Source organism: Aythya fuligula, chromosome 5 (assembly GCF_009819795.1).
Source record: "Aythya fuligula isolate bAytFul2 chromosome 5, bAytFul2.pri, whole genome shotgun sequence".
Lineage (NCBI taxonomy): Eukaryota > Metazoa > Chordata > Aves > Anseriformes > Anatidae > Aythya > Aythya fuligula.
The window spans coordinates 39,608,957-39,680,881 of record NC_045563.1 but is presented as its reverse complement, the minus strand read 5'-3'; the positions used below and the strand labels follow the sequence as shown (position 1 = coordinate 39,680,881).

The 71,925-nt window shown below is 37.9% G+C and overlaps 2 protein-coding genes across 8 annotated transcripts; both read left to right on the top strand.

The window, feature by feature from the left end:
* The first annotated feature begins 24,482 nt into the window (after positions 1 to 24,482).
* Positions 24,483 to 35,417, top strand: ARHGAP11A (Rho GTPase activating protein 11A). Of its 4 annotated transcripts, XM_032187597.1 has the most exons (12): positions 24,483 to 24,563; positions 26,432 to 26,502; positions 26,805 to 26,901; positions 27,443 to 27,693; positions 28,175 to 28,335; positions 28,442 to 28,588; positions 30,503 to 30,577; positions 31,217 to 31,384; positions 31,646 to 31,781; positions 32,113 to 32,218; positions 33,033 to 33,180; positions 33,555 to 35,417. In XM_032187597.1, exons 4-12 carry the CDS (start codon positions 27,611 to 27,613, stop codon positions 35,114 to 35,116), a joined length of 2,586 nt encoding a protein of 861 aa, XP_032043488.1. In that variant the 5' UTR covers positions 24,483 to 24,563; positions 26,432 to 26,502; positions 26,805 to 26,901; positions 27,443 to 27,610; the 3' UTR covers positions 35,117 to 35,417. The 4 variants fall into 4 exon arrangements, with proteins under 4 accessions (XP_032043488.1, XP_032043489.1, XP_032043490.1 ...); XM_032187598.1 differs by lacking the exon at positions 30,503 to 30,577; XM_032187599.1 differs by lacking the exons at positions 24,483 to 24,563; positions 26,432 to 26,502 and having other exon boundaries at positions 26,870 to 26,901; positions 27,501 to 27,693.
* A 2,656-nt stretch (positions 35,418 to 38,073) lies between these two features.
* Positions 38,074 to 67,399, top strand: SCG5 (secretogranin V). 4 transcript variants are annotated; one of them, XM_032187603.1, is made up of 6 exons: positions 38,074 to 38,338; positions 39,301 to 39,533; positions 54,331 to 54,480; positions 57,511 to 57,623; positions 62,084 to 62,137; positions 65,949 to 67,399. In XM_032187603.1, exons 1-6 carry the CDS (start codon positions 38,301 to 38,303, stop codon positions 66,042 to 66,044), a joined length of 684 nt encoding a protein of 227 aa, XP_032043494.1. In that variant the 5' UTR covers positions 38,074 to 38,300; the 3' UTR covers positions 66,045 to 67,399. The 4 variants fall into 4 exon arrangements, with proteins under 4 accessions (XP_032043494.1, XP_032043495.1, XP_032043496.1 ...); XM_032187604.1 differs by lacking the exon at positions 38,074 to 38,338 and adding an exon at positions 38,442 to 38,508; XM_032187605.1 differs by lacking the exon at positions 38,074 to 38,338 and adding an exon at positions 38,510 to 38,552.
* Positions 67,400 to 71,925: the final 4,526 nt, after the last annotated feature.

Genomic DNA, 71,925 nt, shown 5'->3' with positions numbered 1-71,925 from the left:
AAGTGAGTTAAAAAGAGTTATAAAAGCCTGGCTTGTGCTGCACCTTACTGTAAACAGCTCAAGGGAGGGGCTCCGCAATAAGATAGTAAGCCTACACCACACCCTGCGTTCAGTTACTTGAGAAACACTGACAGGTTTTCATTCACACTGCCCACCTGACATGCTGTTTACTTCTGCTTTCCTTTCAGTACAGTTAGTCTGTACTGAATGATGGATTAAGTTTAATGGCTATAAATAAGCATCCTAAGTTGTTAAAAAGCCATCCGTGGCTTAACTGTAACTGGGATGGTCTCATTGGGCATGAAAATTATGTGCTGTGCTTTGAACTAATGTAATGATGATCCCCCCCAGTCCTGTGCAAATTTTGAGGAACAGTGAAACTTGAGCTTAGATGTCTACCACTCTCAATTTGTATTAAATCAGTACTAAGTTCTGTATTGGCAAAGCCACCTCCTCCCCCCAGTTACTTAGATTTTCTTCACACACAGTGTATTTACAAAGGTCTGCTTCACTTTCATGCACTATTCTAGGAATTTCCAATACTCAAACTTCTGATAAATTTTTCTACCTGTTTGATAACTGATCAGAATTTGTTCTTGATCCATAGAAGGAACTTTAAGAAAAAACTTTGACAGCAAGATATGCTTATTACTTGGAGTATCAATTAGCAAAATACTTTAAAAATACCAACACCTATGCAAATCAGCCTGAAACAGTAGTGATGAGTACAGTTAAGCTGATGAATAGAGGTTGGAATAGTACAGAAAAGCAAACAGTTTGTCTGTGCAAGGAATGTGAGAACTGTCATTGAACAATGCATCAATGCTCTTTCATTTCAACCTGGAACTTTGTATTTATACGATACATTGCTTGAACATCTTCAAGCAAGATGTTAAGAGAAAGAAAAAAGTTTTTACTTATTGCTTAAGCAATTACTTCTATAATGTGTTTTTGTAGACTTTATAATACAATATTTTATACTCAGACTGCAACTTAGAAAAAAAACAACACCCAAGTAGCTGGAATTCAACCTTGTAATGAATGCAACAATACTGTCACAAAACAGGATCTCTTTAGATTCCCTAGGTGGAAAGAAATTTTACTTTGAGGGATAATTCTAATCCCACTTGTTTTGTTTTTTGTTTGTTTGTTTGTTTGTTTGTTTGTTTACTTGTTTGTTTAATGAGTTGTGATGAACTGTAAAGCAGCGTATTGTGCAAACTTTGTGCAGCTGTTAGAACACTGTTTTGCAAGATTGGGTAATTCCTTATATATTGAAGATCAGAGCAAAAGCATCAAGAAACTGGTGTCAAAGAAGACATTTAAAAACAGAAGATTAAACAAACAGCAATAAAACCAAATAAAGTGGCTTTGGGAGGCATATGCCTTCCTTGACAGTTTCTGTAACTTAGATAAATGATATTTACACAGACAGTTTTATGTGGAGCAGAGAAGACTCTTTCAGGTTCTGGGCAGGCTGAGATAGATATAATGTATTTTTAGAATAAATCTTTACAACAGAGATAAATGAGCTTACTGTATAAAAAGCTTCAGATGATGAATAAAGGAAATAACAAAATAGAATATATCACTGACTCAAAAAAAAAAATACATGGAGATTTATCCTTTCTTATCAGTACATTTATGAACAAAATTAATTTACTGAGCTTTGCACATTTATAAAATCCAGCTTGTAGCCTCCTGCCATTCATTAAACTTTCCTTATTAGACCTACTACATCTCTTAAAATGACTCATGCACTTGTATGTAGAATTTCAGTAACATCCTGGTTGCTAGGGGACATGTGATCACTCTGACATATAAAGTATCTGCTAGAAATAGTTTTTAACTATATAAGGAACAAATCTGTAGGGTTTTTTATTAAATAAATATTTCTGCCATTAGTTAATTATGCAAAACAGGATGCTATTTTAAGCCTTCAAATACATTTTGAGTATATTCAAATATATTTCAAGTATATTTTGAACATTGTACACAATCCCTAGTTAATAAATATGACTTTATTTTTTTCTTCCATTTCCTTAAACTTTTTATTTCTGCCATATGTGAGTGATACAATATTTTCACACTGGGCGATTTTCCTTGACTTACTTTTTTCCCCACTGGCCTACTCTGTCTACATTGTTCCTTGCCCATAACTAGTTTTTATCTTTTTTTCAAGACCAACACATAAGCATTACCCTGTGTTTGCATAGGGCTTTTAATATGTGGTTTTATATCTTCATCTTAGAACTAAAGCCTTGCTTATGCACTTGGCACTATGCTTGTCCCTGCATGAAATGCTTTCCTTCAGAAAATGGCAAGAATTGCAGGACTGATCAATTCTCCATTAGTGCAGCCTTCTCCAGAATTTATGTTCATGGATCCTGTGACATAATCACTTTAAGACCAGGGCTTTGTCTGTCACACTGCTATTTAATTTTAAATTGTGTCGTGAAATAATATGTTAAAGGAACATTAAACCTGTGAAGTGCTCCCTAAATTTATACAAATCCTTACCTCAGTCTCTAGGTGAACATGCATCATTAGACTTAGATAAGAATGTGTTAACTCTGCAGGATTCCTATCTGATGGCTGTGCCTTCAGCACACACGATAATCAACACTCTCTAATTGGTAAATGGACTATGATGTGATGGAGGAAACTAGCTAAAAGGAAGATAACAAGTGGCACTGAAAGGGAAAGTGCTCTGTTACCAGAGCATGACTGGTGGAGCTCTTCAGGGCTGAGTCTTTAAACAATTTTTGTTTTATCATTTTATAAGTTTAGTCTGTAGAGAAAAGTGCATGGTGATTGAATTTGCCAATAGCAAAAAATATGTCTATTGTTAATAGAGAAGAAAGCTGCAAGGTTTGGGAAGAAATGAATGACTGTAAGGACTGCAATAATGTATAAGGGATAAAATTTGATAGTATGAAGTGCAAATACAATGCAGGACTAAGAGCTGCTCTTGTTTGCTCACTGACTGGAAACAGCTGTGGTGGGGACAACTGCAGAGAGTGATTGATCACAGTGATTTATGAGTCACCAATATGATATGGCTGCAGAAAAGACAAGTGTACTAGATGAAATTGGATACAGTAGTGCCAGAAAGCAGTTGTACTATTTGATGTGCAGCAGATTCCTCATCTATGATAGTCATTGGAATCCAAGCTCAATGAGATGAATTCAGTGTGCAACACACACTAAGAAGTGTTATGGAATGAGGCGCTCCATTTTTATGCTATATTCTATCTGTCATAAAATCTTTGTTCCTTTAGCTGAATTATGAAAATCTGTTCTAAAGGAAGATTAGCACAAGAACAGACACAATCTATCCATGAATAAATTCAGATTGAGCATTAGAAGTTTTCTGGCAAAATGGTGAGTGAAATCCAGAGATGGCTGAGTTGTGGCTTCTCATATTCTGGGCAAGCAATCCAATAAGCTTTAAGACAAATTTTGAGCATTAGGAAAAAGATTAGAGTATGTGGTTGGCTGCAATTACAGGAAATTAGATTTTGTGACCCATAGCATAATTTAGGTCTGATTGTTGTATGGTCAGTTTGTTGTATGAACTGTTGTATGAACAGTTTGCAATTTTCTGCAGCATGTTGCTCTGTGAATTATTTACAGCTTATTGCAGTCTGTACTGAGTTCAGAATAATTAGCTTCCTTTTTGCCATTTCTGTTGCTATTACTTACTTAATTTTATTAAGGATTGAAAGAAAGACTGTTCATGTTGTATGCATGTAATACCAAAGTACTGAGAGTAAAACCCAGACAAATAAATGAGGTAATGTTGGGTATCCAATCTGAGATACCTACAATCTGATCTTCCAAGTATTTAAAAATATATATTCAAATCTTACTTATCACCAAATTTAATTGAAGAAACTCAGCTCTGCTGCAAGTCAGACCACAGCTGCCTTTTTTGTATGTGTCCTGATTGATACTTAAACTGTGGAACTGTATGGAAGAGGCAAATTAATATAAAATTAAAAAAGAGGCAAATTAATAGAAAATTCTCTGTTGTGTTCTATAACATTAGCTTAAGCTGTAGCAAAAGATCCATTGCTTTGCACCTGAGCTGTTCCTAGCAAGCAGAGGTGTTTATCCAAGCAGTGTTTTAGCACAAGGTGACTGTTAAAACGGTTGAAACTGAAATGGTGCTGATACGCAGCTTATGCAAAATATTTAACTGTACCACATGGTTGAATTGACACCATTCTTTTTTAGATGCTCTGCCCGTCATGGTTGTTATCCCCCAGAGCTTCGGTTTAGAGGAGAACCCCGCCAGGCTCTAATCCCACTGTGCAGCACCTCAGTGGTAGGGCCAGTCTGAGGCATTTCAGTCTTTCCTATCCAGCACTGACTACTCCAGTGCTGCACCTCACATCCCCTGCCTTGTAACTGCCACTGGTGGTGGGGCTGTGTTGTGAACCAAGTCACTCAACTGATCTGACCTATTTGTGCATGTTTTCTTTCTTTCTAACTCAAGTCAGTTAAATCATCCAGTTCACAGAATGACTCACAAAGTGTTGCTCTGGCTTAATCTAGAAGGGGGGCATGCGCTACCACCTGAATGCAGGAGTAAGCAACCTGAAGAGCTTATTAAGCCACTGTATCATAGAACAAGGACTTCTTTGTATGTCTGTGTTGGACACCAAAAGTGTGACCACTGCTTGGTGAAAAGAATTCAACTGTGAATCAATGTGTGGTAAAAGTAACTGTATTCATTACAAAGTTATCAAATGAAACAAATTTTTATCAGTGCAGGCAAATCCACACCATCATCCTGGTGAATTTAACAAGGCATGACTGATTATTTGTCCCATAGTATGGTTTACAGGTTGATCCCATAAGATTGTCATTAAGCTCAGACAATACAAAGTACTTGCTTTTAATTTTACTATAGGCAATGGTTCCATTAAAGCAGCTGAAATCTACAGAAATATCCAGCCAGTGGCAAACAGCAGCATGAAAAATTTCAGCCTAAATCATTGACATACACGATTTTTTACACAGGAGATAATAGAAATTTATAAAGATAACAACACTGACAAGATGTTTTAAAAAAAAAAAAAAAAGGCAAGAATATTGTTTTTAAGCTGTCATTTTACCCTGTCCTTCAATGATCTGCTTTGATTTTGACATAGCTCATATAAGAGCTATTAAAATCTGTGAAATTATACATATTTTTAAAGTGTGCTTCTGGGAAATCTTCATGCTTGTCAGGTACTGATTTTGTAAAACCTGACAAAAAAAAGAGAGTATTAATCTCATCACCAGCTACCAGTTTCTTTAACTTTCTTTCTCAGTAATGTGCAAGGAGTTTCTATTTAGTCAGAATTCCTAAACAGTCAGACCTGAACTTTTCTCGCACTCGAAGGTGCTGCAGCTTGCACAGGTGCCTTTGAGAAGTGTTTTCTCTCAGATGTTTATTGAAGTCATGGGTTTAAGCTAGAACTTGTATGTTAATGAACTTCATGTTATGACGTTCTATTAAGCTCACCTGCCATACAGTTTCACTAAGGGAATCATTCTGCTTTTCCTACTGCTCCTTCAATGTGAAGTTAAAAAATTATAAAAAGTAACTGGAAATTTTAGCAGATGGGTTAATTATAATCAAACAATTATATTTCTTTTTGCATTTGCTTCTCATAACTATCACGTAAGACATAAGTGTCCATATTCAGCTCTACCTGGTGTTGAACAGTGAGCAGTAAATGTAGCACTTCAAGTTACCTTAATTACAGAAACTGGGAATGACTTCTTAAGGATGAATCAGTGCTGTGATCTTTTTTATTCTGTCAGTTTAAATATCGCTCACTGTTGAGGGATTTTTGAAACAGCAAAAATCCCATGGCTTGCTGTAGCTGAGCAAACCAAGCTACCAGGGCAACTATGAGAAGTTCCCATGACAGTGTTCCCACATTGCCCAATTGAGGAATTCAGAAAAATATTGTTACCAGTAGCTGGCTTCAAGGACAAGGTCTATGTGACTGCTAATCACAAGGGGGTTGTTTTCTTGCAGATGGGGTTGTTTTCTTGTAGTTGTTTGTCTGAGTGCTTTTGACCAATAATCTTGTGTGAAATACTGTCCGCCCTTGTTAAGTTCACTATAAAAGTTAGGCTATTCGGGCAATAAAATGGAGCATGATCTGACTCTACTGGTGTCTGTCGTGCTTTCGGCCGTGCTTCCTGCAACAGCTCACCAGCTTGCTTGCTAACTCAACTATGGCCTTATATTGAGTCCAAAAAAGGCACATATGATGGAGTGATTTCAAATTAGTTAATTAACTAACCTAATCTAACTCAATTGTAAATACTGTATGCTGTCAACATTGTGACAAGTTTTTAGCTCAGTTATAGCCTAGGTTTATGCTTTATAAAGAACTTGTTTCTGGTATGAAGTTGGGGAAAAACTTAAAGTAGATAGTGAAACATGAATTCTAAATGTGTTTTTAAAATCCTGAGTATCAGCTGAAGTCCCATTCTCAATCCAGGCTTTTGTGTATAGGAATAACACCTGTACTTTAAGTAGTATATCCATGGGATGAAAAGTTATTTCCCTCTTATTCTATCTAAAACTGCAGACAAGCCTTCCTATAAAGGGAAAATGTATCCAGTAAGGCAAGTGTCATTGAAAATTCACATTTCTTTAACAGTTAGACTCCAATTTTCACATTGTATGGCACCTGATGAGTAAGACTAGACATTTTGTAAAGAAATTGTACAATTGAGAAGTATATGAAAGTCATTGAACAACCTAGTTGTGGAGTAAAGTTTTGGGCTGCATCCATCACTGAGTATGGAATACAAAAGCACATTTCTTACTGAAAGAGTTCCCAGGCATTGGTTCACCTAATGCACATTTTTTCCTATTAAAAATGTTGCTTTGGTTTCAGTTTTTTTTTTTTTTTTTTTTTTTTTTTTTTTAATGCTCTCCTTCTCCTGTCAGAGTAGAAATTTAATTGCTGTCTTTTAATTCACAAATGTGTCCCTTGCGATATAAACAAAGAAATGATATACTCTTTAGAGAAGGAAACAACATCACAGCAGAGGAGGAGGAAGAAACTACATGGCTTTTCTGCTGTGAGGTGGTATGCCACGTGTGCCTAATGGGAAACTGCAGCCCTTCCTCAGTCCATGCCTAAAAAATTCTTTACTTTGTAATTTCCATGATTCACTGGTTACTTTAAACTGATCCACCTATGCATATAAGTAATACTTGTAATTGAAATTTTCAACTAAAAAATCAGCCTTACACTCTATCCTACTATCTAGGGTGACCTACTATCTAGGGCATTCTGATTTCTGCACCAATATTATATACAAGCATTCACATGAAAGACCAGGGATGTGGACCTCTACCCAGCTCTTGGTGGAATAGTGTAACCAGTTGGGTGCATCTTTTGCTGGATGCATGTGAGTGCACAGGCATGAATATTATTTTCTTACACAGTGTCAAAAACAAAGACAAGAACATTATCTTCCTATTTTGATCTACTTTCACCCTCACAAGAAAAAAATTAATGTATATATTTGTCACAGAAAAAAGTACCCATTTTAGTAAGAGCCTAAGTTGCATAGCATTCAATATTTAATTACTTATTCAATAGGCAACTTCCACTATGTACCTTTCAGCAGCAGTGCAAAGGAGTAATAACTTTAAAGAAGCAATTTTCAGAGATTACTATAGATAAGTGCATAGAGTTTCAGATGCAATCAGCAGTGTTTCTGAGCTTTGCAGTGATTGATTAAAGAAGCTCTGTTACTCAACATTGACCCAAACAGGAATAAATATCCTCAGGCTCAGAAGAGATCTTAAGTAGACCTTCCATTTACAGCATGAGTACGTGTTGGAACTAAAATGGTAAGGGAGGAAAAGAACAAAAAGTTCTGTAAAGAAATGTCAAAAGCCATCAGAGGAAGAGGTATTAAAAAGGAAACTGTAACATATGGCAAAATGGTCAGGGACTGCTATGTAAAGAGAAATATTCAGCTATTAAATGAAAGTGACTGATTACATCTTAAAAGCAGTAGAAATTCAAAATTTATGAGACTTGTCTGTGAGGTGTTTTTGCTCTGGTTAAAAGCTGTTGTGTATAACAGTTACCAAAGCATGAACATTTGTTACTTATCTGAATTCAATTATTATTTTTAACTGGAAAAATACAAAACAAAACAAAACAACAACAACAAAAAAACATTGTTCATATATTGAATGTAGGCAATATCTGTTTTTTTGTTGGTGGTGGTGGTGGTGTTTTTTTTTAAGCTGAAAAATATATATAAAAATTGTTGAGCAGGTCTACCATTTTAATGAATTAGATTAAAAATACTAGAAACACCATGTGGTTTAGTAAATAAGAGAATATATTAATGAAATAGATGGTTGACATGAGAATGATCACTTTTAGTCATATCACCTTAATGAGGTCATTTTACAGTTGATAACCCAAACCATTTAATACTGGATTAATTGATTTTTCTTTTCTTGAAGTTACTACTAAACAACATTCTTCTCTATTGAATCTAGTTAAATCTTTCTATATCCATCCTTATATCTCTATTTTATGTAAAAATGGCCTCTCTGAAAACTTACTATGTGGCAAGTTTTTAAGAACTGAAAAATTCTAAATGGCTTAAAATGCAAAATGTTTTTATGAACCTGAACCTACATCCTTGATTTTAGAAATGCTTTCTCTAGTAGAGAAACAAGCACACAAGTTTATTCAATCACACAGTATAGTAAGAGAGAATTTGACATGCCGGTTCCTCTTAACCAAAATAGTCTTAGCATAATGCAAAGGGTAAACAACAAGGCTCATTTCAAAATGAAGTATGAAGTGCCCATTAGGCACTTAATTCCTGTAGACTCTTTAGAAAATTCAGTTACAAAGAGTATCTAGTCAGGCATATGATGTTTTCTATGTAGCATAACATCATCTGTTGGTGTTTGACCTAGTTCTTAATCTCATATACTATGCATTTGATATATTAAAAATAGGTTGATATATAGCTATGATTAATTGCATTGCATTTGTGGAACAAATACAAACACTGGGCTCATAATTGATTTTTAATTGTTTTTTGAAATTATTCCTAGATATTGCCAAATGTTTAATTTTGTATTCTGTCATGATCCATGTTTACGAATTATTTAGTCTGTAGATAAGAATCAACATATAATGACAAAAAGCGTAAAAATAAAAATGTAAAGAAGTAAGGTTCTAGTATATTTTTCTTAGTTCTGGTGTCTGTTTTGTATTACTGTTTTAAAGGTACTTAGTATATATTGCCAGGGGAATAACAACTCCTGTTTTACTGAAAGAAATGAGTTGTTTTTCTAGTTGTTTTTCTAGAAAGCACATACACCCCATTGGATGGATTAGAAGTGATGTTTTGCAATACAGTGGTTGCACAAAGAAAAGAATCTTATTAATTTTGTCAATATTTTCATAATTTTGGTCTAAGTGGCATGCGGCTGGTAAGATACAAGACTGCTTTGTTCTTCTCAAGACTCATCCACATCACCGGATGGAGACAATAGCTTGTCCTGTTGGAAGATCATGTCTTCACCTCATCTTCAGCTTGGTAAAAAGATAAGGAGCAAAGTTGGACAAGCAGTGTAGGCAACAGATGCCTCAGCTGTGTTGGCCATGCCACATTGAGCAAAACTGATGAAATTTCTTTCCAAACTGACTCTTGGACTTGGAAGAAATGAATTGGAGTAAAAAATCTATAAACACACCTGTGATGTGCAGCATTGCATCCCTTGAGACATGCAAAGTAAAGGATTTACAGAGTATTTACAGTGATGCAGGAGTCTCAGGTAGTGAAGGCATTTAGAGTATATGTCATTCACTGCATGGTGCTCTCACACACAAATAAATGGAACCAGGCAGCTTAAACATTTAAGGAACAGTTTCTGGGAAATTACAAGGAAAATCAATTGGAAAAAATCAGGAAAATATATATTTACTAATCTAACTAAAAAGTCCAAAGTATAGTTACATGAATTAGGTAAGGGCAATAATGCCCAAACTGCTGCTCAGTAGCAGCAACTCAATCTTCAGTGTGATGCAATACTTCAAGAAGTTCTTGAAAAACTTTCCAAGCTCATGGACGTGAGAAATGACACCCACAATAGAATGATACCTTGGGTAGAACTGGGGTTGCACAACAACTGGCTTGTATCAGGAACAGTGTGACCAGCAGGGCTAGGGAGGTGATCGTCCCCCTGTACTCAGCTCTGGTGAGGCCGCACCTCGAGTACTGTGTTCAGTTTTGGGCCCCTCGCTACAAGAAGGACATCGAGGTGCTTGAGCGGGTGCAGAGAAGGGCAATGAAGCTGGTGAGGGGCCTGGAGAACAAGTCCTACGAGGAGCGGCTGAGGGAGCTGGGCTTGTTCAGCCTGGAGAAGAGGAGGCTCAGGGGCGACCTTATCGCTCTCTGTGGGTACCTCAAGGGAGGCTGTAGCGAGGTGGGGGTTGGCCTGTTCTCCCACGTGCCTGGTGACAGGGAATGGGCTTAAGTTGAGCCAGGGGAGTTTTAGGTTAGATGTTAGGAAGAACTTCTTCACTGAAAGGGTTGTGAGGCACTGGAACAGGCTGCCCAGGGAAGTGGTGGAGTCACCATCCCTGGAAGTCTTCAAAAGACGTTTAGATGTAGAGCTTAGGGAAATGGTTTAGTGGAGGGCTGTTAGCGTTAGGTCAGAGGTTGGACTCAATGATCTTGAGGTCTCTTCCAACCTAGAAAATTCTGTGTGATTCTGTGTGTGAACAACAACAACAACAAAAAGGTGAGCTTTCTTCTTGGTTAAACTTTTACAGAACAAGAATTCTCATATTGGAAATTTCTCAGACATGACCTGAAATGAATGCATTTCTGAGAGTAGTCTTTTATACTCAGACAACACTGGGTGGCGTTGTGCAATTTATAACATTAAAAATTATTAGAATTTATCCAGATTTTTAAAAAGTTTATCGTCTTCTACTCCTCCAGGCCCTAGATTGTAAAAATGTTGGGAGTAACTCACTGCCAGCTTGGATACACACTTGTGCTGCAGTTACAGCTCCTGAACACACGGATGTGATTACATTATTGCTACCTCTCAAAGGAAGTGTTTATGTCTTTCTGCATAATTAGCTCCACTGAGAAGTCCTGAGAAGGAAAAGGCCTGGTTATCTTGTTAGACTTGTGGTTCAGCAGGGTTGGAGGTAGTGAGATAGAAGAGAGGGTTTTTCACTTAGTCATAAGCTGTGCTGGAGGCAAGTAAAATCATTAGTATCGACTGGCTGAGTGTGGGATTCCATTACCAGCAGAAAAAGAGAGATTCAAAACCTGACAGTGGTTTCAGAGAAATGCTGCTGGGTGGAAATTCCATCCCGTCCTGAAATCTGGCCCTGAGGGAACATGAAAGAGAAATAAATTTCTGTGCAGAGAAACAACACCCATACATCAAATGACACAACTAGACAGAGATTTGAATGAGATTCCTGATTGTATTGAAATTTGTTTTCCTTTCAGTTATTCTGTGCTTTATAGTTTCTAGCAGGTAACATTTATTATGAAATGCTACTGAAGAGGCACATAAGCAAGGACAGTGTAAACACTTACCTGTATTTAAGGAAATCAGTTGATAATCTAGATAATTCAAAAGAAAAACTGAAATACAAATAAAATGTGTTGACTTACTGCCTTATACTGTCCCTGTTATCTCTCTGTATTCACCTCATTAAATTTTAATGTTTGAGACTTCTGTTCAACGTTCTGTCATTCTGTTCAATGTGAGCAAGTCTGCTCACCTATACAGGAATTTAATGTAAGTACATTAAAATTTCTTTCTACAAGACTAACAAAATAAGGATATGCACTTCACAGGTATGACATGATAAAGCCACTGTGTCATTATTACTGTTCTGTATTTATTTGCAGTTAAACCTGGTCTGTACATTCTCTTATAGCTCTCCTACATATTTATGCTTAGATGGCTGAGAGTATAAACACATTACTGTATTTATCTTTTAAAAATCTGACATAAAACTGAAGAATCAGTCTTCTATATAAACCCAACTGCTCCCCTGACATAGTTATACAATACTAAAGTCTACAGGTGTTTCACTGATATTTTTTGAATCTTGTTTAGCTTAAATTGAAATGCTAATAAATGCGTGTATGAATATATATATATGTATATGTAAAGAAAGACATTTAGATGGCATTTTATTCTATCTTATATCACTTTGAATATTACAAAGCCACAAGGATTTTAATTGAGTTGCTGTTGATTACAAGTTAATTAGTATCATAATAAAAAAGAGAAAAATAAGCAAGAGTGCTGATCATAATGGATTAAAAGTGTTTGCATATCCACACCAAAAAGTTTCGAAAATCCTTAAATGGATGAAATCAGAGTATTTAAAACCTGAAATCTTTATCTGCACTTTGTTTCCAAAAGTGCCAGTCACTATGGGTATTTCAGTTTTCTGTACACTTGGTTTGTAAATCCAGATCTCTGGGGGGTGCCCATTAGTGACTACATTGATTATTCTAAGTGCTAACTACTGCTGTGCATCAGGTCCTAGATATTTTGATCTCAATCTGTCAAAATGGCATTTAAATTCAAAGAGCTCATAAAAACTCGCAGCCCCTTTTTTTATTTATTAAGTACTTTTCCAGTCAACTGTGTGAGATCTGTTTAAATTAGCAGCCCAGGTCTAAGCGGTAGAAGCTGGGCTGTAACATTCTGACTACTCAGGATGGTTAGGTTGCCTTCAAGATCATTTTCAGCACCTGAAGCCCTGTAAGCCCTTTTTTTCTCTCCTGTGTGCACCTTATCTTTCTATCCTGTCCCTCAACTGGCTCTCCTTTGAAGCAGTCTTGGTCCTCACCCTGGTATTGTATTTCCTAGGTGCAGCATGTGAAGTGCAGAAGGATATGAAATCAGAGACAGCAAGCTGTGGAGTTACTTCTAGTTGGTTTCCTGTGCTCAAGCCTTTGACACACAGAAAAGCTGCAAACACACATAGAAGAGGAGGGGCTAGCGGAAAAGCAACACAACTGACTTCCAACCCCAGCATGAAGGAAAATTCCTGGGTATTAAATTCAGAGCCTTTTAACGTGGATGGTTAGAAGGCCTGCGTTTAAGGGCATCCTATCATATCTCAGAAATGATATTCTCACCATTTTCACATAGACATGGGAGCAATGAACACTGCATAGCCTAAATACTGTTAAAAACTGCATACCTAAGATAACAAAGCAGTCTTCTGAGAATTTATTTTTTAGATGTTAAAGTCTGAGCTATTTTCATTAATTAACCTTCATCATTTTCATTAAGGAAAAAAATGTTTAATTTGGACATTAAATACGCTGAAGATTTGGCTTTGAAAATTGAATAAGTAACAAGGAGTTATCACCCAACAATAAGTAAATAATAAATGAAATCTGCTAAATACCACAAGCTACCTGTTGCTCTCTGCACATCGTTTTTTTTCATGTCAGTCATGTACAAGCAGTTATCCTGGCACCATGTGTTTGAACCTTGGTAACTGACTCAAAGAGAGTGGGAAGGATTTTAACTTTTCAAAAATCAGCAGGTGGAAAGTGAGTTGGTAAAGATGACAGTTGACTGAAAAAAAGCAGCTGCCTACTCTTTACCCAAATGCTCTTCGGAGCAGTTGAAAGTGAAAGATTTAACACTAAAGGATGGAGCTTGCTTTACTTCATGCTATATCATCACATCCAGCAGCATTAACAGCATACAAACGACAAGCAGATTATCTTCTTCACAGAACGTGCAAAAGACTTGCAACCCATTCTGTATCAGATAGGTTTTAACACAGTAACTGCTCTAAGCGGAGGATCTCTCAAAACGTAGCTTTTGTTCTGCAATTAGCTTACGGTTTTTCAAGCAGGAAATCAGCATCAGAGGTGGTGGTTTTTCTGCAGCTAACAAAACAAATGTAGGAATTGTTTGATCTTTGCAGGTTTTGAAACGGATATTTTTGTGCATAGTCAATGGAGAGAGTTAAGTATCTCTGTAGCTACCTGAAATTATCTCATAAAACTACAAGTAAATGGATGTAGAAGCTACTGAAACAAGAACTTATTCACATTCCAGTAATTTTGTTTGCCTATTTGCCTATTTTGAGAGCTTAAATATTTATGAAAGACGGAAAACAAATAGAAGAAATAATATGCTTGCATGATAATATGCAAATAACTTTGTTTCTTCTAAAACATGAAGGAGGGAAGTTTTGCTTTCCAGGGGGTTACAGGATGTAGGCTATTTAAAAAAGTATCTGACTGGTAAAGGGAAAAGGGGAAGATCAGTCTGGCAGCTGTGACACTGGAACTGATGGAACCCATTCTTCCACTGGAAAAATTTTCTCTGACACTATGTGCAATTCATAGTCTATTTCTATTTGAAATTTTTCCTTTCTACTTTTCCTTTCTGACAAAAATAGTTACAAATACCACAATCTTAAAGGTGCAGCATTTTTTTTTATTTTGCTGCATTCCTTTATTTTTTATTTTTGAAGGAAAAATGGATTGTAATCGTTTACTTGAAAAACATAAGGTACTCACAAAATATTGTAGCAATTTAAGAGTAAATTAAAATTGGATGGAGCGTGGGAAGCTCAAATGACATGTAGCGTTTTTACCTTGACAGCCTTTCACTGGAGGTGGAACAGCAAAAGATCTTGACACGTCTTGACACCTTCAAGTGGAAGGCAGGTAATTTATTTCAGGTGCAGTAAGAATCTAAACATAATGTAGTCATGAGACCAAAAAAAATAATGGATGAACTTCAACATTTCCTAGACAAGTGCTGATTTTGTGTATTTTTAGAAGCAAACTTCTAATATCAAAATACATTTTAAAATATCATGTAAATAACTTACATGTAAAAACAGGTGTAATTAATTAGAACTAGTTTGCCTAGTAGCGTAAAACTGGGAAAAATATGTTCATTATGGGAATTTGGAAAATGGAGATTTTTGGAAATGTCAAATGAAAAACAGTGCAAAGTTCCAGACACCACAAAGAACAGAGAAAATTTAAGTATAGAGCAGTAGGTTCGTATTTACCACTTTTGTTAGGTGTCTGAAGTAACTTTACTTTTTTTTTCTTCTGAATTGCTGCCTTCTCTTTAGTTCTCATTCTCAGTGCATTTAGTGTATTTCATTCATCTTTTAAGTTTTCTTCTAAAATAATTGAAAATAATAAATGAATTGATCCTGCAAAATTAATAGTTTTACTACCTGGAATTTTGAGTTTTTATGCTTAAGTGAGGCTGTTGACTGCATTAATATTAATTATGATTAGTTTTCAGTTATCTAAGTTGATGAGAAATGAGACAGTAGTTAAAACATACATAATAGAGTACTTAAGTAATAAAGCTAGAAGAACACAGAGTGAGATGTAGAGATGAAACTACTAACCATTGAACACTTAGCTGTGAAGTGCAGACATTTTCAAAAGCCTCGAAGTTCACACATACATGGATATCAGCTAGGGAAGCTGCATAGCTGTAGTCCATTGGGATTGCTTTGAAGCCATAAACCCTATCCCCCAGGCTGGGTTACACAGGACCACACCAGGCATACCCACACTGTAGCCTGTAGAGATCCTGTTCCAATACTTGCACACGGAAAGGAGACCTGAGCTCCTCTGCACTCGTAACATGCTTAGTCTGTAAAAAGGGATTAAGATCCACCCACAAATAATAGAAAGGTATCTATATGTGTAAGAGGTTTCAGTATTGTGGCTTTGTAGGTAATAAGACTACTTGTAACTTCATTCACATATAACCTTTATGACAGTGACATATCAGTGCTATTTATAAAAGTAACTGTAATGATAATAAGAGTAACAAATGTGACCTCACTACTGCCACCTACAATAATGCTGTGTGCTTTTAGTGCTCTGCTTAGATAACAGAATTTCTGTTTAAAAACTCTGATTTTTTTTTTTTTTTTTGAGAAAAAAATACTGATTTTCTCTAAAAGTTTGTCAGTAAACTATTCAGATCCAAAAATGAGAGATAAAGAAGTTATCCTGCTGTCTCTTAAAACAGCTACCACCATCTAAATTGAGGTCTGTCTGGATTTTTCTCCATCATACTTACTAACCACTCCTGACTTGTGAGAACGTACTTGTTGTGTTGGCTAAATTATTTGAAGGTATGCTCTTCAATATGAGCTGGACTCAACAACCATTAGAAGTCTTTGTCTGTTACAAACATAATAGGATGAGGCCCTATCGGAGAAACGTATATCTAAGTCACACAGTACCACTGTTTTTACCCAGTTTGAATTACTGATACGTTATAAAAAGTAGGTTGCATAGGTCGGTGGGTGGTGAGTGAGATTGAATTTCAAGAGACCTGGATTCTGTTTTTAGCTTAGCTATTGACTGTCCTAGACAAGCCATCTTATTGATCTGTGCCTTTTCTACGTGAATACATGTTGCCTTCTTCTTTTGGACTCCAGGGTTTTCTTAGTATGTCCTGTCTCTTACTGGATTTGTGTAGCATCTAACATAAGTAGGCTAAAATGCTAGCTAAGTCCAGAAGGCACAAATAAATGTTTAAAAGGAAAGAGAAAGGAAAATAATGAAGTAATGAAAATAAAAATATTCTTGTTCATACAGAATTATCTTGTCTACTTAAGGGAAAAAAAAAAAAAAAAAAAAAAAAAAAAGTGGATTTGTATAAAGAAATCAGACTAAAAAAATGCCAGAGATGAAAAGAATGGAACATGAGTAGGGGGAATATATTAAGTAAACACACAAAATACTTATCTACTCACCTTTAAACATTTAGTAGAGAGAGCATTTTACAGATGGAGGTTTAAGAGCAGCCCAGCACCACACAGTAGGAGAAGGACAGGGTCCAGATTTCCCATCCCAGACACTGGGATATAACAACCCCACAACAAACAACTGGCTATGTAAGGGATGAACATGGAATGACTAGGGGGGAAACTGAGGAAGAAAAGCCCGTGTTTGCCCTTCAAAGTAAGTCTGTTTGAAACTCCACATCAGGTTGTTTCTAGGTCAAAGGGTGTGTTTTGATTACAGATATGCACTACAGAGCCCTCCAGTGACATGTACCTACCTATGCACCATACGAACCTCAATAACAGTGGCAACATCAAGAATATTATTTACAGAATTTGTTTCTTCAAACACTGTGGTATGTTAAAATAACTTATTTCTGCCTTGCTGCATGCACAAATACCCCATTCCATGGCAGAAAGAGAATGGGGTTAAAAAAGGGAACCTGTAGCTTCTGTTCTCTGCTGTATTCCAATCCTCCTTTGAATTTGCAGATGAAATTTAATTACAGCTTTATCCACCTTGAACACTACTGTAGATTCAACAACATGAGCCTCAAGCCTGCAGTGAGGCTGTTTCCTAAGACTGTATTGCAAAATGATATAGTGATCATTGTAGCTAACGATATGTTACATTTGTAAATTATTTAAATTCTAAGACAATTGTGAAAGTGGTTTGGGACAATTGATCTGTAATGAAGAAAAATACTTCTGTTACATTCCAATCTGTTAGTACCCTTCAAACTGATTTGAAAAACCAAAGGATACTAACTGTGTAGGCACAGCTTTAAGCCTAAAAACCTTTTTATGCAAGAAATTAAGTCTTCATCAGGAAAATAACTGTTGAAATCTTAATATCTTTCAATGACAACCACATTTGAAGAGCGATTTTATAGCATAATGATCCTTGTTGCATAATTTGGACAGGCTTTTGTTCTAATTTTAATTTCCCATACACAGCTTGCTTTACCATCTCTCCTTCCCACACTGAAAAGGAAAGATCAAAAGTCAGGAGAGCAAACATCAAGATTTGTGTCTGGAGCTAAACTTCTGAAGATTTCAGAATAGCTCCTGCTTCAAATATGCCGTGACATATCTGACTAAAGCCTTGGGTGCCTAATAAAAGACTTGGGCAACTGCATTTCATCTGAGAACCCACTTCAGGCACAAGTGTAAAAAAGCAACTTGTAAAACCCCCACTCGGCTTCCACTCAGGGCTAGAAGTATCTAAAATTCCTGCTCTTTGAATTTTATATTCTTCAGGCATCTAGAATATGAAAATGTCCAGAACGCATGCCAGAAAAGAGGTAAACTTCTTCCTTTCTACTTAACCTAATATCAAAGGTTGTCTGACATCTTGAAATTAGTTCCTTAATCTAAACCCTCTTTCAGTAGTGTTCTGATGGGCTTCCTCACAATAGGCCTACAGGACTGGGTAGCCAATAAAATAGATTATAATATTCTTGTTTTATTATCAGTGTAACTGCAGGAGAGTTCATACCCATCTTTCATGCAATTTCCTAGTAGTTACAGCATTTCCCAAGGAATGGAATTTTTATTTTTTTTGTTTTCGACGAGTGAACCACATATTGTTCTCCCATTAGAAAGCCTGTCTATCTACCAGATATTAGTCTATGATGATGAAGTAAGGGAAGTGGAAAGAAAGGAGACTTTCCACTACTTCTAATAAAGATACAGCAGAGGGAAGGAAAAAAGAAGATAAATTCAGTGAGTCAGAAAAAAAAAAAAAAAAAAAAAAGTAAGTGCAACAATATGACTCATTCAACAAGTTAGTATCAGGATACTCTTGCCACCCCTGCACCAAAATAGTTCTTTTAATTTGTACTGAACTCTTAGCTGGATTTAAAAAAAAAATATTATTATTATTATTAATAATAATATTAATGTTATTATTATTAATAATAATAATAAAGAGCAGTCTTTGGAACATAGAACTAATATTTTTTCTTATTTTCCTTCATGTTCTCTTTCCCTCCCACCCAGTCCCCATTCCAGTAGATAAATAAGAACCTCTCTTCTACCGCTAACCTGGTGATTAGGGCATGTCAAGTGGTGAACAACAAGGATTTGAGCTCCCCTGAAGTAGAAAAAATAACAATACATACTTTTAAGTTTCATAATTAGTGCTTTATTCAAAATGATAGAAGCAATGGAAAAAAGAAAGCTATGTTCAATTGTTTGGAAAAAGTGATTAGGACACCTGCCTCTAAAAGAGTGGCCAGAGTTCCCTTTTTCTGCTCTAAACAAAGAGTTATGCTTCTCATGAAGTGCAAATGAACACAGACTTCTGGATTCCAGTCCAGACAAAGCACCTAAATGCTCCCAAGTTTTAGGGGCTGTTATCTTCCATTAGCTGCCAGGCCACCTGGACCAAGACAAAGGTTTAGAAGATATGCACAGCTGTAAGTACATACCGCTAACTGTGGTTAAATATAGCTAGAAAGAGATTGGAATTCATGATAAGCAGATTGATTAAATGCATTTTTCAGAATATATGAAAAGAATAAATAGCATGTGTGAACAACCCAAAGTAAAAATGAAAATGCCTTCCAGTTTTCACTTTGCTAATTAAAGATGTCCAGTGGTCCCTTTTAACCCACCATTTAAAATGACGCAGATGAGGAAAAGGCGGAGGTGCTCAATGCCTTCTTTGCCTCAGTCTTTAGCGGCAATACCGGTTGTTCTCTGGATACTCAGTACCCTGAGCTGGTGGAAGGGGATGGGGAGCAGGATGTGGCCCTCACTATCCATGAAGAACTGGTTGGTGACCTGCTACGGCACTTAGATGTGCACAAGTCGATGGGGCCGGATGGGATCCACCCAAGAGTACTGAGGGAACTGGCAGAGGAGCTGGCCAAGCCACTGTCCATCATTTATCAACAGTCCTGGCTATCGGGGGAGGTCCCAATCGACTGGCGGCTAGCAAACGTGAGGCCCATCTACAAGAAGGGCCGGAGGGCAGACCCGGGAAACTACAGGCCTGTCAGTTTGACCTCAGTGCCAGGAAAGCTCATGGAGCAGATCCTCCTGAGAGTCATCATGCAGCACTTGCAGGGGAAGCAGGCGATCAGGCCCAGTCAGCATGGCTTTATGAAAGGCAGGTCATGCCTGACGAACCTGATCTCCTTCTATGACAGAGTGACGCGCTGGGTGGATGAGGGAAAGGCTGTGGATGTGGTCTACCTTGACTTCAGCAAGGCTTTTGACACCGTCTCCCACAGCATTCTCCTCGGGAAACTGGCTGCTCTTGGCTTGGACTGGCGCACGCTTCGTTGGGTTAGAAACTGGCTGGATAGCCGGGCCCAAAGAGTCGTGGTGAATGGAGCCAAGTCCAGTTGGAGGCCAGTCACTAGTGGCGTCCCCCAGGGCTCGGTGCTGGGGCCGGTCCTCTTTAATATCTTCATCGATGATCTGGACGAGGGCATCGAGTGCACCCTCAGTAAGTTCGCAGATGACACCAAGTTAGGTGCGTGTGTCGATCTGCTCGAGGGTAGGAAAGCTCTGCAGGAGGATCTGGATAGGCTGCACCGATGGGCTGAGGTCAACTGCATGAAGTTTAACAAGGCCAAGTGCCGGGTCCTGCACCTGGGGTGCAATAACCCCAAGCAGAGCTACAGGCTGGGAGAGGAATGGTTGGAAAGCTGCCAGGCAGAGAAGGACCTGGGAGTGATGGTGGATAGTCGGCTGAATATGAGCCAGCAGTGTGCTCAGGTGGCCAAGAAGGCCAACGGCATCCTGGCTTGTATCAGAAACAGTGTGACCAGCAGGGCTAGGGAGGTGATCGTCCCCCTGTACTCAGCTCTGGTGAGGCCGCACCTCGAGTACTGTGTTCAGTTTTGGGCCCCTCGCTACAAGAAGGACATCGAGGTGCTTGAGCGGGTGCAGAGAAGGGCGACGAAGCTGGTGAGGGGCCTGGAGAACAAGTCCTACGAGGAGCGGCTGAGGGAGCTGGGCTTGTTCAGCCTGGAGAAGAGGAGGCTCAGGGGCGACCTTATCGCTCTCTGTGGGTACCTCAAGGGAGGCTGTAGCGAGGTGGGGGTTGGCCTGTTCTCCCACATGCCTGGTGACAGGGAATGGGCTTAAGTTGAGCCAGGGGAGTTTTAGGTTAGATGTTAGGAAGAACTTCTTCACTGAAAGGGTTGTGAGGCACTGGAACAGGCTGCCCAGGGAAGTGGTGGAGTCACCGTCCCTGGAAGTCTTCAAAAGACGTTTAGATGTAGAGCTTAGGGATATGGTTTAGTGGAGGGCTGTTAGCGTTAGGTCAGAGGTTGGACTCGATGACCTTGAGGTCTCTTCCAACCTAGAAAATTCTGTGATTCTGTGAAACAAAACAGTTGAAAACTACTTAAAATTGTCATTAAATATATGCATCACTTAGGCTACATTTTGCTTTGTATGTCTTGAAAGTAAAACCTAACCATAGAATTGCTATCCTGAATGAGAGTAACAAAGACTGTTACGAATATCTTCTCTGAGAAATGGAGTATCCTAGGAAAATTAAATGGAGTTAAAAGATTATTTACCTTGAGGCTAATTATCCTGAATTGCTTAGGATGTCAATAAAATACTGAGCAGTGATTCTATCTACTGTAGGCTACTATTCACAGAACTACTAAAACTTTAAGTTTTACTGATAAACAAAACCATAATTTATAGGACAGTAATTTGAATTCTGGGAAATGTTTCCTGGGCTTTTGAATGTATTATGCACTTTGGTCCTCTCTCAGAGTCCCTGTTGTAGTACATGTATATTAAGGTGGAAATATGCATGATCAGCTTGTGTGTTAGCTTTAGACGTTTAATATTTCTGTTAAATATGTTAAATATTTAAACTGCAGAATGCAACTCCTATCTTTCTATCTTTTCATTTTGATTCTTCCTGGGTATCTGTCTTCTTTGATGTAAAGATATATACATATATAAAGACATAACTAGCACAAATGCAACCTGAACAATGTGTAGAGGACAACTGGGAATTGGAGTAAATAATTCCTAATTGAGAGATTAGGAATTATCTTGCCAGGAAGAGGCAAGAATGAGGAAGGATATTCAGAATAAACTATACTAAAAGACAGACACTGAGGACACCAGCATGTAAATGCCCCTCATGCAGTTGATTTTCAGTTTCTCTGGGTGGTATGGTCCAGCATATCTTGCTGCCCTGAGCTCATTTGGTTGAAGAGGTAAGGTAGTACCAGAGTGAGGGATACTTACACTCTTTCCCTCCGAGTTTTGAGTTTGTTCAGTTTGTTCATATTTAGGAGTAAGTTCTGTTTTCCCTTCTCCTCATAATGTTACTAGCTTGTTGAAGAAGCTTGTTTCTGCTTTCTCTGGCTGAGTTTCTAGTTGTCTCAGCTACTGAATGTTCTGAGTGGTCACTGAAATTAGAAGGTTAGTAAACATTTGAGTTCTTTTTTAAAGCTCTCAGTTCTGGAGTAGCTTCCAAAGTTCACAAAGTCCTATACTAATTTCAGGTGTTTTTTGTTGTTGTCGTTGTTATTGTTTTTTAACTCCTAAAATGTAAACATTTACATGTAGTGAATAGTTAAAAAGGGTGTGTGTGTGTGTACAAATACATTTGTAAATTACATGTTGGATATAAAATGACCTGTAAACCTGACCGACCTCATGACATGAGTTATAACATTTACTTCATTCAAGGGTTTTCCCTGTAGCCTCTGAAAATTAGAATTATTTAAAATGTCAGAAGCTGGTCATGTCAATTCTTAGACAATTTTGCAGGAAAAAAAAAAAAAAAAAAAAAAAGTCTAATAGCTGTTTTTGCTCTATTTTTTTTTAGCTCAATTTTGAAAGAATGTAATAGATTGTTGGGATGCTAGAACTGGTTCCTAAATTAAATGCCTAATTCTTATTTGCAAAGTATTTTTCTGTCTCTAACTGTAAATAAAGCAGAAATGTGTTAAAATAGTCACCTAGAGGATATTAAAATACTTGATGTTTTTGACAAAATACTTAAAGCCACAGTACTATCTAATGCAAAATATATATATATATATATATATATATAAAGACCTCCATCACTTTTTAGATGACAACAGAGAACCCTAAATGCAACACTTACTATCATCATGTGTTTTTTCTTAGTGAATTCTGAATGGAAAAGATTTTACATGGAATTAAAAAATATTTATCAGATCACAGCTCCCTCTTGTGTAATTTGTCATTACTACAGAAAACTAAGTCGGATGGTGATTACTTAAATTAAATTCTAAGATATCTACTTTATTTCTTGGAGATTTTCCCTGTTGTGGGACCCTTGAGAAATATTCATGTTTTATATCATCGCATCTACAGTCAAACTGTGTTTGTATGTGTTATAAATAAACTAATTTATATTCTATAATATTAAACTTGGGCTGTTTTACTCATTTATCTCATCTTTACTCAGGCCAGTAAATGAGAAAGTAAAAATGAGTAAATGAGAAAAGTAAATGAGACTATTTTGTGTTTGATATATTTCACTAGAGTAATGTTAAAATTTGCAAGGATGGGGTCCTATGTCTATTACTTTTACTCTTGTAATTCTTATCAGTGAAGTATCTTCAGGGTTTGGAATTTCTTATTGTCACATAAATGAAGTGCCAGGACAGATAATAATACTTACTTAGACTACACTTTTATATATATACCACATTTTATATATATACCACATTTACAGGACTATTAGATGTGCTCAAGGACACAATGATTTTGACATCCATAATCAAAATCTTGGGGTTTTACGTGAGAAAAAATCACGTCCAACCTGCTATTTATTATACAGGGAAGGTGTGTGAGGACACAGTGAGGAATAGGTAAGCAAGCCCAAGTTTAGACAGTACAAACAACCCCGGTGCTGGTGGTGACACTGCCACTGTGCCCGGCAGTAACGGCGGTCCTGTGCACAGTGATGAGCCAGGGGAGGTGGCTCTGCACGCAGCAATGCTCATGTGGGACAAAGTAGCATCGGTGGTGAAAGTGGGCGTGAAGATCTTCACGGTTTTCTTTCCCCATTTATAGTGTCACTATGGCCAACACTGACACCCTGCATTCCTCCCTCCCTTGAGAATTCAGCCCAGTCGCGGAAGCGCTGCGGTTTGCCGTTTCAAGTAGGGATTTATTTGAAAACAAACAAAAGAGGTGGGTGACGCGTGCCGGGAGCCGGCTGGGGACGCTGGGAGGAGAGGAGGGCTCGCGTGTCGTCTCGTGTCGTGTCGTGTCGTGCAGCAGCCCCGTCCCTGTCCCTGTCCCCCGGGCGCCCCCTCCTGCCGGTGGCGATGGCGGTGCCCGTGGCAGCGGGCAGGCACTGAGGTAACGCCCGCGCTTCGCCGCTGGGGGGCTTGAGGCGGCGCTGAGGCAGCCGGCGCGAACGTCCGGAGGCGGTGCACGAAGCAGGCGCTGCCGGCCCAACCCCTTCCAGCCGTTGGGCGGCCGGGGCCCGATTTCGAACGGGAGGCAGCCAATGGGAGGCGAGGCCGGGGCCGGCGCTGGGTTTGAGCCCGGCGGCGGGCGGGGTGGCGGCGGCGGGCATGGCGCTGCGCTGGGCCTGAGGGCAGCGGCATGGCGGAGCGGCGGCGCGGCGTGCAGCGCCTGGCTGTGCTGCAGGAGCTCCGCGCCTCCTATGGCATCAAGGTGAAGGGCGGCAGCTGCCCGCCGGCCGCCAGGACGCACGGAGCGACGGCCGCGGAGGTAGGGGGGCGGCGGTGGTGGCCCGAGGGCGGCGCGTCCCGAGCCCCCGCCGCCATTTCGGGGCGGCCGTCGCCAAGGGGGGGGGGGCGCGGGTGCTTTCGTCTCTGTGCTGGGCGGTGGCGGCCCCGTGTGCTTCAGGGCCGGTGCTGGGTGTAGGTTCCCTGCTGGAACCTGCTTCATAAAACGTGGAAGTGGCCCCTGTCAGAGCCTAACCGAGACCCCCGTGCAACGGATACGGCCCAGAACCGAGTGTGCCCAGCACGGGCTTTCTGTAAGACTGCTTCCGTTGCTGTGAAGGCGTTACAAAGTGCTGCGGTAACCCTTGGTCAACGTCAACTGAAGATGTTGCAAAAACACTCAAAAAACGAGGGAGTGAGAGTAAAGTTAGAATGGATGCCCTCCCCCTTGTCAAAATCAACAATATGAATGTAGACTTTAGTTTTATTACTGGAAGAAATATATGGACTGAATAGGTATGTACGTGCATCATGATAAAACATGTCTGTAAATCTTCCTGTAGTATTTTAATATACGAGGGAGAAAATTAAATAATAAATGAGCAAGGTAAGAAAAAGCAGAGCACAACATCTGTTTTGCTTGGGCTATTCTATTTCAAAGGAACAGGCATTGTTTCAGTTCAGTTCTTGAAACAAATCATGACTTCTGATATGCCAGCCAAAACCCAGTGAAGTGAGTGATATCAGTTATGAATTGTAAATATAGAATTGCAAGTTGCTGGAATTCTCTATTAAAACATCTCATAAATACAGAAAAACATTATATATTGGAGTTAAGCTCTCTTTTGTACTCAAGGGTAGCAATCTGGAATACGATGACAGAAGCATATGTTGCTTCATTTCCCTTATCTGTCATGTGATGTTTGTTTTCTGGAGGATAGATAGGCCAAAGGTGGCCTCATGGATTGGTTAGTTACTGATTAACTGTTGTCTGAATGTGGTCAGCACTTTGAATTTCGGGCAGAAATGACTGAGAATTTGTATTCATCTCTGATAACAACAATATTGTGTGGACTGATCAGGCCCTTTTGGATGGGAGGTGGTGGGGGAGGCTTGCTCATGTTTTCTGTTAATTTAAATAGAAAAGAGGTAGGGTAAAGAAATAACTTGTATTTTTAAATCAAATTGTGAGCTTCTATAACTGAAACAACTGTGCAGTCACCTCAGGTAAATGTTTAAAAGAAAACAACATAAAAAAGGGCCCAAAAAAACACTGTAGATGCTCATCAGTAATAATAACTGAAGACATTATGTATTTTTTAATGCTCTGATGTCATCTTGTGAGGTGAAACTATTGTAAAACTGAATGCAGAAGTTCAGGAGAGTTCTCTACAGTCCTTCCTGAAACATCAGTCTTGACTGCTTCAGATGATGAGAAAAATTGCTTTTTTTTTTTTTTTTTTTTTTAAGGTTGTTTCAAAGTTGTGTTGATTTGGTTTTACTTATTTATACTTATTAAAGAAAAATGGGATTTTGTCAATTTGAAAAAGTGAGATGTGATTCCAGAAGAGTCTGTGGATAAATACCCTTACCAATTTTGTGGCCTTATAGCAAAACTGACTCCTTGTGAAATAAAATATGCAAAACATACTGCAGAAAAGCTTTCTATTATTTCACAGCAATCTAGTTTGTTATGTGTAACTAGAATCAACATGGGCTCATGTATTTAGAGATGAAAGTTTTTCCTGGCAATATCTCATATTTGAAAGGCTTTCTTTTTGTTTAAACTACTTTTAAACAAAAAAAAAAATACCACAGAGTACTCTGTAGTCTGTGGTATTACGTGCATTTCTGTAATAAGTAGTTGGTAATTCTGTCAGTCTTTGAATAACACTGAGTTTTATCTTATAGGGTAAGATCTTTGGAGTATCTTTTCATGTGTTACCACAATCACTTGTGCCAGGATATGGGTATATTCCCAGGTAAATTAACACTGTATATATGAGAGAGAGCAAAGAAGTGTAAATCTAAATAATAGTGGGAGGGGAGGGTGGGGTATCTCTTTTTTTGCACATCTGTTAAATATTATAGGGAAACAACAATAGTTTCAATTGGGGGAGGAGGGAAATAGAGATTAGATGGGGGGGAATTCGGATCCACAGCTTCTTTATTGTTGCTGGGGAAAACAATCCTATGTATTAAGTTTTATCTATTTATTATAAAGCAGTTTTTCTGGGAAAAATATGTTCTGAAGGTCAGAAGTATGTTGCTCTTCTTTCCTTAGTTTTCTGGTTGATGCCTGTGAGTATCTGGAAGAACATATTAATACTGAAGGACTCTTCAGAAAATCTGGATCTCTTGTTCGTATCAAAGCCTTAAAGGTATTCCCTAAAGCTTTTTTTTTTTTTTTTTTAATTATTAGTGTTTCACTTGATCATCTGTACATCGTAGTTTTTTGGATGCTTTTCAGTCATATCTGAGTTCTAACATTGGAAGTAGACTGGTAACATTATCTGCTTTAGAAATGAGTTGCTGCATCTAGTGCAGCAACTGGCAGACTTGACTTTTTTTTTCTCCTGGGAAATTGTTCAGCTTTCCAGATTTGGGGGGGGACGACAGGACACACTTGTGACTGAACAAATCTGCTAGCAGGTATACATACTGGATGCTGAGGGTATTTGTTTAACAGTGTTCTCCCAGAAGGATATGTACAGGGGAGAACCAGTAAATAAATACAAGTTATCAGATAACATCATCTGTGTCTTTTTGTAGATAGTGTAATTAGGTAAAGCGTGACAAGGCTAAAAGTAAAAAAATGGGGAAGATCAGACAGTCTTTTTTCTGATACAGGTTAGAGAATAATACATAAAGTTAGAAATCTGACAGTACGTTGAAGACTTCATTTCTTCTGAACAATTTCAGAGTAAACTGGATCAAGGTGAAAACTGCCTGTCAGCTGCGCTACCATGTGATGTTGCAGGGCTTCTTAAACAGTTCTTCAGAGAGCTGCCAGAACCGATCCTTCCACCTCATCTGCAAGAAGGCCTTTTTAAAGCTCAGCAGCTAGGAAATGAGAAGAAAACTGCAACTATGTTGCTTTCGTGTTTAATGACAGACGGAACAATTGAAGCTTTGCGGTTCTTTTTCAAATTTCTGAGAAATGTGTCCCTAAGGTCAGTGTCCCTAAAATGATTGTAAGCAACTTGAAGCTAGGTTAACTTTCTTTTTCAAGCAACTGCTGTAACTTCCTGTGACTTTAAATTTTTCTTACATGCAGTCATTTACTAGAAGTTGGGCATGGTCTTCATAAATCCAAAGTGTTTTCTTATGAAACCTTCTTATGCTGGAGACTATTCCAGTCTTTCATAGCTGTATTTCTTCCTACTCTGGAAAGCAAAAGGGGTAACTCATGAAACTAACATAATCTGATACCCATCAGTTTTTCTGAGTGCAAGGTATGTATAACACGTTGAATTCAGTAACAGTCATACAGATACCGAGCCTAGGGTACAGAAGCATACACATTAATTTTGTAATGTGAGTACCCAAGTGAATAACTGCATTTTTTTTCAACTGTGTTTGTTATTTGGCCTTTCTCTCTGTAGTGCTTATGTCCTGATAATCTGCATTAAGAAATATTTTTGTCTCATTAAGATCCAATGAAAACAGAATGGATAGCAGCAATTTGGCAGTGATTTTTGCTCCCAACCTCTTGCATGTGAACGAAAGTGAAAAGATGTCAACCACCACAGAAAAAAAAATTCGCTTGCAGGCTGCTGTTGTGCAGACATTTATTGATCATGCAGAAGAAATTGGTAAGTGATAAACGTTTATCAGAATGTCATCTTGCATGTACTTGTATACAGTTTTTTCCTTATAGCTTTTTAAATAATATTAAAAAATATTTCTTAACCAATTCAGGACAGGTACCAGAATTTATCTTGGAAAAGATTCCTGCAATGTTAGGTGTTGATGCCTTTCAGTCTACTCCCTCACTGAGGGGCCATGAAGACAGTGAAAATGAATCTCCCAGTGAATGTAAGAGGAGGAAGCACCGAAGTGTTGGGGGTAGGTGTGTCGTGTGAAAGCTTCAGCGACTGAAAGTTTTTTTGCAACTTTAGGTATGCTGACCCTTAACAAATTAGACTTCTAGAAGCACGATACTCCTGTGTAAGCTAGAAATTGTCAAAGAATCAGATATAATATGCTGATATGTCTTCCTTCAAGAGCTAGTAGTATGACAGCACTGTCACAACTGTGTATCTTGTGTATGGGATGAAGAAATTCAGGGAAATACACTATCAAATCTGCGTATCTTACATATATGCAGGTTATGAATCATTATTTTTTCTCTCAGTCCACAACGTTAACTTCTAATCACTTGCCTGCCATCGTTTTTCGTTTGTGCGATACATTATTACTGAGCTCTAATATACTTAATAGAGGATAAATCAAATTAGTTTCAGTGAAATTTAAACCAACCCAGTAAGGATTTTTTTAGTTTTAATCTTTCATTTTTAGGCAACACAGATGTAACAGATTTATACACACTTTTGTTTTCTCATTTTTAACAGCTCCAGGCTTAATTGTTTTTAAACCTAGATGGATGAGAAGATGGTGTTTTGGTTGTGTTTTTTTTTTTGTTGTTGTAATGCATAAATAAGGCAAGAACTGTATGAATTTCGTTGAGACTTACACATTACACTTTTTAAAAAGATGTATTACCTTGAAACTAAGAAGCTATGCGTGTCATTAGAATGTCTGCTAATATTAAAATACTAAGAATACGTTCTTGTTAAGCAGCAGAAAAGCACTAAAGCTACCCACTTGTAGAAACTCAATGTGAGTTCTTACTGACTATTTTCCACTCTATCATGGATTTGTTCTTTTATTTGTAGTATAGCTATTCAATAGGTTGTTTGAGCTAATATGGACAATGTCCACAGTATGGACAACTGGTTAACTGAATGGTTTCTGTTCTGTTAGACTTGGTTCTAATTATTATACTGATCTTGTATGTATTGCTATAAATATATGAATATATATTTAGCTCATATACTTGGAATATTAAACCTGACAACAGTTGACATTAACACTTTACTACTGTATATGTTTAGCCAAGGCAAGCTTTTGTGTAATATGCTTTTTTGTTTCTTTGAAGTAGCAAGATTTTCCAGAGTTGCAAAGTGGTAAATGTTCATGAATGTTCAAATTTTCGGAAGCAGCAGCTAGAATTTGTAAATTCTATTGAATATATCCTGGTAGGAGTCAGCTTCTACTCTTTCTCCAGATATAATAGAACATAGCGTTACTACACTTCATCTTCTTTCAAATATGAGTGTTGAAAAACTTCTTGACACCGGACACTACAAAAGAACTACTTCAGCCTTATAGTTTGCTGAGCTTTGCAATGAATATATGGAAATACAACTGTAGGATGCAGTAGCACGTAATAAAAATGATTCTGGTTTACTCTCTTAAAAGCAGGAAAACCAATAAGAGTTCATGCATACGTTCTACTGGGATTAATTTCTCAGAAAAAAAAAAAAGGAAATAATTATTAATGGAAAAGCAAGATGAAAAGATGAAAATTTCATACTTGTATTTGGGCCTCTGCCCAAAGTGCTTTTCAAGTACAAGAGGACTGCCCAGTAAAGTCTGTGAGAAAGTCTTCAATGGATAATTTCTGGGTGTGCCTACAAGAAATCAAGAAGGCATCTCTTTATATTGACCAGTAGAATTCACTACGAAAAAAACTTGCTGCCTTTGCATGATTTTTTTTTTTTTTTAAAGGGGGAAAAAAAATTTAAGTTATTGTGAAAGCAACAAAAAAAGGCTTTAGGTTTCTTCTGTACATAAAACAGCCATTTAAAGTGATTTGTTTTATATCTCTGAAAGAATACAAATTAAATTTCAGTTGAAACTAGAGCAAGTCAAATTTCATATTTGAATTTGATTTGCTTGGTGTGTCTTGCATTTCAGATATTGTTAGTGGAGCATTGAATAAATTTAAATCTAACAGAACACCCTCCACTACCCCTCAGCAAGACAGAAGCGGTAGGTACCGGTATATTTGTACTAAATAAAGCGCATGCAGTATCATTTGGATTTGTACACTATATTCTACAAAGAAGCTCTAGAGCTTGAACTGAAGATAAGTGATTATGTTTAAATTGGGTAAAACTTGGAATATAGTTGCATTTTATTGAGGATACTGCATTTAGTTTAGTTCTTGGAGCAGCTATAATCACTGCAGCAGTGCGCTATGGTTCTAGCATTAGAATTTGCGCTTTTTATCTAATGCACATTAAGGCTTCAGTGCAGTAGTGCGATACTTTATCTTGAGAATGAATTTTCACTTTTACTTTCAAACTTACAGAAAAATGACTATACTTAACTTCTTTTTTCTAATACCTATATTTTATTACTATGTGGTTTTGGATTTTCCTTTCTGGTACTCTAGCTTATATGCGAAAAAAAAAAGGGGGGGGGAGGGGGAGCAAAAAAGCCTCCACCAACAAATGGCTGTACCTGGCTGCTTTTGCCTGTTCAAAATGCATGCACTTTTGCTAAGTTTTTACAACCTCTTTTTGGGGTTAAAAAAAAAAAACAAACATACAAAAAACACAAACCTGTCACTAGTAAACTGTCACCCTTTTAAGCTGTTGTTGAAAACTTTGGTTTTCTTAATTTCAGTCCTTTCATCAGTGACTCCTGTGGTTCTTACTCCAAGTACCAAGCGTAAACTTCCAGCTGATTGCTCTCAGGGCTTGTCCAGCAAGAAGAGGCGATCTTTTAAGCCTAATTTTGCTTTTGAGTTGTTACCAAGTAGCATTTTCAACAACAGCTTGACACCAGCATCAGGTATAGTGCCTTCATTTTTTTCTTTGCTGCTTGAAGTTTTTATTTTTCTGTAGCATGCATTTACTTGCAATCCAACTTCTATGGCTGCTACAAGCACCAGCCTCACTTAAATAAAAGCAGAAGTTGAAATAATTTCAAGTCAGTATTGCAGAAAATAAGCAAAGTATGTACTCTATTAAGACTCTTTTTCAGTGTATTATCTCTAAGTCCTTATCTGAAAACTTCGTGGTTATTTTAAGATCATGTATTTTGTTTCTGTAGTTCACTTTGAAGCAAGCCCTTCCGTGTCTCTTGAGTCATCTCAAACCTCATTATCTCCTTCAACTGGTGGTGAAAATCATTTGTCTAGTACAGGGAACAGAAGAAGTAAAAGACTTGCAAACAAAAAGTTATACAGGTAATTGCCTTAACTCAGAAGCAAAAAGCAAATTGATCTAGAACTCTTTTGTGATAAAGTGTTAAAACTTCTTTTGGTTTTCAAAATTATACTTGTGTGTTTAAATCATAAGAAATCTTTATAGTATTCTCAAAATCACTATATGTGGCAAAATGTGACTCAAAATAAGATCTGGTATAAAGGCCTCAAAAGAACTTTCCTGGGCCTATTAAAAAAGCTTGGCATGAAGGTAATAGAAGAATTCAAACCAGAGGGAATAAAATAAGCATAAGGATGGTTTCATTCCTCTCCTTAAGAGTTTTGTGTTACTTTTTCCCTTCTGTCTTTCCAGGGCTGAATCAGGAAAAACAGGTTGTTTTTCTCCAAAGATTAGCCGAAAAGAGATGGTTCGTAGGTCATTACGCTTGAAGTTTGGTTTGGGGAAAAGCAATAGAGACGTAAGTATGCTGCTGTTGTTACAGTACAAATTTTAATGTTATAAAGTTTGGGGCACTGCTTTTCACTAGCTGGAAGGACTTAATTGCTAATGGTAGGACCACAGCACAAGTAGACCTGCTATCAAGTACAAGAATCTGTAGGTTTATTTCCATAGCAGTAACTGATTGTCTTATTGTTTCGGGTTTGTCTGTGGTGGTGCAAGAGGCTGATGGGGTGCAGCTGGGAAAGCTGACCTGAATTCACCAAAATAATATTCCATGTCCTACAATGTCATGCTCAGTGATACAACTGAGAGGAAATATTTTCAAAGTAGCCAATAGTTGGGGATTGGCTGGGCATCAATCATTGATGGTGAACAATTGTTTTTGTATCACTTCTGAGTTGTGTGGTTTTTTGTTTGTTTGTTTTTGTGGCAGATTTTATTTGTTGACTGGGTGATGGACATCTTTTTTGTGACATTATATTTTTTTCCTTGCTTCTTCCCTTCTGGTTCTCCACCAACCTTTTTGAGGTAGAGCAAGCTTACCTGACAGTTTGAGTGAAAACACTGATCAGTAGTTCTCACAGTTCTTGAACCCCTTGTTTTACAGAGGCTGTGCACACAATCACTATATTCAGGGTGTGGTTAAGCCTGCCTTGCTGTAGGCAGGCTTTTCACTACTTAGGTCTACAGAGAGCTGAGGAAAGATGAAGTATGACCAGAAAAAAGCTGCTATGGCTATTTTGTACAGCCTTTTTCTAATGGCTCATCTGTAAATGAGATTCCAAACTTACAAGTTTATATAAGGCTCTAACTTTTTTTTTTTGTTTAAGAATATTGTATCGGGATGTGCAGTTGGTAATAGATCTGAAAATATTGGAAGGCGTCTTGCAAGTCAACAAGGTTTGGAAAGCACAGATGAATGTGCAAAAAGAGATGTACTCTTCAGCCCTTACATCAGTGAAAAAGTCTGTAGGAAAGGTAAATACCTCAGGATGTATTACACTGGAAAAACATTTGTAAAGCAAAAGTAATGTTATGCTAGGAGGTATAAAAACAGTTGGTGTGTTTCTAGCTAGTAAGGTAAAAGCTCACTGAATGTCAGTGTCTCCTGGGGGAAAAATGGTTTAGCTCAAGCTTCTTGTGTTTTTAATGAATGTTAGTCTTCTGCTAGTTAAGCATGATGAGATGTGACTTTAGTTCTTCATATTGTGACCTCTTTTTCCACACCTGAAACTTCAGGGTATAATGGTACCTGCTGCTTTGGTAGCTTTTTTAAGCAAGAATTTTGCCTATACTGGTCATTTTAAATTGTAAGACCTTATTCATAAACACCTGTGATATTTATTTTTAAGGTTCAAAGAATGTGAGCAAGTCAGAAGAAAACTTGTTAACTCCAAAATGCAATGATAAAGTAGTTCACAGAATGTCATGGAATAGTCCTACTGTTACAGATTCGCAGGAGATCAGCTGCAATGAGGGAATTTTGCCAGGACACGCTGAAACAGGAAACAGTTCTTCAGAACCTGCTTTTGTATTTGGAAAGCCACCAGTTGTTCCAGATGAACACAGACCCACAGCTGTAGACAAACAAGACAACAGGTTAAAACTCTGTGAAGAAGAAAGTAATTTGACTGCTGAAACATTACTGAAAGTTAAACAAGCCTTCTCTGAATCTGGAAGTAATCTTCAAAGTCTGATAGTTGATACAAAGTCATCTTTTACAAATGTACCAGGTGAAACATTACATGAAACTCTGTGTCTCACAGGGCTCAGCCCAGAGAAAGAATTGGCAGCTGAACTTTCTGGAAGTCTAGCAACTGCAGACTCCAGAGAGCTGTTCCACCAACGGAACCAATCTTACGCTATTGACAAACAACAATCAAACAAAGATGCAGGTAAAATTTTGGAGAAAAGAAGCTTCAAAACTTCTATAGAGATTGAACTTCAGGTCCAAAAACCAGATGTAAAAAATATAATAGAACAACTTCCTGTGCCAGAAGTACAGGCCAGGGAAGATGAATCATCTGTGCAGAACAGTCCAGCAAAAAATGGCATAAATAAATTAGATTCCTTTGAAAGAAAAGAGGAAATAGAGTTAACACATTCACAAACATCTGAAAACCATGTATTAAAATGCTGTAATTTAGAAGAAAATACTGCTAAACTTTCTGGGTCAGGACAGCTTCCTGCTCTGCAGTTGCCTAAATCAGGGTGTGAAGGCAACCAATACTCGCAAGCTGAAAACCTTGATAGAACTTCAACTAAAACATCATCTGTTTCTGACCACATACAATGGTTCAACAAGCTTTCCTTAAATGATCCAAGTTCTGCAAGTAAATCTAAACCACCTCTTAAATTCCAGCGTACTCCTGTTCGACAGTCTGTACGAAGAATAAATTCCTTATTGGAGGCTAACAGAAGATCTGTAAGCTCTCAGATGGTTAGAGGTAATGATGTTGGTTCACCACTTGTTAAATCTTTGAGCTGTGATTCTGCACTCTCCTACTGTGCAGAAAAGCTGTCTAAGAATTCCACAGCTTTTTCACTCAGGAGTGAAAGTACATATGACCAAGCTTCTGCATCTCATAGTCAGCTTGACTTCACATCCAAATCATGTCATAGATGTCTAAATCCATCAGATAATCCTGATCTTTCTGTAAGAACGACTGGAATCTACGAACAGAAAGAGACTGTTCTTCCATCGAAGTCTGTTCTGGAAGATCTAACCAATCATGAAACTGTGAAATCTAGTTTAAAAGTTAGTGCAGATGTAAATATTCCAGGTTTTGCTCCAGAAAAAACTACTGTTGCAAGAAATGCTCCAGGAAAAGAAAAACTTCGTTATAGAGGCTCTCCAAAGAATCCAATATCTAAAGTGAAACTGCTACCAACTGCAAAACCAGTAGACTTATAAGATTTAATATGATTGCTAAATGGGCTTATCGTAACTTGGATAACCTTTGGAAAAAAATAAATTTTTGTTTTCTGATTTACAAGTTATAGACTTGTACAAATAACAATTTTGGTTTTATGTTGAGATTTTTTTTAACTTAGGCTTTTCTGTAACTGCTAGTTCACCCAAATGGATTTGATTTTTTTTAAGCGTGTTTTTACAAATGTTTGCATTAAAGCTCGTACTTGATTACCTCAGCTTCTTAAAAGCATGCTGCGTGTCACAAAACAATTTCTGCAGCATTTAGACTAAATACCAGTTCACAAAAAAAAAAAAAATCTCAGACATTTAAACTGAACAGATGTGAAGAAAAAACTTGATGAATCTTGGTACATTTGCTTTCTTTACTTCATAGTTTCAAGTGTATTGTAGTGCTACTCTGATATTTAAGTTGGACCTTACACCAGCTCTACTTCTGCGACATTTTTAATTTCCATTGGAGTAAAGTGGGAGTACAGTTTTCTTGTTAAGTAAATGAACTATATTTCGACATGTACAAATACTGGAAAATGTGCTGTTTATTTGAGCAATGGAAGTCTTAATATTTCATCAGGTGATGTGTTCTGCAATACATACTATGTATCTTCAGTTGTGAGCAGTGAAATGTTTTAGTACAAAAAGATAATCTTAACTTATTTTTAGAGCTGTATGATAGTGTGAACTAGATGGTGCAGAAGCAGAGTTTAGATGCTGATTATGTTGCAAGGGAGATGAATGTAAGAAGCCATAGTCTGTTAAAAGTTGACTTGCACAAGCAAATGTTTACATTTCTTGGAATGAAAACTGTTTGTCTGTCATCGGTTGTAAAATTATTTAAGAGTAAACACTTAAACTGTTAGCTTTCTGTATGTGCAAATTCTTTATTGGCAAAATACAAGAGCTGAAAGCACTGGATGCTTTTGGTTTTAATAAAACCATGGTTTTTGTCCCTTTTCTGAGCCCATTCTTCTTTAGCGACTTAGAAATACGACTTTGTTGTCATATAGACTGTGGGATTTAATGAGTCAGTCTGAAAGTGCTCAAGTCAAATGACTTCTGGCTCTCCTGGTTGTTTATCAGGAGATACGTATTGGTAATTCTCATTACCAGCAAAAGGCATGATATAAAATAACCTAGCAAGAGTAGGCTTTTAAAGTGATGTGTTAATGAAAGGATTTACTCTCATTGCTTTCTGTTCCCCCCTCCCCTTCTCACATAACCACCGATTCACAAACTGGATTCTTTCAGCTCTCATGGAAAGCTGAGGCCCAAATGAGTTGCCCTGCTGTTGCTACAGTGTTGTTGTAATCTAACATTGGGAAAACAGGAGGAGGTAAACAGCCACTACTGGGTCCTAACAAGATTGTCTCGTGTTACTGCTAAGTATTGAATGGGTGAGCTTCATGAAGTTAAGAGCCCATGTAACAGTTCACCATCATCTAAGGAGGAAGTTACTTCTCCCTGCTCTCAGCTATATGCTCCTACTCTGTCTTTAGTTGGCAGTGACAGCAGAGTGAATACAGCCATCAGAGCACCACCTTTTGTATCATTTCAGCTGAGAAGTCCTAGGAAGGTAGCTGCAAACTCACAGCTGGTGAAAGGGAAAAGAGGTATGTGATGAAAATAGGACAGAAGGAGGTAGAAGTAATGACGTGAGGAATGAAATGAGTTCTGATCACTTCCATAATAGTAAGCAGCTATGCCAGTTGGTGTTTGAAAGGGTGAGGTTTTTCTGTTGATTTAGTATTCAAAATATTTGGTACTCGTGGCTTTGACTGCATTGTGGATGGAGCATCCTTTGTTTTGGGTGGAGCTTTGCTGATCAGGGGTTCATAGTTGGAATTATTCTTCATGCTGTCCATTTTAAGCCATCATGCAAGGAGTGTAATATGCACTTTGGGTTTGTGAATATATGTTGCTGCCTTTAATCATGATTCAATAATCGTGATTAAATGTCCCTATGGTCTTAAATACTGGAAGATATTTTTCTTGTGTAATGCCAGGGTACAACAGTTCTCTGCAGAAGTCTACCCATTTGCAACTGATCAGTATCCTGACGTTTCTTGTACTTCAGAAGCCTTAGGTTTCTAGGTTTAGTTATCTGAGAAATGAGGTATTAAAATGCAAGTTCCCAGTTTTTTTCCATTGGTACTTCAGGCTGTTATAGAGCTGGGGGTGCTGGGAGCATGAGTATTGCTAACTTGGTAGCAGTTAAAGAACTTCACTAACTAATGGTTTTGAGACCCTAAGCAAGCCAGGAAGTAGGATCACTTCTAGAAGACCGGACTAAAGCAACCATGAGGCTTTAAAGTAAGTGAGAAAGCAAGCTGGCCTTCAATTAGTAGACCTAAAGTACAGGAAAGAGAGGGGGGGTTGATACCATCCCTTAGCATCAAGGTGACAACCTTCCCTTGTGCTTATCACCTATCACTTGAAAGTGGTAAGTTTTGTTTTTAGACATTTTCCAGAACTGCTTAGACATACGTGATTTTTATTCTTTTATTTTTTTTTGTCAACATGGTTTGAAGAAAGGGGTTAGAAATACTAGACACCCAGTAGAAGTCCCTGCTGCTTAATCCTGCAAGCTACTGAAATGTAAAAATGCACTAAGGCCAAGCAAAGGCGAGCTGTCTGCATCCAAAGGTAGCTCCTGCATCTGCTGTGTTCTCGTAGGTTTTCTGTAGATACCGCTCCTCCTGAAATGGAGGACATCGCCAGCAGCTATTACTTAAAATAGGCTTCAGAAATGATTGTTTTGCTAAGTGCTATTAAATGACAGACCTCACTTAGCAAGATCCCTTTATTGTCTTGTTGTTAACCTCCGCTGGAGATGGTGTTTGCGATGTGCTTAACCTGGAGCCCTGCGCCCGGAGCATTTTGCTGTGCTGCTGCCTTGCAGCCCCGTGATGCTCCAGCCCGGCGTTGAGCTGCGGATCCTTTTATCCAGGGAAGGGAAATCTCAGCGGGAAGCCGGGCACAGCGCCGGCGATAAGCCTTGTGACATCCCTCCAGCACGGTCAATCCACCAGCAGCTTCCAGCTTATTTTCAGCTGATATTGGAGATCTTCCATAGGGCATCTCCATCCGAGCTTTGTGCCGTTTTTTGTGCCCCCACCCAGCGCCAGGTGCCGGGGAGGCGGGCGGGGGCTGGGGCTGCAAACGGAGGATGCGCGGCCGCGGAGCCGCGCCGGGATCGGGAGGGAGGTGAGTGCGGCTCGGCTCGGCTGGCGGCCTGCGGGCAGCAGCTGTCCCTGCCCGGGCTGGGAAAAGGTGGGGGGCCGTGAGCGGGACCCCCCCCCCCGGCGGCTGCCCGAGCCCGGAGGTGCAGAGCGCTGCGCTGGAGCCCTGCACAGGCGCGAAGCGAAACAGTCCCGGTGTGGCTTTTTTTCGGCCATTTTTGCCTCAAAGTCATTTTCAGGTGCCTTGTGCTGGCTGCAGGGAGGAGGAGGAGGAGGAGGAGGATGGGGGGCTCCGTGTGCCAAGGGATGGGGAGATGCGCGTTTTAACCGCGCTGGCAAAGGAGCGCTCAGAACAAAACGCTCTGATTGCAATTCCGCCCGAGACAACAGCAGGGTTGTTGTGGTGGTGCTGATTTTATTGTTTGGGTTTTGTGCCTCGTTAAGCTACCCACTGCAGCCGCTTGGTGAAAGGTATTCGAAGAAGTCAAATGAAACCTCTTTGTTCCTGGTGATGCATGCGAGACATGGAGCTCCTTGTCCTGAGGCAGAGATAAAAGCGGGATGCAGGCTGTTCGGCTGTCCCTAGCGCTTCGTTTAGGGGCAGTGCGAGGAGACACGGCTCCCAGCTGGAGAAAGCTTTGCGCCGAGCCCAGGGCTCTGCACAAGAGCATAACAAGCGTACGGGGGTGGGGAGCGGGATGCTCGGTACACGAAGCCGTGGATCCATCTTGTCTGCAGTGGCTGGGTAAGGAACGGTACAGGGAGACGCGAATTAGGAAACTGATTTTGGCAATTCACTGTTTTCTTTTAGAGGGGAAGACCCTCTCCCTTCTGTTTCCCTCTGGCCCCACAGATTTTCAGCGGGCCCTGTAGGCTGTGGTAGTGAGCCATGATGTGCAATGGCGGGATCAGAAGAGGTGTTCCCAGCATATATGCCAGACTTGTTTTCCACTTCCATTTATAATCATATTATTTTCTTTATCACAGGCTACAAGCGGCTACCAGAATGACACCTGCCATGCTTTGTAACGTGATGTTCGTGCTGGCATTTGGATGGGCTTCAGCTTTCAGCCACAGCCCCAGGACCCCGGACAGGGTTTCTGAAGCAGACATTCAGAGGCTCCTCCATGGCGTCATGGAGCAGCTGGGTATTGCCAGACCCCGTGTAGAATATCCAGCACACCAGGCTATGAACCTAGTTGGTCCACAGAGCATTGAAGGTAGCAAATTTCTGCTTTAAGTCATGGTGATTTATTGATTTACTTTTGTATCCTTTGGTAATAATTATTGTCTTGCATATGTGTATATGCAGAATATCCTGAACTTAAAATCACAGGTTTCTTCACCCTGTTGTTGTCCAACCGTCATCAGTCTGTTACTTTCCTTAAAGTGATGGTTTTAACAGAAGAAATAGTGTTGTTGTTGTTTTGTTTGTTTGTTGTTTTCTTTACAGGCTTTGTAGAAAAAAAAATGCATTGTCTTAATAGTATCTGGCCTCTAGTATCTCAAAACAATTATTTACAAAACATTCCCCCCCCCTCCCCCCCGTATTGTGTATAAATATATCCCATATATTTTTCACATGAAATATATGTTAACTGTAGAACCCAAATCTCACAGATTTTTGGAAACATTTGTGGACTGGAAGAGACCCACCATTTGCGGTGTCGTACAAGATAAAATAAAGGGAGAAAACTCATGGGGGTGGGCGAGTTCCTACTTTCCCCAGAAGTCTATTTTGCCCTGGGGAAAGGACCAGCGATGTGGTGCACAGGGCTGTGGGTGGTGTGGAGCCCCAAGCTCCAGCTGCAGGAGTGAAAAAGACAGAGTTTCTTTCCTCTTTGTGACTAGCAGTCGCAAATCAAGACTATGCTGCTCTGATGAATACAAAGGACTCAGGTTCATTTTTTTGGCCAGCATTTCTAGTCTCAGTGGAAGTAAAGTTTCCTTGGAGTCTGTTATAACAATGCAAACCATCTGAAATATCTGGCTCAAATGTTAGGGTATTGGGATAATGTTGCAAAATGCATTGCTATTTGTATTGTAATAAACTGGCCTTTATTTGGGGATTACAGCAAAAGGTTGAAGGTATGCAACTCAGAACATTATGGTTAACATGCAGGCATCAAAACAGAACAGAAAACCTCAGCCCTTCTCTGTCTCGCCATTAAGCCAGTTTGACATGCCGTAGCAAATAGCTTGAAAGTTCACAGCAAGTCTGTGTTCCTTGTTTTCTTCACATTCAGATCTTACAACTGTCCTAGCCAAAGAGATAAAATTGCCCTAGTGAAGATGAAGAAGAGGACTAAAACTGAATATGCATCTCCACCAGATAATTGCAGACCTAAGTTTATATATTTTCTAAAGAAGCTTTCATCATCATCTGCTTTTCTGCAAACATATGTGTGAGAGAGAGAGAGTAAGCTTAGAGAGTAAAATTTGGTCCATGCCCTTCCCTCTTTTACTCCTTTATCAATGTTGATATGTAGAGAAATTGGGACAGACTAGTAGTTCTGGTAATTTTCTGGTAATTTTACTCTCCATCATCCTCTTTTCCTCAGTTTGTTTGTTTGTTTGTTTGTTTGTTTAACCCTAGAAGTATAAGAAGTAGCAAATTTCTGACCCCTGAGGTTTTGTGTGTAAACATATATATTGTTATTTTTTGAAAAGCTGATGAGTTGTGTTTGAGCCTGTTATGAAAAGTAAATATAGACCTAAGATAAATATTTCATCTCAGCTGTTTGCCATTACTCTTTAATTACAGTGTTAGCAAAAACAGATTAAGACTCTCTTCTCTTAAGTAATAAAACTTTTCTGATACCTGTGAAAATATAATAATATTAGTCATCCACACAATCTACCACAAAAAGCAGGTTGCACAACCCATTTTTTTATTTAATTTTTTCTTCCTTTTTAAAATTTAAATAAAAATATTCCTTTTCTGTATATATAACAATAAAACTGAAAGGCAACCAATCTATTTTTTTTTATTATATTTAACTTTCTACTTTTGATGAGATGAGAAAGACTTTCAAAAGAAGATTCAATTGTAGATGTTTAACAGCTTATTGAGAAATCTTTGCAAAAGCAGAGATGAATGACAGCAATCTGTATAGAAACAGACATGCAAATCCAGCCTTCATGTCAAACATTTCATAAACTCTTCTGTGGTAAGCTTTTCAGATAGTAATCTCTTGCTCTTTCTTCGATTTCTTGTGGTGATATATGTCTATTTATATACAGTTATATAGATGTCTGATGAAATACCTGATTAGAAACTTCAGCTTAAGAAAAATAATACTTTTGAATGTTTTGAAAGTGTTGGTTCCAGTTAACATGATCTTATGGCATCAAACATAACATTTTCTTATCCTGCCTTTTTAAAAAGTGCATAGAGCTCACCAAATTTTCACTGTGTTTCTTTTTAAATGTAGACCATGTATGACAGGAAAGCTAATCCAACAAATCCAGCATTTCATTCCCTACCAGTGATTTTAAATATTACATTACGAAACACTTCAGAATTAACAGCACTCTATTTTATCCTCTTTGTATATTTTTTTTTGTATAATTGCAGCAAAAATTACATGGCGGGTTTGACTTTCCATTAGGTGTCTACTTTGGAAACAGAACTGCTAAAATGGCATGGTAAGACACATTCAAAATAGCCTAGTTTTGCAAGAGATGTGTAATACTTCCACATACGGTATCTGTCTGAAAAGCTGCAGTTGTGGCTGCTTTCCCCGCTGTCTGCCCACTAATCTGTTATTGCCAGGAGACTGACATTCCTGACCTCTGAGCTGCTCCCTTCAGCCAGCGTTTTCTAACCGAAACAAAGTAGGAAATGGATTAAAGCAAAGGCCTTGTCCCTTGGTGAGGAAGGCTCCCATGAGCCGTTGCCCCATTACAGGCAGAGGAAGCGTAGTGATTGGTGCAATAATAATATTGTGACCTTTTTGAACTGGCTTTTTTGGATTGGTGTAGTGCGTTGTTTTTGTATGTTTATTTGTTTTTTGATGTCATATACAAATATAAGGCAAAATTCCATCACACGATTTAGAAGCAGAATTTCCCCAGAGAAGGCACTCCAGTCTCCGTTCTGCTGAACAGAACTTGCAGGACTTTGTGGAATAAGGTTTCTGACAGTGCTGAGCTCTTAGATTTCACCTGTGCATCAGATGCCCCTTGGCCAACATACAAGGACTTGAACTGAGAAGCAGCAGCACAAGAAGCGGTAGCATGGGGTGTGATGTTTAAGCCAAAAAGCCTGAGCACAGGTGTTGGCTGACACATTGTCTGCGGACTGGCAGAGAGAGGACTTGCAATTAATATTCCCAGTGGTACATGTATAAACAGTAAACAATTTATGCTCGAGCTACAGAAAAAAATAACTGCACATGTTTTTAGATGACATCAGCTCTTATTCTTAGGGATTCACATGTGGGCTTTCCTCAGTGTGTAGTTACACAATCATCACTGGCCAATAATTGTGTATGCAAGTGCTTTTAAAAATCTACAATATAATAGAAGAGAAAACTAAGAGGGAAGGAAGGGCAGAAAGATACGGGCAGAAATACTACAAACTCAAAAACAAAGGTCAATGGGAGTTTTCTCTTCAAATCAAGTGGGGAGGCAGGGACTGGAGTATATCACAGCAAAACAGGAGTTTCATGCTAAATGCTGTCAGTACCAAAGTGATAATTCACCAAATACTCTCATGAGGTGCTCTCTTTCTTGGGAATTTTTGCCCAAAAGTTGGGGAGAGTAGAAATGCGTATGAAACTCATTACCTGTCAGAAATTCTGAGCTGCCACGAGTGTTGATGTCTGTCCATTTTTCACTCCATAGTTTGCAGTGACCAATGTGGGCAGCTAAAGTGTGCTTCATCCCATCCCACTGTCATTATCACCAACCCATGGACCATTCTGGAATGCAAATATTTCTCATCTTGATCATGTCTTGCACCTCAGAATAATAATTTAAAAAGTCACAGTTTAACAATTCAATACATTTATTATGTTCCTACAGAAAACTGTTTGGATCATGTTTTTCCTAATAAAATGTTTTTTTGGACATTGCTCCACCAACTGTAGTGTAGACCTGAAGCTGGGTTGATAAGTGTGGCTGCCATCACCTTCAATAAAACCAGGATTACAAAAGATTTTCAAAAGGCCAAGGTTTCACCAATTACATGTATACTTTTGCAAATGAGGTGCTGTCAGGGAAAAAATAAGTTGTGTAGCTTTGGAATTTGGAAAAATATTTAAGCTGCCATAATATAGACAAGTTTATGCTAACTGCCTTATTATAATGCAATCTTCTGAATGATTATCACAGTAACCTTTTCCAGCTGAATAAGATCTTAATTTTATACATAAAAATACTATCGCTGCTAGTTCATAAACAGATTTCCTAATTATGGCCATTTTCCAACTGTGTTATCTACGTTTTTTCCACTGTTAATCATCATATTTTGACTTTAAAACACTAAAAAACAGGTCGGATATGTTTCAAGGAACTATATATGGTCTTTCCTTTCCTTTCTACCTCTTCCCCCAAAATAAAGGTTAGGGTTTACTTGGCAGTAGTCAGTAAAGTCACAAGCTTGCTATGTACCAAAGGCAACTAGAAGATGCACATTTCAGAAAATAAAATTGTCAGCATGCTCTCTTTCCTGACTGACCAGATCAATTTCTTCATGATGGACAAAAACAAAAACAAAAACAAAACAAAACAAACAAACAAAAAAAAAACAGACAAATAAACAAAAAAGCACCAAACACATACAGCTTGTTATTTAAAAGACGAAGTTACTGCCTTTTATGTTGAAATCTGGTAATACCAGTCTACATTTTTCTCCTTCCTTTATGTCTGTCCATTTACCTGTTATCTCAGGTAAATCTGCTAAAATAGGAGTAGAGTCTAGCAGATGCCTGACAGCAATTTCTTGGCAGATTAAACTCTGTGCACTCTAGTCTTGCCATCACCGAAGGAGACTGAAGGTTCTGAGGACAATGGGAGTGAGCGGCGGCTTTCACCTCCCAGGGGCCATACTGGCTACCAAGGCGACATCAGTCCTCATCTGCTGCTGGAGCTCTCTGAGCTGAGTAGAAGCAGTTTTCAGGATAAATATATCACAAAAATGTGAATTAGAAAAAGATACACTGGAGTGGCTTACCAGTGCTGCAGAGAGGAGGAAGAAATACATAAAAACAACATATAATTTTTTAAAATGAGAATCTGTGTTTCTGTAGTTACTGTTTTGCTTTATTACTGCATGAGCACCACTATGATATATTCAGGTTTCCTACTAAGAATAACAGGGCTGCATCTATGTTAACAGCACAAAATAATAGGATATATGTCTTCAGCTTTTCAAAAACAGGTGCTTTTTTCTGCCTGTCAGAGTTCAAAAAGTAAGAGACTATGTGATTTTTTCTTTCTTTCCTTGCATATTTATACATTTAGCCAATATTTAGTGTTTTTGAGGGGCAGAAGGGATGAAGAGGTGAATCGTGTGTGGTTTCAGTGCCCAGATTAGCAACATCTCTCGCAGGCACTGGGGGGCACCAGTAGCCCAGCGCGGGCAGTTCAGAGCGCTTCAGGATGGTAAAAGCGAAATCTTTTACTTTCGCAAATATTGTCTGCTTACATTTTCGTTTCCTCCTGTACAATCCAACATGACAGAAAGCTTCTCAGTTGATTTTTTGTTGTTGACTTTGGCTTGGTTTGGCTGTTATGTTTTTATTTCTTAAAAACCATCCAAACAAAATTATAGTTGTCAGAGGTGCTGGCGTGACAGCTGAGAGGCTAAAGGTTTCGATCTGCAGAAGAGTCCTAATGTTGTCAACCTCAATGAAAACACTCAATAATGTCTCTTTAGTCCTGATCTTTTGTAGGAATAAAAAAAAATAAAAAATACAGTGTCTCTTCGGGAATGAGCAAGGCTTTTCAGCCTCCTGCAGAGACTTCTTATAGCTGCTGAGGAAAGGCTGGGTTTCATTTAGTTATTTAGAAAGGAAATATATACTTGTTTCTCATTTTAGAAAAAATAAAAAATAAGTTAGTTTGTTTTTGCCTGAATGAGATTATAAAACTCAAGGAGCCTGGAAAATTTTGTTGATATCTTCACTAAGAACTAACGACTTATCAGCACAGGCTACATACAAATGTGCCTTGCATAAAATGTACATTATGAGAAAAACATGCAGAATATTCACGTATTACATTTTCCAAATAAGATGGGCAGTGCTGAATTGCCTTGCTGTCTGCCCTGTAACACGCCTACAAGGCTGCTACTTTCTTCCCACAAAAATGGTTCAATCCCCTTGTTGCTTGTGAATGAACCTGGTGAAACTAAGACAAAAATGACTGACCACTGCACTCATTTGCTGTTGGGCTACTGTGTGCTATGCCTGTGCTCCAGCACATTTGCACGTCCTTGGGTGACTGGAAGCAATATCCACTGACAGAGGCAGGGGAACAGAACATCTGAGGGTCAGCAAGCATGACGATGGTGTGGCGGCATCCCCTCTGTTCTCGTTTACATCCCCTGTGCCAGCATCTGGGGATAGCAGCCACAGGAGTCACTGGGCTGGCACCGTGCCGCTGGGCTGGGGCAGACCTCCCACAGCCAATTTTGCTGCTTCGGGGCCACTTTGTAGTGTCAATTTGGTGCACAGAGACCACACAATGGTTTGGGATTTGGATTATTGTATCTGTTCTATAGAGAAAGTCCTGCTGCAGTTAAAACATACAGTTACATTCACAGTGGGACTGCTTTTGCTGAAGCACACATGACTTTAATCAAACACTGTGTTATGGGCCTGACATTTAACAAAGAAAATCAAACCCCAACATCACTCTACTAGTCTGTAGTCTCTGCTTTCAGGGTTGGTTTTGGTTTGGTTTTCAAATTAATGAAAAAGCCTAACAAATATTATTTCAAAATTTAATTTGGCATCTTGGATTTGCGACATAAACTGAAAATGGTAAAGCTGTACTTTTTATATATAAATATGGTAGACATCTGGATTTGTATAGATCTTATTAAAAATATTTAACATTGTCTTTGCATTTTATTCCAGAATTATAAAGTCAGATACAGCCAGAGATAGAGTATCAGGAGGTGGTGCATGTCTTAAGAGAAGCAATTTAAGATGTTAATTCCTGAATTTAAAAGCTAGGAGCCAAATTACAGTGGTGCTTTATAGCGGGTTTTCTTCATCTGAAATTGCACATAAAATAGTTTATACCTATATATCCATAAACAGAAGAATAACAAGATTTGAACCTTTATTTTTTTATTTTATTTTATTTTATTTTTTAATTGTGTGTGTATGCAGTCTCCTCTTTTGGTGGTGGCAGGAGAGGGTTCAGGTGTCACTGTTGTAGAGAACCAAGAAGATAAAGTAAACCCAGCTCATGAAATTTCCCACTAACTTTGTGACCAGCTGCTGTGCAATACAGGCCTCTGCTGCTATTTGCAAAGCTATCTCTGAAAGTTACTACCAAAGGAGAAATCAGTTTGAGATGGGGCCCTTTTGTGGAAGAAAGGTGGCAGGTCTGCAGGAATTAGAAGTAGATTCTCATGTACCTAAAGGTAATTAATCAAATAGAATGGGATTAGGCAAATGTTTATATCCATTATTGTATTTTTGTGCATGTTAGTAGAGGGAAATAAACTGAAAAGGGAGGCAAGAAATCTGAGGAGGAGGTGGAATATGTTAGCTTCTGTATTGTCTATTGCTTTACAGTACTATTGTTTTCTAGTGTTGGCAGATGGTATGCAGAAATTTAATACAAAATTGTAAAATTTTATCTAGCAATGAAACATGCTCCATAAGTATTTAAAAATCTGCCAGTGAAGATTGGCCAAATTATGATGAGCTCATGTTTTCTAAGATTTTTTCCCTGCTTGTCTTTCACAAGCATAAAATAAGTCCTTGGGTGCATTTATTAGGATTTATACCTTATTGCAATTGTTCTCACAGTCATGTGCATTTTCCCTGCTCCCATCTGGATTTTAAATTAACTTGCAGTAAGGAAAGATTCCTTAATTTATTTGGTTCTATGAAAAGATATTTTAAAAGTCTAGACAAAGAGGAGATTCTTGCTTTTCTGGATTGTGGTGTAGTGTGCAGAAGATAGGATCTCTGGCATGCTCCAGAGGTTTCCAGAACTATTCTCTTTGTGCTTCCCGTTGTGAATGCTTTCAGCAGTGCCCTCACAGCTGCTTTGAGAATGAATGGGAGGAGGAATGTTCTCAGCTGCTGAGCGGGAGAGAGAAACAAACCAGCTTCTCCCCTTGGGATGCTTGAGTGCATCAGGTTATCCAGCCTGGGTCCCTATCACAGATCGAAGAGCAGTTTGGCCTGGTCTTACCTCACCCTTGTGTCTCCATTGGGTGTCAGTGCTTGTACTCAAGTGCAGGAAAACCTGCATCTTGACTCAGGCTGTGCTGGTGGAATTAGTGAAGAGAAAGGCCTCTGTATCTGTGGTTGTGAGGCTGTACAGCTCACCAAAACAGAGACTTGGGAAACCTGTAACCTCACACTGCTGCTGTTGATATGATAATTTCTGGGAATTAGAAAACCTACGCTGGTTGCACTTGTCAGAGTTTGCAGTTGTTAAGCAAAGCTTTGAAATGCTTCTGGTGAAGAACCAGCTGGGACTTTGTGCCATCTGCATGAAAAATAGAATTGAAGTGGATATGAATGTGAAACAAGCATGAAAACTTCATAAAGTTCAGTGGAACAGATGATAGAAAACATGGTCCTGTTCTAGGTAAATCAGCTGCTTCTGTGCTTCCCATTGTAGGATCCAGAGGCATATTTTGCTGTATGTTGGTAGTGATATATCTTTTGGACTTCCCACAGACCCATGTCAATGCCAGTGAATAAAGTGCTCTACTCCTTAGCTGGCACATCTGCATTTACAGGATGGGAATAGTGTCCCATACCTTGTGAGATAACGTAGATCATCTGCTTCCTTCTGTTGTCTGTTTTCACAAAGCCATGTGCTGCACACATCATCATTAGATTACACTTTATATGCCAGGAACAGGCACATGTTTCTTGCTGGACATGCTTTTCCTTGACCCTGCAGGTTCACAGTAGCTGGAAGTCAATGCGGAAAAGGCTGCTAATTGCCGTAGGCTGCACTTTGTAAAAAGGCTGAGCTTATCTACACGGTGAAGTGAGAAAGCTTTCTACTCAGGCTGAAGGCAAATTAATATAGCCATTACAGAACTGCTGAACAAAAGGAGACAGAAGAGATTGCTTTGGTGCTCTGTCAGCAAGTGAACTGCTAGATATTTTTATTGTGTTTGCAATTTGAATAATGAATAATAATAGCATATAAGCTACTGTTATAAATTCTTTGTGAGAGAGGCATGGGCGTTGTTTGGTCCCAGCCATTTCACAATAAAAGCGTTTTGCATCTTAAATATCTGTACTGTTTGTAATTAAAATATGGGATAAAACTGAATCATCCACAGAAAACAAGGTCAGTAATTGTGTGATGTGTGTGCTAAAGCTTTACAAAATACATTGAGAGGAATTTGTCCCTCTGCAGAGAAAAGGAAAATTAATGTTTACAGTTTAAAGAAACTTTATGCCATTAAGAAGAGAGGAAGCTGACTCTGGAATCTGGGATGCTTTTTTATGTGCAGTTGTAGTTTGCCTGGGTTTCCCCAGGCATGCTCTTAAATGGCTAAGGAAGTTGGCTAGATTTGCTTTTTTCCATTCTTGGTTCTCTTGTGCACTTTCTCCTTCCCTGTTCTCTTATTTATCAGCTTTTGTGGAATAAATAAATGTTATTGTTTCTAATTTCTTCTGTGCCACTCATTTCCTGACCTTGATTGATCTCAGCAACAAAGAGTAGGACTTTAAGATGAAACTAGCTGAAAACTCAGAGGGGGAAATGCTGTAAAGTTTCCAATTATGTTAGAAAGGGTAAGAAAAATTAAAAAGCAAGAAATGCATTTTTTTTTTTTTACATTCATGATATTTTGGACAGTTTGAATTAATCAAATTACATTGTGGGGACTCTTGCAGATAAGAAATGAAATGAAAAAGGTTAGTGGCTGATGTCCCATTTTAAGGTACAGAAGTATCAGAAAGCATACTGATGAACTTGCCTTTGATTAGGAATTAGACATTACTTTTGAATGCAGCAGTGACACAGCAAAGGTAGATAGGGCAGGATGACTGGTGTCGGAAATGCAGGATAGTATGGAAAGCTGTCACAATTAAAGGAAAAAGCTGTTCCTGGACCAGAGAGGACACACTGGAAAAGGTGTTGAAGATTTTCACCAGTTACAAGAACTAATAGTCTAGATTAACAAAACATTTTGAAAAGAAGTAAAGATGGTATCGAATCTCTGATTATCATCTATTTAAATTTAATGAATTAACTTACAGCAGAGAAATAATATACCATACAGATCTTGGAGACCAGCCTGGGATGCTGCCTGCTAGAGTTCTTCAGACAGTTAAGTTTGCTTTGCATGCCTGGCGAAATTCAAGGCAGCTGCAAAGAGCTGCCAGAGGAGTCTCCCCATGTGAAGAATTCCTCTCCAGCATCACATTTCCCTGTCTATCATTTCCTGTACTGGTCATCATGTGAGAGAAAATGGCAAAAAGGGTGCATGTCAGACAGATTCTTGGTACACTTCATCTCAAGCTGGCAATGGCTCCCTGGGGAACCTTACACAAGTGGGATAAGGTATACCAGTCTTCCCTTGCAGCTCATACTTGGCGTTTGTACAGCTCAAGATGGATTGAAAGAAGTGCACTTCTCATGTGGGAGGACTCTTCCTCTATGTGTCTAGGAGGGCTTGGGCACTTTAGAAATCTAAATGCTTCATGATATTTAAGAGCAAAAAGGTGAAAACTAGAATAGCAAGCATAACTCTGATAATAAAGGGCTTTAATGTGGGACTTGTTTACTCACAGCTGACACAATCTGTTCCATTTTGTTCTTCTGTGCTAAGATTGGCCAAAGAACGTCTTTTCTGAATTTTTTAATGGGGTAACCTTATCTACACAATGAAGCAGGAAACTATTCTACTCAGACTGAAAAGGAAACATGTCCCATTATTTGTCTTGAAATGTTTTACAAAAGTTTTACATTTTTTTGAAGATCAGTTCTTACTGGCCTTATTGAAATGACTTTCAGGGGGTAGTGGTGGCTGGTTGTATTAAATAAGAAGGATTATTTCTGAGAGCAGATGTCTTTCAGTTGTACTTTGTGCCACTAACAGATGGGTAGCAGCAACCAGAACTTCAGCTTTTCCATCAGATCTGTTTTATCAGGGGAAATATTCAATACTGGCAGGAGACTAGTTGCTCTCTGTCCTTCCTTTTCTCCCTTTTTCCCTTTTCCCTTTTTGTTTTTTTTTTTTTTTTTTTCCCACTTCTAAGAACAGAGTGGTTTTGTTGTCCTCCGAGCCACAGAGACGTATTATTGCTACAGAGAAATGAGCTAAAATGTGTACTTTAAATTTTTAGTCATTCCAAGTATCTCTAATTGAGATGATAGTAGCAGTTGGTGAGATAATTAAAGACTTTTCCAGGATTATATGAATGTGGGGAGCAATTGATCCATTTCTTCTTTTCCACTCTACAACAGTTCATGACCAGTACCAGAACATGGCTACATATATGCATATGTTTCAAATGAAATCCAAAGCTTAGTTATGACAATACAGACCTCAGTCCAAAAGACCTAAACTTCTAGTTTATCCTATAGGGAAGTAAAATAACCACATGCTTACACAGATATCCCACACATGAAAGGGAGCTGATTATTTTTGTTTTACTTTTTCTGCTAGTACATACTGCACAAAGCCAGTTCATACAAGAAGCAAGGAGAGAGGAGAAAAACATACAGCTCTCTAGCCCATCCTTTCTCAGTACAGGACTGTTCTCTGTACCGTCCCTCTGGGTTTCTCTAGTCCAGTTTCAAACGATATAACAATGGTGTTTCTCATGCTATGCTTGGATAGGAAATTACAAAAAATTCCTCAGTATTTAGTCTTCTTGTCTTTTTACTTCAGTCTCTTCCTCAAGGTTTGGTAGAGACCCATTTTGTGCTATTTTTTTACACGGTAGTGTCTATGTTTGTGTTACAATATTTTGACTTGGTAGCTGCCATATATTTAAGATGTTGCTTAATATCAATAACATTACAATACCAAAACTAATGCAGTTAGTGAATAACTGTACATAATACTCACATTTGGTATATTCATAGCATTTCATTTTTATTATTGCAGTCTTGACTGAATGGACTATTTATCACAGCTTATAAGGAATGATCTTTGCTAACACTATTAAGTCACTCAAGCGTGCTAAATTGTGGCACCAGAGCAGGTGCTATTGTATCCAGTTCTTTTGGAAAGAAAGGAAAAACCCTTAAATGATCCTGAACATTTATACCTAAAGGAAACAATCTTTTATATTAATATAAAAAGATTGTTTTGTACTCAGTCAAAAGAATTCTTGGCAGTCAGTTTAAACTTGCCTGTATATATAGCACGCTGGAGCCTGCTAAGTACCTCTGTTTTCTTTATGGATGAAGCCTTGGTGCCAAGAGGTCTGCACCACATGCAAGTGTAGATACGCTTGTATCTGATGGATTGTCCCATAGTGAACCACATTGTATACAGGATGTTCAAACATGTATTGATTATGTGGTTCTTTAGTTTACAGCAGAATTATAATCTGATGCTTTAAAGTACATGTATGCAATCAATCTTCATGTGAAGGATCTCAGTACAGAAATATTTTATGCTGTATATTAGATATTTGAACAATACCATTAGAAAAAAATGTATATTATACATTTTTAATGTATCTCCGTAGCATTATTGTGAATTTATACAGTTCTTTCAAGCATCATCTTTGTGTTGACTATGAACTGTAAATGTATAATAAAGTTCATAGTGTGTGTAACTATTTTCAGGTTTTAGTACCACATCTCATAGTCAGCTACATGAGCTACAAACCTCATATAACACAGTTACAAAGTTTTTATAGGACTATGTTTATGTTTGTTACAAATCTGTAAAACTTTCCTTCAACATTGCATTATAGAATAAGAAATTTGTATTTGAGGGGAAAAATAACATTTTGATTAGATTTTAGTCCGTCATGCAAATAAAATTTAAATATATATGCTTAAAGACTAAGTTGCTTCTGGTACTATGGTGCCAACTTCCAACTGCTTATTTGTGAAATACGGAAAACTTGACAGAACTACTACTTCTAAGTGTAGAAACAGATACAAAATTTCTTAAGACTGATTTATGCTAGCAATTTTTGAGAGGGATTATGTTAGTTTACAATGCCTAGCTGCATAAAAAATGCAGCTTATGCTGGTAGTATTTATTTGTAATTCAGGACAGGAGTACTTGAATGATTCTTCTGGAGCAGCTTGCATTTTCAGAAACTTTATTCCAATCTTTTGGAGCTATGATAATTATATAAATTGAAAATAATACTTTGTCGATAAGATGATGATCATGTTATTTACCTAAACAGTTTTATCTGCATTCACTCTTTAACTCATATTTTTACATCACTCAAATTCCTTTTCCTCTCATTCACTGGTAGTGGAATCTCTCAATGGACATTACATTTTTAGTCCTCACTATATACTGTTTTAAAAACGTTGTGCTGTCACACAACCATCTCAGTACTCAAATATACATTAGCTGTTGCTGCAGTATGTGTGGTGTTTGCTTTATGGCAGGACAAAGAGCATACTTGAAACTAAGTTTTCATTTGTCTAAAATGCAAAAGAATGCTGTATTCTTTGAAGTACTTAGAAAACTCCTCAAGCAGCTGGGTTTTAGCATTTAGATGCATTTGGCCAGTAATGCATGCACAAAATATAAAATACAAAACAAAACAAAAGCCCTTGAGCACATACATAATTGTAGAAAAGAATATAGAGAGATTGGACTGAGCTTGGTTCCCAAAACTCTTGTGGAAGACCCTGATTATCAGAGGTGAGGAGCCCAAGGCTGAGGTGCATGGGAGAAGGAAGGAGAGCCACAGCCTGCTCCCCCTTCCCCAGTCCCACTGGTTGCAGCATGCCTGTTGTGTTGCACTTGCCCAGGAGCAGGAAACACCTCTGCCTGCCCTGCCTGGCAGGGTTATGGAGAGCTGCTGCATTACCACAGGGCTGCGCGCTGCCATTGTGACCTGACAGTCATGGTGCCCTGTGTCCTGCAGGACAGGTATGAAAGCTTGAATCTAGTACTGAGCTAGTAGACAAAGGTGTAAAAGTCACTGAATGTGATGTTTTGTACCAAAATGACTTCAGTGTAGGTGTACGTGCACAAGAATGCCTTGTATACGTCCAGTGTATGAACTCTTAGTCACTTTTCACTGTTAGTGCAGGCAACTTAAATTTGCATTTAGGAAACAGTTTGATTTTAAAGTCATTTTTCTGGCTGTATATAACCAAATTTTGATATGGTGTATTGAATCCCTTCACATGACTGAATTTATTAAAGTATAAATAATATGCAAGGCTGTAAACATAGTATTATTTCCTTTTACATTGTCATTAATGTGGCATGATGATATCTTGCCACATCTTCTTCAGTTATTACTTGCTTCAGTGAATGATAATATCATCAGTGAGTGAAGATTATATAGTAAATATTTTAAGTTCCGTTACTGACTCATGTTGCTTTGTCTTTGCATTTTCTTACCTATAAATTATATAGTTAATAATAATTAAAAAGGGGGGGAGGGGGAGAGGGAAAGAAACCCTGAGATTAATAAGCAGCCAACTTTGTTTCCTAGTTTAATTTCTTGTTACCTGTTATTTGATTTAGGTCACACGGTGGTATTTCTAAAAGAGACTTTTGAAATCTAAATTGGATCTGTCTCTGTAAAAATTATACATATTTTTAAAACCTAAATCTGGATTACTTAGAGAAACTAAAGCATTTATACTTTTCATCTTGTAAAAAGGCTGTGTATAAATCTTCTTTGCTAGGTGGTGCACATGAAGGTCTCCAGCACTTGGGTCCTTATGGCAATATCCCAAATATCGTGGCTGAGCTGACAGGAGATAATATACCAAAGGATTTCAGTGAAGATCAAGGATATCCTGACCCCCCAAATCCCTGTCCTATTGGAAAAACAGGTAATTCTGCTGCAGCCTTCGTACCTCTGCATTGACTGTGCTACTGAGTCTTCCAGTGATGTGCTAAGCAGTACAACAGTTGATTCACTGATGTGTGTTTCCTGTCTTTTTGTACCCTGGGAGAAGATAACTGTAGAGCAATCAGTTGTTTTATATTAGATTTTATATATATATATATATATATGCACCTTCTCTATCGCTATATGTCTGCTAGAGAAGGTGAGATGGAAGAAATCATCTTGACCTTGGAGTAGAAGTTGGTGAGTTTTGTGATAGAATCTTGTTCCTGAGGGAGTTCATTTTTAGGCTGGCCCCTGAAAGAAAAAAAAAAAAAGTTACTGTTCTGTACAGATGAGGTTTACCCTTATTTTGGAGACTTTCATTGTGCCAAGAAGAATGAAACTGTCTGCCCTGATCTCCCAACCCAGGACCATGAGTCAATATTTAAGATACCTTGGCTCCCATCCATGTGGCTTTATAGCTCACTGAGGGTGCATCCCCGCCAATGAAATGGAGAGAACTATGTGGACGTACCCCAACTCATTACAAGCAAGCTAGCTCCAGCAGAAGTAGCAGTGCAGCTGGGGAGAGTGGGAGCGGGTGGTTATACCTGAGACACTTAGCGCGTCCCTCATTTGGTCGGACCAGTGTGTTTCCTAAGCCATACACATGGCTAGTGCTCAGTGGTCTCTCAAGCAGCACTACATGTGCATGATATAGACATACCCTAAGGAAATAGATCTTTTTCCTGTTACTTGAGACCAAGGACATGATTTCCAGTACAGAAAATAGTAGTAAAATACCCATTGGCTGCCTTGGATGCTGGAACTCGGAATGGGAATGAGCACTCTTTTTTTTCTGTCACTTTTTATTTGTGAGCTAAGAGATCTTTCAAAATCTTTTCTCTTCAGTCTTCATTTATGCTCTTTGGTAATGCCAAAACAGTTGTCCACATTTTTATTTTAAAAATATTCTAACTAGCTTAGAACTGATTTAAAAAATTGTCGTGAGAAGCTTTGCAAACAATGTTTTTACATTGCATTCAAAACATCATATAATGAAAGAAATCCAAATAGCCATCCACACTGATTTCTATTACAGCCTGTTTGGTGATAATGGCTGCATCACTTCTGAAGTAGTCTCATCTTCCATTTGTTCAATATAGCTGCGTCTGACAGGTTGCAAATGATGTTTTCTCACACACAAAAGCACATAGACTTTTTATCTGCTGTGCTTGTCCAGCAAACTTCTGTAAGTGATTAAATAAATAAAAACCTGGCATCCAGAGAAATGACTTTGAAAATCCCTTTAATTTTTCTTTCTTAGGTGAAATAAAAGTTGCTATCTAGACCAGTACAGTCAGATAGGAGCATGGGGAGAATTCCTCGAGAAGTGCTGCCTGCTCAGATAAACTCTGCCATAGGTACGCTGAGGGCAAAGATAGCATCTACTAGGATTAGAGTAAAATGTTTTTCAGAGCCTTAAATGGAAATTCAAGTGGTGACTGTTAAAACTGTATTATGCATACAAATTACCGGAGGCCTTCCTCAATCAGGTCTGTGGATTTGCTTAATGGAAAACAATTTTTCCAGTCACTGTCTACATATGCACATTCCACAGCAGGAATACATAAGCCTTGAGCACTTGAGTTTGAAGACTTTTTGATTAGCAGGTCGCAGAGGGCACACCATATGTCCAGCTTCTCTTTGTGTTTTCTACCCAAAGCAATAGACATAGACAATGTGAGGAGGTGAACCCACATTTCTGTTGTCACCTACTTCTCTCCTGAGATGGCCTTGTCTCTGCTGAGACTGAAATAAATTTTAAGTGCTCCTTAGTTAAAAAAAATATTAGTTTAAGTGGCACAGAAACTAATGTGCGCAGTTTCTGTCTGTTAGCTAGCATGGTTACTTTTTCCCACTTCTTACATTTTTTTCTTCCTAAAGAGAAAAGAAAGAAAATGGATCCACTGGAATAAACCTCCTTAAGGTCATTTAATTAATTCATTTTATGTTAGGTCTTTACTGTTTCCCCCAATCTAAAGGAAAAAATGATCCACCTATAAAGTTTTGTACAAGATGATCACACAAGAATGGAAGGGAAGGTCCAGTGTTCCTTCTGTAGTGTCTGTCTTCTGGTGGATGCAATCTGCTTTGCTGCCCAGTGTCATGCCCAGTGTGGTGGCATCTCCTTGGGTATGTCTGTGAGCAACAGGGATTGCAAGTGCATGATGCTGGCAATGAAAAGAGAGCTTCAAGAGCAAAAACTCTATCCAAAGAGCCTGATCTGGCCTCAAGTTCCTGAATTGTTGTTTAATCTAATAGGTCACTTATTTTGGTAAAAAGTCCATAAGCAGACTTTTAAAAAAGATATTATCCTTGACATGACAATGTCTGCAAAGCCATCCATTGTGATAAAAAGAGATTTGCTACACTCATCAGATTAGTATCAATCTGGCACAAAATACCCTTAGCATACAGCTTCTGCCACATTGCATTTTTAAGGGAATGTATGACGTGTAAACAAATTTAAATCTATTTTTTAAACAAAATAGCAAACCAGAAATGGAGCCCCACAAATAGCTAATTTAGTGAAGGAAATTCTGCCTTTGCTTACAGACTCATTTTACCATGAGCTTCAAAAGTATTGTTTAAACAATTTCTATCACTTCCTGAGGGCATTTAAAAATTAAAATAAGATCCCTTCCAAATCAGTGTAACAAGCAGTTCCATGTAAAATTAATCTCAATCACTACTTTAAAAGAAAAACAAAAAGGAGATGGGAGAGCTTGGAAATAAATTTTAGTTAGTTTTGGAGTTTTAATAAATTGTGGGGTTCTTCAATAAATATGGATCCTGACAAACTCCTTTCAAAAGATAAAAAAATAAAATAAAATTGTATTTCCAGTTGTCCAGTTCTTTATATGCTTTTTTAAATTGCAAAACTACATTTAAAAAGTTTGCTTCTAAAAGTGGATATCTGTGTTTTAAAGCTACTAAGGACTCACTGCTTTCTAACATGCCTTTGTAGTCAATGATGGGTGTCTAGAAAACACCCCCGACACAGCGGAGTTCAGCAGGGAATACCAGCTGCACCAACACCTTTTTGATCCAGAGCATGACTATCCCAATGTGGGCAAGTGGGTGAGTTGATATTCTTGATATGTTGATATTCTTGCTGCTTGTGAACCTGAGTTTCATCTGCTGCTGCCTCAGATACTACAGAACCACAAGGAGAATACTGGGCTGATTGCTGGTAGAATTATCACCCTAAAGGAAGCCTCTTAAAAAGATGAACTTGCCCTTACAAATACAGAAATAGCGGCTAAGAAAAATGATCGATGAAAAGCCCATAAAAGCAGAAAATAGAAACCCCTGTCTCATTATGTCCCAAAGCATGACAGCTATGTATGTGCGTGATAAATGCAGCAAACCACATTTCAAAATGCGGTGCGCCTGTAGCCAAAATCGGCTCAGCTTGTTATCATGAGGCTCCAGAACATAAGTGGGTTCCTGGGCAGAGCCTGGCGCAAACCAGACTGGGGTGGGTAAGCAGTGTGGGAGGGGGCAGTTTGCCTTTGTGCTGTTGTTTTCCCCTTCCACTGCTTTTGGCTTGCATAGGAGCAGAGCATCAGTAGGCTCTATTGGAGCTATTTTATGGTATTTTTTTAAAAAACTATTTTATACATTGCATATAATAAATACAGTGAGCTACACTAAGGGTAAAAATCTTGCTTTACACATACAAGGACTTTAATAACTCCAGCTAGACTATTTCTTCAGGCTAGAGGCTCCAAAGAAAGCTCTGCCGCTTAATCTTAGATTACATCAGTTAAATGTCCGATCCCAAATCCATCTTCAGGCGCCAGGAAAACAATAACAATGATCATAATTTATGCTGCTAGAGCAAATCATGAAATCTCATTATACATTGTTACAGCACTTTACTTAAGATTGCCCTAAACCCGTGCTCTCTAAGCGTATATCGATAAATAGACATGTTTGGCAGCCTCTTCTCCGGCTGTAATTGTGAGACAATGATTCATCGTTCATGATCAAACCAATGTAAGATTTATAGTCTTAATTACTTATGTGAGTGCTAAATTTCTACAGACAATCATGCCAAAAATCCAAATTTTGGAAACCCCTGTTGCATTCTAAGTAATTACCATCAAAGGTTTTCATTTTAAAAACACCAGATGGTGAACTTTATTATTTATGCCAGATAATGCTGTTAGTTTTCTTATTATTTAAAAGTAATTTACTTTCATAATGCCACTTTGAAGACTATAATAACACTTCTGCAAATCTTTGGCCTACAGCATTATTTCAGAATCAATGTACATACTGTGTTGTCATCAGCAACACACATAGTTAACAAATGGTAGGTAATCCTTAGCGAATACTGGCCTTTTTTCATTTCTCCATCCATCACTACTAATTTAGGGAATAAACTACTCACATGTGGATTAAAAGAGATTGTTAGGTCCCAAACAGTAATCATATCTAGCTTCAGCAGAGCCAAGTCCCAATCTTTTTAATCAGAGATGAAACAGCTGGTAATGTACATGAGTAAATGTTCTGCCGAGATCCAGGAGTATTGCCCTGACTGCCTCCTCACTGTATATTACTACACATTAAAAAGATTGGGAAATACAGTGGTATCCATTTTTATGGCTGCTTTTGTTATTTTTCCCTTGCCAGAAAAAAATGAGAGCTGAAAAGCACTCTAAAAATTAGCTATCTGAGACTTTATAAAGGAGAAAGAAAGTCGATCAGACCTTTCTCTTAGGTCACTTACTGTCATCTGGGCGAGGTCAGGCATAAATGAACATCCCAGGGGGGTCAGGGGTAAAAAGAGAAAGTTCAGCTTTGTTTTCTTAAGCCAGTATCAGTGCAAATAGTAAATTGAAAGCAACGATGTTTTTCAACAACACTTTTTTCTACTGAAATAGTGAATAACATTTCACTCTCAGGGTAGAAATAATGCCAGTTGTGCTTATCAGCTAGAGAGGAGGGATCAAACTCAGTAGAAAGAAATGCAAATGGGAAGCAAGAAGGAAAACATACCACAAGACTGATCTCCTTGTTAAAAGAAGCTGCCCTCTCTGGCTTCCTAATTTTACCGAAATCCTGAAACTAGTCACTTACAGATTTCATTTTATTCCAACTTCAGTTATAATGAGCAGTGTTAAGTGCATCTCACTTTGCCAACTGACATTTTAAAATAGCTGGCTGACAATGGTGGTTATTATTAATGGTGGGTTCTGTAGGTTCGGTACCCATCTTCAGTTTCAGACAATAGATACAGGTTATTGAATTCAATGTAGTATGCTTGATGTAATAGCAATTATCATGCTTGATATTCCTGATGGACTGCAAATTGACTAATGCAGGAATAAAAAAGCCCTCTTGAAAGTGTGCAACCTTGGTAATGCAATTTTCCTTTTCACTTTTGCTTAATAATTGTGCAAGCCCACATTACAGAGCTGCTGATCATTACTGACCTAAACAAGTTTCAGTGACCTCTGAAAGAAGGGTAAATCTTTCTGGCACTGGTTGCAATCATTTTAGTTCCTGAGTTCTTCTGCCCAAATCCCAACCTCCAAGTACCTGGTGGGTGCAAGGGAAGCTCCAGAAGCAAGAGGGAAGCAGTGATTCCTTGTGCCACTGCTGTTCCTGCAGTCCTGAGGCCCTGCAATGTGCCAGGAGTTCCCCTTCACTCTCCTCCCAAAGCAACATCTCCTCATCAGGCGTGCAGCTCATCTCCAGCTGAGGCTCATTTTTAGCTGGGGAAGCTCTGTGCCTCCACGCCTAAGAAGCCCCAGGCGCATGGTGAGAACAGCAAGTGCTTCACAGGCAAAATTCAGCAGCCGATGAGCTCAGGGCCTTACACCACGGCACACATTTCCAGAGCTGTGGTTCGCCATTCATGCATACCCGTAGATCGTGCTTCATAACCCCCTTTGCTTTGCACTGCATGCAGTGCTTAAAAGTAGTAGTTACGGTCTTAAGGCATTCCCAAACAGACAAGGCACATATGACCTTCCTGAGCAGGAACACTTCAATTGTAAGGAATTTTCCAGAGGGACAGGAATGTTAGCTTCAGTAGTCATGAAATTGTTCTTATTTCAGCGACGTTATTTTTCCTCTCATGAAAAGTATAGCCATATAGTTTACGAAGAGAGGCTTCAGTGGCACTTTGTTACTACAGAGAATAATTTACACATTTTTTTTAAATGTTAAATTTACGTTTTCCCTAAGTGAGTTTGCACAAATGACTAACCAAGAATGTCTCTCTTGGCCAACTTCATCTCTGTTCCCTTTTGGCACAGTTCGGATAAAATAACTGAGGTTGGGCAAGAGATAGGCCTTGCGAATTTTGGGCTTAATGAACATGAGAAGTACAAACCAGACAATTTTGGCAGATGTCATTGTAACACTTGAAAATGTTTGTTTTTTCTCATATCAAGGCTGTGCAGAGGGTAGAAGTGTTTTGGTGAATTTGTCTCGCGCTAGAATTACACTTTCTATTTATATAATCAACGTTAGGTCAGTTGTTTATAGCAGAATTAATGGCTTTGTTTATACAGTGTTCTGCTTTTATACATCTAATTCTTCTTTCCTTCCATTTTCAGGTTAGGGTCTTGTTTTGTTTTTCTGTATAATACACAACTGAAACAAAATGTGTTGAGCATGTGTGTGTTATTCCAGACTTTATTAGAACTCACTACTTGTATGAAATATAACAATATGTGGATGCACTCATATAAACCATGGTCAGAGGGTGTTTTTTTTTGTGTGTGTGTGTGTTGTTTTTTTCTTTTCTTTTTTTTCTTTTCTTATTTTTTTTTTTTTCTCATCATCATAACTTTCCTTTCTGCCAAGATGTTTTTGGCAGTTTTTAAAAGGTTCACCATTAAAAATGTTATGGACCAAATGGTTTTTAGAAACTTTATTGAGGGCACTACTTAAACAAAGGAAGAATTGGCACTAAACTCATTTCAGCAGAACTTTGCACTGGAAAGTGTTGATATCTGGAAGGGAATAAGCAAAGACAACAAAACAGTAGGAATCACACTGACTGTAGTTTTTAAAATTCATTAGAAAATCCCTTGTAAAAGAAATATTTTTGCTTCTGTTCTCATCACCTCAAATCTATAGAAAGATGTATCAGAGTAACTTCTCTCCCTCCCCCTCTCCATTTTTTTCTTTTTTTTTTTCTCTTTTTTTTTCTTCATTTTTTTTTTTTTTTAATGTATATGTATTTTTACTATGTATGTGGGACATTATGTGGGACTTCCAACCTATATCATTATACAGGCATGTACTTAGTGTGCTTCTGCATTAAGCTCAAAGATACAGTGCAACACAGTGGAAAATTACTGGCTTTTTAGTTGTTGATGAGACTGACTGCTCCTGAAGAACTGAAAATGTTTATCTGGATATTTCTGCTAACATTCTGGATATATTTATCTTTCCTGTAAAACTACACACCCATCTAAACTTGCTTATGAATTGTTCATATGCTAATATTTAATAGGAAGAGTAGTATTTTTAAAAGAGTGTAATGAGTTTGATGGCTATGTCTTTTCCCCTTCCAGAGCAAGAATTTACTCTTTGAGAAGATTAATGGTGGTCCAAAAAGAAGAAGGAGGGTAACTATCAGAATAATTTATTGTCCCTCTATCATCTACAGAGCTAATAAGAACTAAAATCATACTGCTGAAAAAGAAAGTTAGCCTAATGCATCCATGTTATACCTTAGGTAATGCCTGAAGGCAGGGAATGTCTGTGATAAGCTACTACAGCAGGCTTGGTGACTGTCACTGAGTACAAGATGTAATTCGCTAAAGCCTGTTGCATTCTGAAGATGCACTTCAATGCAGAGCATTTGTTGACAAACTTTGTATTATCTGTGGTGATCCTGATTCCATGAAGCCATCTGAAATTACTCAGATTTCTTTAAAACGAAATAAAATTTTTCCTATTAAATGTATCAGTAAAACTAATTACCACTACCCATATGTGTCAGTATGTGTTTGGGTGTAAATGACAGCAGAATTGGTCCTTAAGCCTATGAAATTCAACTAACTTGCATACTGCAAAGCGGCTCAGAATTAAACTCCTAGCTCTGTGTCCCACTTGCTGGGCAGACAAGGATGAATGGGTTGTTACCTTGCTGGCCCTTACACCGAGGAGATACACATACCACAGAGAATTTTTGCACAGTTCGTGTCACTATATTCTCTTGTTTTTCAGTAGCATCAGCTTGTCTTTTATCACTTTCAGACAGAGTAGCAGTCTTTAGCTTTGCTGCTGGTGTATTTTTTTTACAAGAAGAAAATGAGGCTTTACATTAAGAAGCCTAGTTCTCTGCCAAAAAAAAAAAAAAAAAAGTAGCTTTGTAAAATATGACAGCACAATTTATACTGTAAATGAAGTAAACTTGGGTTGAAATAACTGAAGCATAAGTGAAGGTGATTTATTTATTTATTTATTTGTTTAACTCTCAAACCTAAAGTTCTTTCCAGAAAGGGAAAAGTCAGCTGATTTCTTACTGATTCACACATAACTGGTAATAAACCCTGGTCGATTATAGGTAATGACCTATCTTCAGCTTAGTGTCTGCCTTCCATTTCCATTTGATTTTCAAGTTACATAAAAGAAAATGAAAAAGTGTGGACATACTATATTTGGTCTCAAGTAAGTAAATTTTACTCTGGAAAGATAAATATAGAACACCATTAGAACACTCATTAGAATACTATGTTAAAGTATGATTGGTGAGATAGATACATAAGAAGAAATAGTACATATACACATTTTCTGTTCATGTGCTGAGTGATATAATCAAATATAAGGCAACTAATGGCTGTAGAGACGTGACAGACCCTGTGGGCAGGAATAGCCCAGAATTTAAGAGGTGAAAGTGTCAGTTTCTTTCTTTGCAGCAGATTTTTTTTTCTTCTTAGCATGGGTGTATCATTTAGGTGTGAATTTAACATCATTTAAATTATCTTACTGTTTTGAGAGTAATACTGTAGTGGTTGCTAATGCTGTAATAAACTATTTGGAATTGTCACTGTATCAACAGCAGGATAATCTAGAGATGACAGCAGTGGAACGGTGTTTTTTTTCCAGATACCAAAAAGCCCATATGACACCCTCTTAGCTGCTGTGCTCCCTGTCACTCCTCTGTGCCCTTCTACACCAATGGAATTTACTGAGGACAGTTGCTGGCAACAAATTGCTCTTTTGGGTCAGGACATCCCAGTGTTAGATTAGAGCACATCTCCAAAAGTCCCATGTCTGGGGATTTTTGGGCTGTCCATGGAGAGGAAGGGCACTGTACAATGCTGTACAATGCTATAGCATAACCATCAAAGGGGGTCTATGGGATTATACAAACCCACAAAACCTAAGTATTTGTGCATAAATGTATGTTTATATAGATGTATATAAATATACATCTGCACACACAGGCATATACATACATACGCAGTACTTATAGCAAAGGTATGTATTTACTATTTGCCACTGTGTTAAACTTTTGCAGCCTTTGCAGTGGAAGACAAGGAGGTGTACGGGGTCCTCTAATTTAACTAGTGATTCTCACTTTGTTGAATTTCTATATATGAGCACTATCTAATACCCTGAATATGACAGGAGTTCTGTAACAGAGTCACACTGTACACAGCTCTGAGCCTACAGCAAAGGTATTCCTGAACCACATTGCTTTGAATTCTACACAGCTGTATGGGATTAAAAAAATTTTAGCCTTATCAGCCAGAATTTTTGCATTATATTTTGTGTTTTCTTTTGTCTGTTGAGGATACTTTTTTTCTTTTTTTTTTCTTTTTTTTTTTTTTAATGTATTCTCATTCTCTTCTACTTTATTTCAAAAAGTAGCAAGCAAGTACCATTCCAAAAAAAAGACCAATTAATCTTCCTAAGAATCTTCAAATAATTCCTAGAAGTTTATGCAACAGCTGAATTTCACTAAATTAACATTAAACAGAACTTCTTTTAACAAACACAAACAAATCATTTACATGTGTCTTATTTTTAACAATTTAGAGCATTAAATTACTGTTAGTTTTATTTTCAAAGATTTTTCCACACTCATTTCTGGTTCTTAATACTCTTATGTTTTCACTTGTAGCAGGCAAAGCATTCAGAAACAATAAAAAACAAAAGGGCTGCTCTGCGCTGTGATCAAGTATTAATGATAGCTTCCACAAATATGGACAAACTCAGGAACTTAAATGCAAATAAAAATAAATCCAAATATTTTCCAGAGATTTGACAAATACTTGCGATATTTGAAAAGAAATATTTCATGTATATTTTAAAGTTTTTTTCTTTGTTTGTTTTTGCCTAGCTTTGAACTCCTAGGTTTTAGTGAAAGAGACTTCTCAAGAAAAGTACCTATCTCTATATCTCTACGATAGAGAAGTCTGATGAGAATCAGGAGATACTAGAAAATTTGAATTCCTCTGAAGTTTATCCTTAGAGAGGCAAATAATTTTTATTGTCATCAAAAACCAGCACACTATATTTTTTGTCTATATTCATGAAGAAGAGAACATGCATTTGCATTTTGCATACATGGACACAGTGGGTGTAAATAATACTTTTTTAATTTTAAAACTCCACAAAGCTGATTGATACTTGCAGATACAATTAACACATTTTAATTAATTGGTACAGATAAAATTCAAGCAGAGGCTTTCTACATTACCATGATGTCCAAACAGTTTTGAGACAGGATCTGTTCATCTTCAGTCTCACGTTGTGCTGCTTACATGGCGCAAAGAGAAGTTAAAGCCTCGCCAGGGATCTTCTTTCCAGCATTCCCTTGTTCTGGCAGTGGTACGAGGGCCATTTCCTATGCCAAAATTTTGCTTGGCTCTGCTTCTGTGCCAGCAGTTTTTTATCTCAGCATCAAGAAAGGGAGCAAAGATGGGTTTTCCGGTGAGATGGGCTGAAGAGAAGACTTAGGTTAAAAATGGTGTCGTAGTATCTAGGTCCATCAGGGAGCAGTGATTTAAGCTAAAGGTTACCTGTACAGTCACAGTGAGTTCTGTCCTGCCTCAGGAGTGAGGGGATTAGATCTGCTGCTTCTCTGTTGAACTGGGAAAGGAGGAGCGGAGCAAAAAGACAGTGTTTAACCCAGCCTGTCCTGTACTCTGTGTAGTCCTCCTCTACTTGTTCACACTGTGGGGTAGGTAGCAGTTTTTTGTTTTTAGTGGATTGGGTTAAATTCTCACTCACAAAAAATGTATTAGAAAGCATAGCACTGATTGACTTTTAGATTTTACTCCCTGGGAGCAATTTTTGTTCTTCATCTGTTAATGTTTGACAGATATGAAATATATGTATATATCCACTTTTCCTAGTTACCTTTTCTGTATTTTCCTGTTTCTAATAAATATTAATAATTTTATGTTTTTTTTTTTTTTCAAGAGTGTGAACCCATATCTGCAAGGACAGCGACTGGACAATGTTGTAGCGAAGAAGTCTGTTCCACATTTTTCTGATGAAGACAAGGGTCCTGAATAAGTACAATAAAAATGAATGATGAAAACTCATGCCATCCTTTGCTAGATCGTAATATTGCTTATATATAATCATCTATTAAAATCCTTGTGAATGGCAGCATGTTTATTATTTATATAATTGTAGATGAAAAACAGCTGTATTTATAACAGTATGTTCTCCTAGATAACAAAAATATGGTTCTGCTTTTCGTTAAGCTATGGTAAAAGGACATTTCTGTTGTTTTTATTTTAGTCATGGAGCAAACTTTTAAAATGTTAGTCATTTTAATAGCTAACGTGAGGTAAATGGTCTTAATGAGCAGCTTGTAAATAGGAAGATGTAAAAAAATGCCCTGTCTGACTCCAGCATTTAATCTTAAATGTTACTATGTTTGACACATGAAAATTATAGTTTTATGTTTTGTTCACAAATATTGTTACTTAGCAAAGACAAAGTATTTATTTTACCCAGAGAATTTTGGCTTTTGGTCTATTTTAATAAACATTTAAGCAATCTACAAGGTTTGCAAAGTGACGTTTTCCAAAATATTTCATAGGCTCATCTGTCTCAGTTATTTCTGTGCAAATTTAAAAATTAAAAAGCTGCTTTTTTTATTCTGTCCGCTGGAATACTTTTCTGTTAGTTTTAATCATTCCATGTCCACAACTTTCCTGAACCCTTGTGCATTTTCCTTCATTATCAATAGCACTTTGGGGTGGAAGTTAATCTTCCCCTCTGTTCTTTTGTCTTAGTAAAGGCAGCATTTGTGCATAATGAAGTGCTTAAAGTGTCCCTGGGATATAAGTGAAGATGGAGACAGTTATCTGTGTTAATAAGGTTGTGCCAACATCCTCTGAATACAAATCCAGGATGTGCAGGTCATAGCAGTTGATGATCTTCTAAAAAGTTTTGATACTCCGATAACACTGGTAGCTATCACTGCTCTTGAAGTTACTCCAGGAGGCTTTAAACTGCCCTTTTTCCCCTAGGACCTGAGGAACTTTATATGGCAGCAAACTGAGCTATGGATTTCTTAAAGATGAGAATACAAAATTAAATAAAATTGTTGTTATTTTCAGGGTGCATCTGAAATAGTACAAGCGAAACAAGCCATGTACATGTGGCATTGGAATTATAGAAAATAACATTAGCTTTGAAATTCAAACCTATGAAAAAAAAAAGTCTAGTTTTCTTCCCTGTCCTACAAAGAGACAGTAAAATAACAGTGACCTCAGATAAAACAGATGAGACAGTAACAGAAACTAAAGGTCCTAGCTACGTATGATTAAACTTAACATCACAAATATGACTTTGTATGGTATTTGCTTTTTCTTTCCTACCAGTAAGTAATTCACAATAAATTATGTATGCAGAGAGTTGTTCCTCTCAAGTTATTTATGGGTGGATTGCAAAACTCGGTAACATTCTAGGCTGAACTATAAAGTCTTTCATCATATTTCCTCTTTAAAAAAAAATGTTGGAAGAGAAAACTAAGAGAGTATGTAATGCCGTGGGGTATATAATTGCATGTGGCAAGAAATGGAGGAGTTTCTGTGAAATGTTGAGCTCCCTCAGTTTCCAGGGCCTTAAGAAGGGTGGGAGCACCCCGGCTGCTTGCAGGGCAGGACTCATGCTCTCTGTTTATTTTAATTTGCACTCCCACTTAGTCTTCACTCAGGTACTGAGAGCTGCAGAGGTGCAAAGGTTGTCTACAGGACAGAACACATACCATGTTATGAACTAAAAACCAGAGCCCTTTGGTACCCAGTGACCGAAAGTACACCAAATTGCCATTCCTTCCCCCTAGCCCCACAGCCAGCCCCTCCTGCTGACAAGGGGGCTTTCACTTGATTTCCACTCCTCAGAAACTGGTGTTTCCTCATCTAGTCAACCATCTTATCTACTTTTAAAGTAATTTGAGCTACATTCTGGCCTTATTAACTGCAGTAAAATCCATTTTAATCACACACAAAAACAAAAGAAGAAACAATGAAGGTAATTTATTTCATTTTTAAGCTCTTCATATGGACCAGCACATAATAAAAGGATGTGTATACGGTAAATGCGGGGCTAAAAAAAGGGAGGGGCAAAGAGATAATATTTGATTAATGGTATCAGAGATGATTTCTATAAATACTTCACCCACTCACTACACCCACTCTGTGCTGATGTGACAGGCACCACAAACCACCATGACTGAGATTCCTCTCTGCTGGAGTCTGAGGAGCTGCCCTTCCAAGTGTGGTACATCAGCACAGAGCAGGCAAAAGATAATTACACAACTTACACATATTCTTGTCTTTAAATACAGCCTCCTCCTCCCCCCCTCAAAAATAACAAAAACAAAAACAATCAATCAATCAAACATACAAACAAAAAACACCCATCTTTACATTGCACAATGCAATGTTGTGTTTTACAGGAACTGTCTGCTAGAATGAAAATACATAGCAGTACCAGTCATGAGTCCATCAGACAACTGTAGTGTTCGACAAACAAGACTGAAAAACAATACTGTCACATTTTGATAAAATATAGCTATGACACCATGATAATAAGATTAATTATTCTAATTTGAGTTTCATAGTAGAGCTATGTTTTTGAATTGGGATTGGTAGTGCCACAATCATTACAGATCAAAAAGCAACCAAAACATGTCTCCCAACAGCAGTCCAAATGTTTTTATGTAGTTTTATACAAAGAATGAACAAATTGCTGGTTTATTCCAATCAACGAACAAAGACACCAACTAAAAGAATAAGAGCTGATGCCACAAAACAACATACTAAAGGATATAAGTGGCTGGTCATTCTCTCATGTGTAATCACTCCTTTTTGCATTAATAGTGCATGTGAGTTAAGAAGCTTGTATATAGCTGTCATTGTTTAGAAATTTCATTATTTGGAAAACAAAACATTTTTAGACACTTTAAAATCTGCAAGTATGTTAATTACCTCTCATATTTCAGATATAACTTGCTTGAAGAAGCTATACAAAATAAAGTGTAACACCATGTAACACTGGTTTTGGCTGGCTATAAAATATTTATGACCCTATTAAAAAAAAAAAAAAAAAAAAAAGTGTAACAGCAAAATCTAGGTTATATATTTTTATATACATGTACTCACACGTGTGGCTTTGTTTTCATTTTTTATGCTGTACAAAAGGTATTCTTTTTAGAAGATAATGTAGCCTTATAGTAAACTCAGCATTAAAAAATACAAAAATGTCAACCCCCAGAAGAAAGTAATATAAAAATATTTAGTGAATTATTTCAGAGGAGAAATAATTATATGATTGATTCTATTGGCACATTTGGATTCATCTAACAAATCTATGCTGATAATCTGTCCAGCAATTCACAAGCAAACCAAAGAAAATTGGAACTAGATGCTGGGGATGTGGTGTCAGGCTTCTGAGAGTCATGTACAGGATTGTAAATTAAGCTGACCTGAATCATTTTATTGAAACACAATGAAACATATTAATCTGCTAAACTTATGAAGGACATGGACAGAAAGATGAATACCAAGACAACTAAGTTTTTGGATTTGTTATAGACAAAGTAACATTCAAACCTCTTTTGTTTCCAAATGACGACAGGAGTTGGGGATGAGGAAAAGTACTTTTTTTTTTTTTTTTAAGATGAAGAAGAGTTGAGTCCATGCCCTCAAACTAGATCTCTAACCAGTAGCTCTGTGAAAGCGTTGAAAAGGCTTTATTTTCATTTTCATGCTGTACAAAAACAAATGTTTCCAACATTTAAATTTTTTGGAAAGAAGAAACAAACAACAACACAGCAACACCAGCACAAAATAAACTTGTACTCTTCTGGCCTTTTTGCTTGTAAGCTTGTTAAAGGAACTCTCACCTCATTTATAATGCTTTATCACAGGTCCTGTGAACTGATTTTTATGCAAGTATTTCTTTCTTACATGCAAGTCTGGAATGTCTGAATCATTAGGACACAGTGTTCAAAGATGAAAAATTCTTAGACTCATATTCATGGAAGGAGAAAAGGAAGGTGTGAAGATGCAGAAGATGCTACCATGACAAACAGTAAATGCATAAAAAAGTGTAATTTCACATGACTAAAGGGGAGATGAGTGTGTTCACTGTTTTATTAGCTAAGTGTACACATAAAAAAATTATATATATATATTTGAAGTCATGCAATTATCTTCAACAATCTTAAATAAATATCATGCTTGATAATCATCTCATATACTAATCCTTTTTAATTACTGTGTCCCTTAAATGTCTGTCTGTTTATGGTGCCTAAAGCCAAAGGCAGATTACAACTATGACTGGCAAATGGCAAGTTCCATTAAAGTGCTCAGCTACTGGCAATGACCTACTTAGATGAAAACTAAATAAAGACTAAAAAACAATGTAGAAAAAGAGTATGGAATTCCCATCATGAAGGCCCCATGAACCACAAATAAGGTAAACTGGCACAAGATTTTGTCCTAAGCCAAGATTTCCAACTATGAGACCATGAAAGGGTTAAAGGAATCATTTCCCAGGTACATATGTATGTACATGGTCTACCACACTCAAGCTTTCTGCTGTTCCATGAAGAATGGGGTTGAATTCTAGTTCATCATCCCAATTCACCATGAGAAGAAGGATGTAATATCTGCTCATATTTGCTTTATTTATGATGCTAACTGCTTTGCCATGATTACGTGAATCCTGATGGCTGGAATAGCTGCTAGCCATGTGTTCAACACATGGGAGTATAACAAATCTTAAATGATGTGAATGTCATGGCAGCATCATTACCAATTGGAACTGAAATAACTTTAAAAAAAATGTTGTGTCACCATGTCTATTTTTTGTATATGTGGCAGAAGTGCAAAGGGATCAGAGATAGTAGGAGTTGAGAATGGCTTCCAGATTTAAAGATCAGGTGGACCTGAATAATCTCTTCTTATTTTTTCCTATAAGTCCTGTTAACAAAACATGCAGCAATGCATGGGAGTCTTACATTTACTTCATCCTACTCTGTTCTCCAAGGAAAATAGTATTGGGAGTCAGTGGCTAAATTTCATTATAAACTGAGTGAGGCAAAAGAGAAAGCACAAAGTAAAATAATGTTGAGAGGCTCAGACTATCCCTCTTCCCTTAACCGGTATCATTCATTTATAGATCCTTAAGCTCTGATTTTAAATGTATAAAAAATGACAGCTTTTATTCCAAATGTTTGTTCTGACCCTAACCAACTTGTAACTTTCTTGGGAGCCACCAAAGACCTCCAGACCTCCATCACAAATATATATATATATGTATATATGTATATATATGTATATACATATATACATATATATATATATTAGGTTTGAGCAAGAGTTAGCTCACAGAATGGGCATACAGTTTTAATGCCAAATTCAGTCTTAGCCTGTCTTAATTAATTCTTTACTCTGAAAAAAAAAAAAAAAGATAATAAAAAAAAAATAATTGCAGTTTTACAGAGCATTACCTACATCCTAATGATCAAAAGTCATTTAAAAGTGGCTGAAATTCAAGTGGGATAGCCCCCACAGAGAAGTGTGGCCCTGAGTCATCATCCTAAGGCAGGCAGAACACCTTTCCACATTTGGAAAAAAAAGAAAATACTACATCATGTCATTTCATATTTCCAAATGGCCAAAACATACCCATGAAAGAAGTTGTCAGGTCATCCAGAGATGCAATGACAATTCAGCATTGGTTAAGTTAAACTCAAAAACAAAACAAAACAAAACAAACAAACAAAAAAACCACACAAACACAAAACAAAAACAAACAAACAAAAAAAAACAACTGTGCAACCAGAAACCAAGTTGATTGCCAAACTTTCGGTTGCTCCAATGCATAGTGTGATGGCTGTGATTTATGGGCCTTAAGGCTGTGTTACTGC

What these genes read in the sequence shown, in the direction of transcription:
- ARHGAP11A (XM_032187597.1), top strand. Translation starts at nt 27,611, where the DNA reads ATGTTGCTTTCGTGTTTAATGACAGACGGAACAATTGAAGCTTTGCGG. An exon ending in CTGAGAAATGTGTCCCTAAG is followed by an intron (nt 27,694 to 28,174) that starts GTCAGTGTCCCT and finishes TGTCTCATTAAG; the next exon opens with ATCCAATGAAAACAGAATGG. An exon ending in GCAAACAAAAAGTTATACAG is followed by an intron (nt 31,782 to 32,112) that starts GTAATTGCCTTA and finishes CTGTCTTTCCAG; the next exon opens with GGCTGAATCAGGAAAAACAG.
- SCG5 (XM_032187603.1), top strand. Translation starts at nt 38,301, where the DNA reads ATGCGCGGCCGCGGAGCCGCGCCGGGATCGGGAGGGAG. An exon ending in TGGTCCACAGAGCATTGAAG is followed by an intron (nt 39,534 to 54,330) that starts GTAGCAAATTTC and finishes CTTCTTTGCTAG; the next exon opens with GTGGTGCACATGAAGGTCTC. An exon ending in GTCCAAAAAGAAGAAGGAGG is followed by an intron (nt 62,138 to 65,948) that starts GTAACTATCAGA and finishes TTTTTTTTCAAG; the next exon opens with AGTGTGAACCCATATCTGCA.